The 72,089-nt window shown below is 49.3% G+C and overlaps 1 protein-coding gene across 1 annotated transcript; it reads left to right on the top strand.

Moving 5' to 3' along the window:
* Positions 1 to 26,637: 26,637 nt before the first annotated feature.
* LOC144164097 (serine protease 56-like) lies at positions 26,638 to 56,340 on the top strand. Its single transcript, XM_077694656.1, has 7 exons — positions 26,638 to 26,657; positions 31,016 to 31,089; positions 35,156 to 35,259; positions 37,806 to 37,935; positions 47,691 to 47,811; positions 50,139 to 50,260; positions 56,143 to 56,340. The coding sequence occupies exons 2-7, from the start codon at positions 31,087 to 31,089 to the stop codon at positions 56,338 to 56,340; spliced, it is 678 nt and encodes a 225-aa protein (XP_077550782.1). The 5' UTR covers positions 26,638 to 26,657; positions 31,016 to 31,086.
* Positions 56,341 to 72,089: the final 15,749 nt, after the last annotated feature.

The following is a 72,089-nucleotide window of genomic DNA, read 5'->3' as shown; positions in this document are numbered from 1 at the left end:
ACTGCCGTAAGCCCTACCAGCTTATAGACTGGTGTCCCTAACCTCGGCTAGGAGGGGAAGCTGTTTGAAACAGGGGTTCTGCCCCGCTTAGATTTATCTGGAATCTTCGTGCTATTGCCGAGGAGCAGACGGGATTTCGCCGGCTCCACTGAACTGCCGACACGATTGATCCCGTTGTCTAATCCCCCAGAACAAGGACGGCGTGGCATTTTTGTTTTGGTACACACAGAGATTTCCTTTGACCGCGTACCCCACCCCAATATCGAGGCTGCGCTGGACCACTCTAATATCAATGGAAGAATGCCAGGCTACTGCCGGGAATTCATCACGGTTCGCCAGTTCAAAGTTCGAGTGGGCAATGGTCTCAGCAGTTCAAGAGGTTTCAGGGCCAAAGGGCTCCAAGGTGCAGTGCTTAGTTCGCTGCTCTTCAACTTCGTGCTGCTCGGCCTGCCTAACAGCGCAACACCAGCCCTGAGCGTAGATTGCTGGCATCTCCATTGACGCTGACAATGTACCAGAGCAGCCTAATAAGAAAATCCATCGGAAGAGCAGTGGATGCTGTTTCGAAATACATTGCGGCCATCGGACTATGGTGACGGACTACGGCCATCGAAATATCGGCCGTCGGACCCTGCCAAGTCTGAATCAGTGATGTTTCATTCTAACCCAAGGGCGTGGTTTCGAACTTCACCTTCGGACGTACATCGCTCCCAGCTTTGGTGGAGTACCCAGATCATATACCTCAGCCTCACTACTGACCATCTCCCCACCTGGGCTCCAGCGATGAAACACCTACTTCGGAAGTGTAGTCGTGCTCTCAATGCCATCAGTCAACCTAGCGCTAAGGAACGTCGGTGTTCACATATCTTCCCCCTCCGAATCTAGGATTTGGTTGTGTGCTCCGCAGTTCTGTACGCTGTCGCTCCTCGTCATCAAGCCTACACGATGGAAAAAATTTAAGGCACAGCAGAGGAATATCATCAGACCTCTCTTGGCGTGCCATACTCGACTCAATGTGCGAGCAACCTTGCTGAAGCGGGAACTGGGCCCCTGGGCGTACGTGCCCTACAGCGAGTCCTCAACCACGTTGAGTGGTCACGTGGCTCCAGAAACAGGCGCCTTCTCGCGCGATTGCTAAAACTGCCTGACTGAGACATAGGGCTGATTCTTCGTACTCCCGAAACTGTTATCAGCCACCTCCTACGAATCCCATCATGTTTCCTTCAACACACCTGTCAAGTAAGATTTCAGCAAGTATACCTGCCACTCTCCTACACGGGGCATCGAAAAGGTCCCTCCACCGTGCAGAATGAGGCATAAAGCATGGACCCACCTGGGCAACCTGAGGGACACCTGCTGGTATTTACCGATGGGTCCATGGTACCTGGTGATAGAACGGCAGCTACAGGATGTACCTACCTTCCCTTATCCCAGACAGTACCCCTGCCCGTGGCTAGCAGCTACACAACGGCCGGCATCCCAGGCCTTGACTTAGCGGATGTGATCATTCTGGCGGACGTGATTAATGAATGGGAGAAAATTCCCATCAACCGGAAAGTACCCATACTGTCTGCTTTTAGCGCTGCCCTTCTCAGGCTCCAAAGGCCCCCCCCACCACTTCCTCAATGTGCAAATTCTTGCTTTCAAACGGCAGAGCCTGAGCTCCATAGAGCTACCCATCTACCTGGAGTGAATTCCAGCTAGCGGGGGCGGCAAGAGAAATGAGCGGTCCGATTGCCTAGTGAAACGAGCGTATCAGTCATCCACCCGGTGAATGAAAATACTGGGCCTTGGACGTTGCACGATACCTTATCCACGGAGCCCGCGTTGCGTCTGGAAAGCCACCTATCCCACTGCTTTCAAAAGGATTGACCCGACCATGCGCTCATCCTTCGTCCGCGAACCGACTGCCACCATTGCGCAGAAACACAGCACAGGCTTCGCACCACCAATCTGCCCCGACTACCTGGCAAAAGGGACACTCGCACATGCCCTGGGAGAATTTCCCCAACACACACAGGCTCGAACCACGCTTAAGGCGTTGTACGGGGCACTAGCGTCGTACGGCCCCTGCCCTCTGTTGCTGCTTAAGCTGCCTTCACGCAGTAGCTCCCCACGCGCACATTCCGCTGCGATAAACCCAGCCAATCGTCTACCCTTACTTATAACTCCTCTCAAACTCGGTTTCTTCGCGCATGCGAGCGGGTTGGCGCCTGAGGATTTCTTTGTTTGAACAGGACTGCTTTTTTTTACTAGCCATATGAAGCTTCGCTTTAAATCACTGGTAAATTTTTGTTGGATTTGATCGTTAAAGAAGAATGTTAGCTCGCTAAACACGGCCCTTACCCGGCAGCTTGATAGAATGGAACAAGAAATGGCCTGGAGCACACCCCGTGAACGGTGCACATGAGGGCCCGTGAAGACAAGGTAAAGGCGGAAGAGATCTCAGACTGTGGCAAAGCTGCAGCGTGTATGAATTTGGACCTTTTTCCAGTAGCGTAGCCCTCTCGCGGTGGCCGCCCGAACCACACTTGGGGGATTATAGAAGAACACGCCCCCTTTTTGTTTTGGTGGAAGAAAAGGTTTCCGCGGCAGCCGTAGCGCCTACCTGACGGCCACTTTTAAGGCTCAGAAAACGGAGCAGCACTTAGCTGGCTCGGCGTTGGCAACTGGCTAATCCAATATGGCGTAGTTTTGTTTACATTTTGCCCCCCAAGAATGGCGGATCGGTCGCTGGAAGCGAGAGTAGTGCATGCGGAGAGCGCTACTGGAAAAAGGTCCATTGTTGAATGTCCCCCTGGCGGAGTATTTCGCCTCCAGAGACCAAGAAACGAAAGCGAAGAGACGCAAACACGATGTAGCAAAGGAGTTCGATTACCCCTGGCTTTAGCCTTCACAGCCCGTAAGCACATTTGAAGTGCCCCTAGAATATTTCACAGCGCAGCTGTTATGCAAGGATACCATAAAACCTTTATGGGCGCGATCAAAGCTTCTGAGGCTCCACGTGTCCTTCAAGCGTGACGTGTTCGATTGCATGAGGCGTTCCTGTGTGTGCGTTTGTATTTCAATTGCGAGTCGTTACAAAGCGCAAAGTGTTCGCGTGGATCGTTTTGTTACTTGCCTACTTCCTTGCTTTTATTTAGGTCCGCATTTTCCTTAACTTGGTATAGGTAACAAACTTTATATTCAACAAATGGGGTAAGGAGACAGCGCGGCAACTAGGCTGGTGGCGACTAAAGCAGCTCGTTCAACCAAAACCTCTACACAGACCAAAGCGAACATTGAGGAATTGTTTTGATTTATGGGTAGTTAAAGGAAAGCCAGATTGAAGAGGACTGGCTATATCACTGCTCCTTGAGGGGTGCCTCTACTACCGAAATTTTATGGACCATGCTCATTATGTCCAACTCAGAATATAGCGGTGAGAGCGCCGTCACGAATTCTCTTACCTATTTGCACGTCCTGCGTACAGGGGTAATAGATTCCGAGATAGTAAAGATTGCAACATATGTGGCTGTGGAGAAAGTCTTTTTTAGGTCCAGGGTCGGCTGTTCTGTAGTGTGATCTTTTCTCGTCGGTTGGATGAACTCGTTCCATAACTGCATGGAGCCGGATATCTTGCGTAGTAAGTTTCGGGTTAATCCCTACCATTTAAAACGGCAGCGCCTCGGCTTAGTTGATATGATGAGTAATGCAAGCTTGAACGATATGCTCGAGCATTTTACCAACACAATGTTTTAACGACGTTAGTCCACTTCTTACGCAATGCGCTTTCCTGGCTTAAGCATAACAAATTTTTGATGGTTGCCAACGTACCGCGGAACATGCATCCCGTGTACCACAAGGGGCAGAGAGAGGCCAGGGTAAGGGCACTCAAAAAGCCTACGGCAACGACAGCGGAGCACGATACGTTGACGCCGCAAAGCACTCAAGCAGGGGCAACCGAGCACATTCGATACACGTGATGGACAGCAAGGAAAAACAGCTATGCTCGGCAACAACCAGAACGGACGACACTGACCCAGCTGAAGAGGAAGCGCCCATCACCAATTGCTAAAACTCAAAATCGAATTATCATAATAACGGACTTCCAAGTGGCCAGGACAAATTACAAGAAGTGCTGTATTTCCGCTGCGGCGCTCGAAATACTCATGAAAATGCACGATGAAAAATAAGAGGATCAACCGGACATTTATATCGTGCGGACACCGGGGCACGAGTTCTGGAGGGTAACATGGCAGCTGAAGCCGCTGTCCGAGGCCGTTCCCAACGGTTAAACCTCACCTCCATTGCAGAAGATCAAGCTCTTCCCCTGTCGTTGTTCCCGCCTATTCCACGATGCAGCGGGGTCGCCTTGGAACACTACTGATTATCACGAACAAAACACCCCCCTCCTCATCAGGAACTCACCAAAGACGAAACAATTCCACTAAAAAGACTTAAAACGAGCTCTTTCCCTCACGCCACGCAACTGCATATAATTCACCCCAGTTTCTACACTTACAACTGCAAATTCTGCGGAACGTCCAACACTCTCTACCACATGGTATGGGAGTGCAGCAGTGTCAAGAAACTCCTAGAAGTCCTGGCGCCGTGGACAGAGCAGTAAGAGGTCCTGCAATGCGGCGAGGTCCTGGAAAACCTGCGCAGCTTGGTGATCCGGGCCAGACAAGCAGCTGAGGGCCATGACATCCCGGACTAGGGACGCCACCCACCCTGGATGATCAACGTTTAAGCATCAAAGATTATCCGCCACTCCTTTTTTGTACAATAAACATTTATTTCTCTCTCTCTCTCTCTCAGCAGTTGGTTTTCAGGATATCGGGTAGCCATGGGAGTGAGCCCATAGAACCACTGAAGTATGTTGACATCTTATCATTGGGAGGACGTGCCAATTCTAGTTTCTCCCCACATTCAATCTTAAGGTTTTGGGCGCGACTGAAGCCCCGATGTATGACGAGGGATTATGGGTCATCTCATGGAACCGCTATAGAAAACAGACGTGGTGCAGCGCTCTTACCCTTCGCGGGCTGGATGTTTCGAAGGGTGGAATGAGTGCATCCCGGACTAGGGACGCCACCCACCCTGAATGATCAACGTTAAATCATGGGAGATTATCAATCGCTCCATTTTTGTGCAACAAACGTTTATTTCTCTCTCTCTGACTTCCGCGCTTTGGGAAATTCGCCCTTGCACTAATAGTGGTTGTAATAACCTGATAAATCTGCGCTGGATAGATCGTCCAGGTTGTGCAGGATTGTTAGTGATGGCATCGGGGCCCGACGGTCAGCCAGGTTAGTCGTTTTGGATAGGATTCATAGCTTTTGCCTCGGTGACGTCTGCATCTAAAGATGTGTTTTTGGGCCAGGATAGTAGGGAAGAGTTGTATGTTCGCCCTCCAGATATAAAGGTACAAGCCGATTGATGAAATTTAGCACGGAGTCGAAGTTTTGTGGAGAAGCTTTTGGGTGTGATAAAACTGACCTGTTGCTTCTAAAAGGAATAAGGAGGTGCCTGAGAACAGGCCATGTTTCCTTCTATTAATAGGTTGCCGTTATTCATTCTTAATACCCCTTCTACTTCGTCGCCGCATTGAGGCGGTCACGTGTAGTCCGCAACACGAGAAGCAAAGGGCCTACAAAGAGAGAGGGCCCGAACAGAGACGGGAATGAAATCACCAGCGGCGTAGCAGCACTAGTGAAAATAGTGCAAGAAACGCCATACGCATCTGGCTAACCAGCAAAGAATGTGCACACCATGGGGCAAGGACGCAGGTACCGTGCTGCTAAATTTAAAAAAAAACATTATAGGTGCGTTTGCTAAATTCCAAAGAAACTTCTTTTGCAGACAATTTGGGTGGAGTTGTGAGGTGTGTGATCGGCTGTGGTTCTACAAAGACTTGACCTAGACCAGCAATTTGCGATGCCCTGTGAAGCGGTCTCGGGGACGTCGAAGGCTTTCAAGGGTGCGGGACCTGCAAAGAACCTCTGTTTAAAATGCCGAGCCCCAATTCTTAAGTACGGAAGAAAATGTATACCCTCGTGATCCCCGACCATCCACTGAAACTTATTTACTTCGAAGAAGGGTTGGTCGTGGCTCGAAGTTCAAAATTGTCACCCCAGCTTCGCGAGTCAGCCACCTTCACAACGTAGAACTATTCCATTTTCTTTGTTTTATTCCTGAAACCCGCGCTCTGGGGCCACAACAGTCGTCACAGCCTACGTTAATTCAGCTGCAATTTCTCTGTTTCCCCCGCACGGGGCACCTTGAGTAATCTTGGTGACGGTACTGGCGATACCGCGGACCCCGAGCCCCCAAACATAAGCTGGATCCAACCGTGGCGATGTGTTTATAGGTGGAGGGTTAGAAACCACGAACGGTGGCCGTCGGAGCCCAGGTCAAGCTCCGGCGGATGGGCTCCCTGTCTGTTCACCAGGCAGGGAGCTCCGGGACCTCTTTGACTACCAGGGTAAGGTCAAAGAAGAAAGTACCCCCGTCTCCCTGCTTTTATACTATGCTATATGGCATTTTCAAACCCCCCCCCCCCCCAAAACGTGATCGGCCCCCGAAAAGGGGCCGCACCGAAGTGAATTTCCCACCGCTACCTACCATAGAATTCTCCAGACCTGACAATTTTCCCCGGTTTTTGATCATGGAATCTGCAGAAAAATCTGAACCTCTTACATCGAAGTCAGTCTTCCTCATTGCTAAGTTTCTTGAAAACATTCTGGGCAAGAACTACAAAGCAAAAAAGCTAACCAGTGGTGAAATCCTTGTGGAAATACAGAACAACAGTCTAAAATTCTCCTCGAACAGAGCATAATCGGTGACTTGCAAATTAAGGTAACTCCTCACAGCAGTCTAAACACATGCCAAGGTGTAATCTCTCAGTTTGACCTAAAGGACGAAAAAGACTCCGACTTGCTGGAGGGCCTGCGTGAGCAAGGCGTTACTGGAGTCAGACGAATCACTATCCGTAGAGACAACCAGGAAATAAAAACAAAGCATGTAATTCTCACTTTCGACCGTTGCAACCTCCCTCAATATGTAAACGCCGGCTTCATCCGTTGTGAAGTTCGTCCCTATGTTCCCAATCCGCGTCGGTACTACAAGTGCCAGCGCTATGGGCACGGCACTTTACAGTGTCGGGGGAAACTGACATGTGCCAAATGTTCTGATCACGACCACCCTACAGACAATTGTAAAGCCAGTAGCATGAAATGCCCAAATTGTGAAGGACCCCATGCAGCGTACTCGCGTACCTGTGAAAGGTTCAAACTAGAGAAACGCATCATTAACTTGAAGGTAACCTAAAACATCTCGTACCCGGAAGCGCGCAAAAGGTTTGCCTGCTTTGCTTCTCCAAGGTACGCCGACGCAGCTCGCCGGGGGGCAGAGCGGCGTCTGGTCTCGGTGGCGACCCAGTTCAGTGAGTCTGATCTGGTCCCACCCCAGCCCCCCACTGGGTTGTCTCCGACAGCCCAACCCGTCACCACAGTGCTTGTTCAGTCACCAGCCGCTGTGGTGGCAACTGAGTCAGTTGGGGGCGCTGCTCCTTCCGCCATTTCTTCTCGACCTGTCCAAAGCTCAAGTGAGGGTACGGATATGGAGGTGGAGATGGGGGACCGCGCAGCAGCTCCCGCCCCTGCCGCACCGCCTGTGGCACTTCTGGCAGTGCCGATGCCATCGGTGGCGGCGGTTGCAGAAAGGAGCACCTGTTGCGGATCGGACACCTCGTTGCGGGTGCGCCGCCAGGAAACGAAGCCACGGGACCCCTGAACGAATGATTCTTTTAATGGCGATGACTGACTTAAGTACAATGATAATGATAGTAGTGGCCTAGAGCCAGGAGCCTCATCTTCCTCCTCTACTATTTGCAACATACTCCCGGCCACAAAACAGATGTGAAAAACATTAAAATCTGGCACAGGGCTCCTGGCGAAAACATAGCACTGCAGTTCCTGGTGAAACGCCAACGTTCAGGTCAGTTAAATTTAGATAGCCTTTTTCTTCCTGCGTTGCTTCCGGTTACTTCGTTTCTTCTGGTGCATCCAGGTTGTAAGCCGCGTTGCTTCCGACGTGCGCAGATGATTATCATGCGCACAGTGTCTGCTGTGGTGACGGTGCTTGTAGGCACTCAAGTATGTCCGCGCTGCTGTGTCATTCAGCGAATCAGCTCCCGTCTTGGGTAAATAATGCGGTCGATCTCTGGTCACGCAATCAGCAGTCGTAGGCTTCTGCACATCATATACGCCTGTAAACTGCGAAGCCCGGAGTGTTGCCGGTGACCAAGTCGACTCTTTGAAAGGCCGCTCTTTCTTGAGTCCGTCTAGTGCCTTTGCTGCCGCACTTTCTGTGGTGCACTTTGCGATGGATGCAACGTCTTGCGTTAGGGTAGCAGTGCTGCTCTGTCGATCACGTGAATGCTGTGCAGAGCCCAGTCTTGATCGATCGTTTAGTGATACCTGGGCACTCATCACGCAAGTCACTCCCGTCGTTCTCTTAAGCGCAGGACTCGGTTTGCTGACAGGTCCTTGCAGCGTCCATCCAAGCGAAGTGTTTATCGCGACTAGTCCTTCCTGTTGCTCGCTTCTAATAATTTCTCCTGCCACTGTTCTCCACAGTTGGTCGGCTCCTATGAGTAGGTCGATGTCTCCGTCCGCACTTCCTTGGGGAACAGTTTGTTCGTCCGCAAGTCGGTAGCCTAACTTTCTTAAATCCATAGCAAAAGCACCGCTCATATCCGTATTTGGGACGTTCTGACAAATGGTTGGTACGGCAATTGCCTGTAATCTATGCTCGGCGTCGCCAAACTGGCTGCGCAGTCGAACCTCAACGATTCTTCTCCTTCCCACTTGAGAAGTGACTGACGATGCAAACGTTTTGACTGCGAGGTTTCTCTCTCCCGCGACTTTTAGTTGCAATTTCTCCACGAGGTCTTCCTTAATATAAGTTCGCTGGCTGCCACCGTCTAAAATGCCTCGTACGTAACTTGCGTCGTTGTGACCGATGACCCATGACCTGAATGTCTGGAGGTAAACGTCCTCACCCAACAGGCAGCTCGTGAGGGCAGTTGATGCTGACTTGGCGTCCTGCGTCTGCACAGGGACTTTGCAGGCGGGGTCAGTGTGCGCCTCGTCTATCTTTACCTTGCATGCGTAGTCTGGGTCACACATGACAGTTGCATGCCTTCCCCGGCATGTTGTGCAGGTCATATTTCTTCGACACTCCTTGGATCGGTGGCCCACCATTGTGCATCTATAGCATCGCCTCTGCTTTGCAAGCCGCTTCTTTTTCTCTTCGACGCTCAACGAAGATTGGCATGCCTGGGTGTTGTGCCTTGTCGATTTGCAAAAGAAGCACTCGTTTCGCTTGGCCATCGAAGTAGGCGAGGCGTGAAGAACTGATGTTGACTGGCCGTTACTTTGTAGAGGGTCACTCGATTCGGTAGGAGTCGACACTGGAGCGCATTGCTCTCTTGCCTCGAGCTCGATTTGCGTGTATCTGAAGAGCTGCTCCAGCTTCTGGAAAGATGGAAAGACGTTGTGGCACTGGTTGCCTCTACTGAAGCAGAAGGCGCCGCTCTCTGCGTATCACCTTGAAGACGTCTGTGGCAGTGGAATGCCAAGACGATTTCCTTCGGCAACGCCTCCAGCAAAACGTCGTACAGCATTGCCGAGAAGCTGCTCGTGGGAACGTCCAGTACGTTTAGGCAGCGGACATTCAGCGTAACACAGTCGTAAAGCCTGCGGAGCTCCTTGTCCTCAGAGTGAGACGTCACGGGCCGTAGTTCTCGGAGGTTTCGAAAATGCCGCTGTATGATACGGTTCTTGTCGCCGAACCTGTTCTTCAGCAGCTGAACGGCACTTTCATAACAGGCCTCCGTTGTTGGCAGCCCGGCGATGGCAGCTGCTGCTTCACCCGACAGGTAGTTCCGAAGGTAATGAAACTTGTCGGTAGCGGTGAGAGCCCGGTTGGTGTGGACTGCGCCATTAAATTGCTCCCAAAACGACATCCAGCTACACACGTCTCCATGAAATGGCTGGATGGTGAGCATGGGCAGACGGGGTCCAGAGATCTAAGATGGAACCGTCGTTGGGGCCTGTGGCGTGCTAACCGCAGCCGAGGGGGAACGCCGAGTTCCTCGAGCCGGTACGTAAGGCGAGTCAGAGCCTCGAGCGTCTGGTCGTTGTAACGGGCCGCTGAGTCGTACTCCCTTTCCAGCTCCTCGACAGGAACCGTGTCCTCGACCTGGGCGTCGATCTTGCTGAGCTCCTCGCGGCTAGCCACGAGCTTGTCCAACACCTTCCGGAGCGCGAGCCGGTCGGAGCAGCCGCTCTCTATGAGTGCTGTCGCCTCCGTCGAAATTTTCGTCGCTTGGGCTCGCCTTGCAGCGCGTTTCGCCTTCAGCCGGTCCATCGTTCAGCGAAAAAGTCTGGCTTACTCGCTTGGTAGGCAGCCCGGTCCGCGCGTTGTCTCCCTGGGTGCGGTTCCGAGAAGGACGAAGCTTGCTTGGGCGACCGTTTCTAGAAGAAACTCGTCGTCGCCGTCGCTCGCTGTCCACGTCGGTGGGAGCCGCTCGTGTTCCCTTGGGATTCGGCACCAACTGTTGCGGATCGGACACCTCGTTGCAGGTGCGCCGCCAGGAAACGAAGCCACGGGACCCCTGAACGAATGATTATTTTAATGGCGATGACTGACTTAAGTACAATGATAATGATAGTAGTAGCCTAGAGCCAGGAGCCTCATCTTCCTCCTCTACTATTTGCAACAGCACCCACAAGGGTGTCAAGTCCAAGGAGCCCAATCCGTTGGGCACTCCGAGGACGTCGGACGAAGACATGGACGTTGGACCCTATCTGTCTGCAGTGCAGCGGAAGGAACGGGCACCATCGTCCAAACCATCCGATAAGCCCAAAAAACCAAGAGTCACAGCCCCGAAAGACAATACGTAAACACTCATTCTCACACATTTCCAGTCGCTTTTGCAAATAATGGGAAGGGAAAATATTGTGACGGGGATGTTCGGCTATGTACTGAGCCGACGGGTATGCGTCAGTGTCTGTCTGATGAGAGCTGAGCAGCTAGAAGAGGAAGTCGACGACGATCGCTCTCGACTTGGTTCGTGCGTGAATCTGGACACTCTGCTCTGGTTTTCCCCTTGTAAATACCTTTGGTGAATACAATACCTTCCCCGTAACATTTTGGTGTGAGGTGCTGGGTACGACACACGCAGCACGGAGCTCCGCAGCGGACGGCAAGTTCCCCGACCAACGATGGCGCCCGAGGGAGCTACCGCGACTGCTTCCCCATTCATCGTTATCTCCCAGCAGCGTGACCCGGGCACGTTTTGCGGCACAGATGATGTTGACCTTGAAGACTGGCTGAAGACGTATGAGCGCATTAGCGCTCATAACAGGTGGGATCCCACCATCATGCTTGCGAACGTGGATAACTCTTTGAGGGGAGCGGCCAGGACTTGGTTTCGAACTAACGAAGAGACGGTAACAAGTTGGGACGACTGTAAATCCAAGCTGCGCGAGCTGTTCGGGAACCCTGTAGACCGTCAAACTGCCGCTAAGAAGGCACTGGCTTCCCGTGTACAGACCCCTACCGAGCCTTATGTGGCGTACATTCTGGACGTGCTATCCTTGTGCCAGAAAGCTGACGACCAAATGGCGGAAGCGGACAAAGTCGGGCATATCCTCAAGGGAATAGCGGACGACGCTTTCAATTTACTCATGTGCAAAGACTGCACAACCGTGCAATCAGTCATCAAGGAATGTCGCCGGTTTGAGCAGGCAAAAGGACGTCGCCTGACCACTAGTTTTACCCGACTTCCAAACACCGCTCCAACGTCGTCGTGCGAGGATCGTTGTCTTTCCGAACATCGACCCCCGGAGACTGACGTGAGCCCAGCTACGACGGGAAGTCTAACCAGGCTTATAAGACGAGAGCTCGAGGCTATGGCCCCCACGACGCTTCCCCAATCGGAAACGTGCCTCCCGTCCATCCCTCTGATCCAAGCGGTCGTTCGGGAAGAAGTAGCCAAGCTCGCCTTTCAGCCGGTTTGCGCTGTGAGAGGCCCAGGCGTTCACGCGCCTCACCTTTCCTCGAGCTACGGCGGCCGCAATGAATACCAACCGTCCACCTATCGTAGCCGCTACCTTTCGGAATGGAGGACACCCGACGACAACCCGATTTGCTTCCACTGCCGCCGAGTCGGGCATGTTGCACGGTACTGCCAGAGGCGTTCACCATTCTCATTCCGGCAAGACCTTTCCAGCTACACGCACCCTTCTCAGATGCCTCGTCGCTTTACTCCACCGCCTCCGCCGCAACCAGTAGACGCCAACGCTCCGTTCCGCCGTTACAGCCGATCGCCGCCACCCCAGCGCCGTCAGTCCCGTTCGCCACAGCCTCGGCGTCCCCTCTCGCCGACGCCGTATAACAACTCCCGTCCGGAAAACTAAATGATGCAGCTCTCAGAGGTGATGCTGCATGTCCGACGACCACCGAAAATCCTCTGTTGACGCTTTGTACACGGAAAAATTTGCTGGAGATTCAAGTTGACGATGTTGCCGTTACCGCCTTGATTTACACGGGTGCACATATGTCTATTATGAACTCGGAGCTTCGCCGCCGCCTTCGCAAGGTGCTTACGCCCCCCACTTCACGTGTTGTACGGGTCGCTGATGGAAGTACGCCCACTGTCGCCGGGATGTGTGCAGCGCGTGTTACTATAGATGCCGACAAACCGTCGTATTGTTTACTGTGCTAGACCAATGCACTCACGACGTTATTCTTGGCCTCTATTTTCTCGCGGACCATTCAGCACTCATCGATTGTTCAGCTGGAGTGCTTCACTTAGAGCTTCCTCCTTATCACGGCCACGACGATGTCCGCAGGCAGCACTTCTGTTCCTCTGCCGACGTTCGCTTACCACCCCTAGCCACTACACTCGTGTCCTTGCAACTGTCCCCCCTTGTCCCTGATGGTGATTACCTCGCTTCGCCTCTTGCTGACGTACTCTTCGCGCGTAATGTGATGACGCCGCACGCTGTCGTAACGGTTTTGGATGGTCGCGTCCGACTGCCGTTCACTAATTTTGGCTATACACCGCAGGTTATCCCAAAGGGAATGTCGCTAGCTACACTATGTACCATTTCACAGTGCGAAGTGAATGCATTAGCCGATGTCACTGGCCTAGACTGCCAGCGCGAGGCCAAGCCCACTTCACCTCTGCCGCTCGATCTCGAACCCATGATAGCCTCTGATCTGCCAACTGTACACGCAAGGCAACTTCGTGATCTATTGTCTTCGTTTAGAGACATTTTGATCTTGACGATCGCCCTCTGGGGCAGGCCACTGCTGTTCAGCATCACATCCACACAGGGGATGCCAATCCCGTACGCAGACGGCCGTACCGGGTGTCCATGATGGAACGCCAAACCATTCAAGCGGAAGTGGACAAGATGCTTCGCAAAGACATTATTGAGCCCTCCACTAGTCCATGGGCATCCCCCGTTATCTTGGTCAAGAAGACGGATGGTACATGGCGCTTTTGCGTCGACTATCGTCACCTCAACAAGGTTACTACTAAAGACGTGTACCCACTTCCCCGCATTGACGACGCGTTGGATTGCCTCCACGGGGCCAAGTACTTTTCTTCCATTGATCTCCGAACAGGATATTGGCAGATTGCCGTTGATGAGCTCGATCGCGAAAAAACAGCTTTCGTAACGCCGGATGGTCTTTATCAATTCAAAGTAATGCCCTTCGGCTTATGTAACGCGCCAGCCACGTTCGAGAGGATGATGGACTCCCTGCTCCATGGCTTTAAATGGTCTACATGTCTCTGCTACCTTGATGACGTCATTGTTTTCTCGCCCACGTTTGAAAGCCATCTGGAACGACTTGCAGCGATCCTTGACGTTTTCCGACGAGCAGGACTACAGCTGAATTCCAAGAAGTGCCACTTCGGGCGACGCGAGATCACAGTACTCGGCCAGCTAGTTGACGCCACTGGAGTCCGCCCCGACCCTGAAAAGGTTCGGGCTGTCAGAGAGTTCCCTCAACCTCGCTCGCCCAAAGACGTCCGAAGCTTCGTAGGCTTGTGTTCATACTTTCGCCGCTTCATTCGAAATTTTGCGACTATCGCCCAGCCACTCACTGATCTCCTGCGCAAGAACGCTACCTTCCCGTGGGGCCCAGAACAAACGGAAGCCTTCCAAACGCTTACAAATGTACTCACTGCTTCTCCCATTCTGGGACATTTCGACCCGTCGGCACCCACTGAAGTCCGTACAGATGCGAGTGGACACGGCATTGGCGCTGTTTTAGCGCAACGACAAGCAAACGGCGACCGAGTCATTGCTTACGCCAGCCGTCTTCTCTCGTCGTCAGAGCGGAACTACGCTATCACGGAGCGCGAATGTCTTGCTCTTGTATGGGCCGTAGGAAAATTCCGTCCCTACCTCTACGGGAGGCAGTTCACAGTTGTCACCGACCACCACGCCCTTTGCTGGCTCTCCTCCTTAAAGGACCCCACGGGCCGCTTGGGGCGTTGGGCTTTGACCTTACAAGAATACTGCTTTACTGTATCATACAAATCTGGTCGTACACATCAAGATGCGGACTGCTTGTCCCGGCATCCCGTCGATCCACCTGGTTCCTCTGCCCAGGACTCCGACGCCTGTGTCCTGGCTATTTCTGATTTGATTCATATTGAGGATGAACAGCGTCGTGACAACAGCTTACGAGCGATCATAGACAATCTGCGCTCATCGGCACACGATCCTTCGCTGCAGGCATACCTGGTACAAGATGGGGTGCTTTACCACCGCAACTTTCGCCCTGACGGCCCTGCTTTGCTCCTGGTTGTTCCGCAACACCTTCGAAGGTCCGTGCTCCATCAACTGCACGATGCACCTACTGCAGGCCATCTAGGTCTGACACGCACCTATGACCGCGTCAGGCGGCGCTTTTTCTGGCCTGGCCCATATAGGTCGGTTCGACGCTACGTCAGTGCTTGTGATGCCTGCCAACGACGGAAAAGGTTAACAACGGCACCGGCTGGTCCCTTACAGTCCCTCGACGTGCCGAGCGAACCGTTCTACCGTGTAGGGATGGACCTCCTTGGTCCCTTCCCTTTCTCAACCTCCGGGAACAAGTGGATTGCCGTGGCAACGGACTATGCTACCCGTTTTGCTATTACCAGGGCGCTACCTACAAGTTGTGCGACTGATGTCGCCGACTTCCTCCTTCACGACGTCATTTTACACCATGGCGCTCCACGTCAACTTCTCACCGACCGGGGACGATACTTTTTATCCAAAGTGGTCGCTGATCTCCTTCGTTTGAGTTCCACGACACACAAGCTCACCACTTCTTACCATCCCCAAACCAATGGACTTACGGAACGTTTTAACCGCACCCTTACGGACATGCTGTCTATGTATGTCTCTGCGGATCACAAGGATTGGGACTTGACGTTGCCGTATGTGACTTTCGCGTATAACTCCTCGCGCCACGATACGGCTGGTTTTTCACCCTTTTATCTCCTCTATGGACGTGAGCCCACTTTGCCGCTTGACACCTTGATGCCCTCATCGATCACTCCACCGACCGAATATGCATTCGAAGCTATTTCTCGAGCAACTCTAGCCCGTGAGGTCGCCCGCGCCCGCCTTTCGGCCTCGCAGGTGTCGCAGAAAACACGTTATGACCTTAAGCACCGTAACGTCTATTATCCTCCTGGAACGCTCGTATTGTTATGGTCGCCTTCTCTCCGCGTGGGCCTCTCTGAAAAGCTTCTTTCGCCATATCATGGCCCTTAAAAGGTCTTCCGGCAGGTCACCGATGTGACGTATGAGATCAGTCCTGTTGCCGCGTCCACATCGTCTTCCACGCCGAAGACCGACATCGTGCATGTACTGCGGCTAAAGCCCTACAATTCTCCCAGCTTGGACGCAACACCTTAGTCAGCACCGAGTCGGTGCTTTCCCGGCCGGGGGGCTATGTGACGGGGATGTTCGGCTATGTACTGAGCCGACGGGTATGCGTCAGTGTCTGTCTGATGAGAGCTGAGCAGCTAGAAGAGGAAGTCGACGACGATCGCTCTCGACTTGGTTCGTGCGTGAATCTGGACACTCTGCTCTGGTTTTCCCCTTGTAAATACCTTTGGTGAATACAATACCTTCCCCGTAACAATATTATACAATGGAACTGTAGAGGCCTCATCAAAAATCTTGACGATATATATCAGATACTGCACACCAAGCAGCCAAGTATAATGTGCCTGCAGGAAACTCATCTGAGCAGCAAAAAGGCAAACTTCCTGAATAATTATATGGTGTTTAGAAAAGACAGAGATGGATGCGCACACTCCTCAGGAGGTGTGGCTATTGTTGCCCGAAAATGCATTGCATGTAATACCATCTCCTTAAACACTGTCCTTGAAGCTGTTGCGATCCGTTCAATAATATTTAATAGATTAATAACAGTGTGCTCCCTTTACATACCGCCTGACTTCAAGCTCTCGAGCTCGGATTTCGAAGGGCTGGTAGATCAGTTGCCCGAACCTTACATCTTGATAGGTGACCTGAATGCACATAATTCTCTTTGGGGCTCTTCCCGCACCGATGCCCGGGGTCGCCTCATTGAGAAATTCTTAACATCGTCGGGAGCATGCCTTTTCAACAAGAAACAGCCAACATGTTATAATATAGGACACAACACCTACTCACACCTTGACCTGGCTATAGGATCGGCAGTACTTCTTCCGTCTCTTGAATGGGGCGTGGACACGAATCCATACGGTAGTGACCACTTCCCTACTTCATTAACATACATTGACAAAGGCCCTACCTGTTCAACTTCCCATAATAGGTTCAATGAAGCAAAAGCAAACTGGAATACATTTACAGAAATCTCCAAACTACACTACACATCTATAACACACCTACACGTACATGAAGCCGCCCAACTCCTCACGGCACACATCCTCGACGCCGCCGAAAAGTCTAATCCCCACGCCTCTGGTGCCCCGCGCAACGAGAGGAGGCCGTGGTGGAATGAGGACTGCAGGCGGGCGCGAGAGGCCCAGAACAAGGCGTGGGGTATCCTGCGCCGGTACCCCACGTCGGGAAACCTTTTATTGTTCAAAAGGGCTAAGGCGATGGGAAAACGTGTGCGCCGTGAGACAAAACGAGAGAGTTGGCGCTCATTCGTAACATCCATAAACTCTTACACTGACTCTCGCAAAGTCTGGACACGAATACGCAAACTAAAAGGACAACAGACACACAACCTGCCCCTGGTTAGTACAACAGGGGACACACTGGAAGACCAGGCTAACACACTCGCACAACACTTCCAACACGTGTCCAGTTCAGCACACTACGCTAGCACTTTCATGAAACACAAACTATTGGCTGAAAAGAAGTCTTTACTTGATAAGGATAAGTCAACCTCCTCTTATAACTCGGAGTTTTCACTTCATGAGCTGAGAGCCGCTCTGAGCACCTGTAAACCCTCAGCTCCAGGCCCAGACAACATCACATATACAATGATACAGCACCTACACTCAGACACTCTTCTAACACTCCTCCACCTATATAACAAGATTTGGCTTTCGGGGCACATTCCAAACTCTTGGAGGGAGGCTATAGTTGTAGCTTTCCTGAAAGAGGGGAAGGATCCTTCCTTTCCCGCTAGCTATCGACCCATTGCCCTGACGAGCTGCCTTTGCAAGCTTTTCGAGAAGTTGATTAACCGAAGGCTTGTGTACTTCCTGGAGTACAATGGACTTCTCGAGAGCTGCCAGGCAGGTTTCAGGGCAGGGCGATCTACACATGATCAACTCGTTGCCTTAGAATCCTACATCAAAGATGCATTTATTCATAAACTATTGTATGACAGTATTTTTCGATATTGAAAAAGCGTATGATACTGCATGGCGCTATGGAATTCTTAGCGACCTTAAGTCTTTTGGTTTGTCAAGCAACATGTTAAATATTCTTGCAAGCTACATGTCGGAGAGAACTTTTCGTGTGAGAGTGGGCAATAGATATTCCCGAGTTCACGTCCAGGAAAACGGTGTGCCTCAAGGGGGCGTTTTGAGCTGCACGCTGTTTATTATAAAAATGAACACTCTGGGGAAAGGATTGCCACCAAGCATTTCTTACTCGCTATATGTAGACGACGTTCGAATCTCCTTCAAATCATGTAATCTGTCCGTTTGCGAGAGGCAACTCCAGCTTGGTGTCAACAAACTCGCTGACTGGGCAGACAGGAATGGATTTAGCCTTAATCCAGAGAAGTGTACCTGTGTTGTATTTTCAAGAAGGCGGGGAATCCATGCTGATCCTAATATTAAGCTTAAAGGTGTCTCAATCCCTCTCAAAAAAGAACACAAATTTTTAGGCGTGGTGCTAGATGAAAAACTGACATTTATTCCTCATATAAAACACCTGAAACAGAAGAGCCTCAAAACCATGAATATTCTGAAGGTTCTTTCGCATTGCTCCTACGGAGCGGACAAACAAATACTCCTCCGCGTATTTACCAGCCTTATTGGCTCACGGTTGGACTACGGGAGTGTCGTCTATGGGTCCGCATGTAAAACGGCTCTGAAAATGTTGGATCCAGTGCTGCACTTGGGTCTCCGTCTTGCATGTGGAGCGTTCCGGACGAGTCCCATTGAAAGCCTGTATGCAGAGTGGGATAGGTGGAGCCTTGAACACCAGCGTTCGTATACTTCATTGCTGTATGCTATTAAGACGACTTCTGTAAAAAACCACCCATGCAGTTTTATCATAACCAACACCTCATCCGATCCGTTGTTCGCAGCACGGCCATCGATACCCGCTCCTTTCTCTATCCGAGTGAGAGCCCTCGCTGACGAACGAGGGATTTCATTTGATGATAGCATGAAGTGTTCTATTGCTGACCTCATTTCGCCTTGGGAGAGTTCAGCAATTTCGTGTGATATTTCTTTTAAACGTATCAACAAACGAAATGCGCCTAGAGAACTTATACTACAGCACTTTCTTCAGTTACAACACAAATACCCCCACACCACTTTCTACACCGATGCTTCGAAGTCTTCTTCAGCCGTCGCATGCGCTGCACACGGCCCAAACTTTACCAGTACGAAGACGTTACACAGAACTAGCAGCATTTTTACGGCCAAAGCATATGGTATCTTATTAGCAGTACAACACATTACACAAATTAGAACAGAACACTCCATTATCTTTACAGACTCTCTAAGTGTGGTAACAGCCTTACATTGCTTCAGACCTACAAAAAAACATTGTCCTCCAGTATCTAATTAAAGCTTTAACCTTTGCTCATCACTCGAAACTGAAAATAATTGTTTGCTGGGTTCCAGGTCACAGTGGCATTCTGGGGAACGAAATTGCTGACCAGAGTGCCGCTGTAGCTGCTTTCCGCAGTAGCATAGATGTACCATGTGTTCCCTACCTCGACCTGAAGCCACGGGTACGGACAGCCTTGCGCAAATCTTGGCAGGAAACATGGGACACACAAACAGAGAACAAACTCTACACTATAAAGCCACACTTAGGTAGATACATAACAGACAAACAAGACAGACACAAGGAAGTAGCCTTAGCCAGGCTACGGATAGGCCACACTTATGTAACACATTCACACTTGCTCACTGGGTCTCCGAGACCCATGTGCAGCAGGTGTGGAGAGGGCCTATCCGTAGTTCACATACTAATCACATGCAAGGCACTCCACACCATACGACGCAAACACTTTCCAGAAATCTACAGACAACAAATCCCACTCCACCCATCGCACTTCTTAGGCGATGAACCAATGTTTACTGTCAAACGAGTTTTTAATTATCTATCAGAAGTTAAATTTCTGGATCTCATATCGTATCATGCATAATCACAACCTGGCCCTCTACACCAGCCATCCTCATTGTCTTTATTTGCTTTTACTTCTGGTGCTATTCACTTTTAGTATGACTTTAATCTGTGGTAGCTAACCATTTTTTTTGGCGCTCTTTGCCCCAGTTGGCCTTGCGCCATTAAAATGCAACCATCATCAATTTCTCTGTTTCTGGCCACCATGGACAACGCCGACGAGAGCATCGGCTTCTTCGCTCGAACGGCCAATGAAACCTTGATTGATTGATTGATTGATTGATTGATTGATTGATTGATTGATTGATTGATTGATTGATTGATTGATTGATTGATTGATTGATTGATTGATTGATTGCAGGGTTTAACGCGCCGACGCAGCGCTAGCGATGAGGCGCGCTGTAGTGGAGGGCTCCGGATTAATTTTGACCACCTGGGTATCTTTAACGTGCGCCGAAATCTCGTACACGGACGTTTCTGCTTTTCGCCTCCATCAGAAAAGCGGCCGCCGCTGCCAGGAATCAAACCTGCGACCTCGTGCTTAGCAGCGCAACGCCTTAACCACTGAGCCACCGCGGCGGCTCCAATAACACTTTCACATTAAAATACCGTGGCTACTCCCCTCCTAGACAACTTCGCTGTGGTTGTATTGCATGCTTTTTCCATCAATTGTTACTTCTTCCCAAATAGTACATTTCTAAAGACGCGCCAAAATCCTCTTTGAGGGCATCCACAACGTTCTGCCGCAGGTTTCTTTTGTACCTGTTCGCAAAAGGAAAACGAAAAATGTGTTACACAAGCCACCTCTGCACACGTAAATACCAACGAAAAACAAATTAGCCTTATTGTCCTGTGCCGGCCCCACAGGAACTCGTCGTCGACACGCTTCCCCGTCGAGTAAGCAACGACAGCGGCTGCCAACCTGGTGGCAGGTGCCGACAAAGAATTGCCACCAGCTGCTGGGGCGTGTGCTTGGGGGCCTGCGGCAGTTGCACTCCCGCTGGGTATATGAAGACGAAAATATGGACGAGCCGACCACTCTGAGAACTTCAGACGAATTTCTCGTCCGTATCAGAGAAAACGCCGCCTTCGTCAAAGATACACGCCATGCACGCAGCTGTGCAACAACAATACCGGGCAATCATCCTTCCGTACCGTGCCGCATAACTCGATGCCGCCGACATTCCCGGTGGCGCCGCATTCATCGACGCAGCTTGTATTTCCACAAATGTCCTCGCACACTTTCTACTACTACACTGCCAAGCTAGCAAGGTCCAAACTCGGCACCGGTTTGTTGCACCACCTCCAGAGTAAGCGCAACAATTAGCTCCGCCGCCATGGTACCACGCCAGCTCCATGACCAATGAAGGAGTGCTGTGCATGGCACCGTCCGTGCAGCGGTAGTCGAGCAGTATGGCGCAGGACACTTTGAAAAGGTGCAGGGGCAGCTGCAAAATAAACTGATTCGAATAAACATTTCGTCAGATACTACATTTCTTCGCCAATTGTTCATCATTTGTGCCGAAGTTAGTGGGTTCGCTATTTCCGGTTCGTCCCCCTTTTAAACATGTGTCTTGCATGTGGTGGCATCGTCTTGGGCAGCCATCACACTTTTTGTTTCGTTGTTGTTTTCGATAACTACGAAGGGAACAGGTCATGGGAATTTCTTCTTCCACTTCCAGTTCGTTAGGACGTGCCGTAGAAAGAATAAAGCCTTTCCTTCGCATCAAAGAATATTCAGCACATTGATGCAAAAACGTAAGGAAGAATTGAAAATAGTATCGAATTGCAATGGCTTGTACACGATTATCACTGCTCCTGTCTTAGGGACAAAATCATATTTGTAGCTTTTTACCACAGACGATGTACTTCAATCCTGACGTGTGGCCTGTTGGGTGTCTGTGTCATTGCATTGTAGACTAGAAATTCATATTATTATTCTTATTCATCGCTTACGCCCCGCGGTGGCTCAGTGGCTAAGGTGTTGCGCTGCTGAGCACGAGGTCGCGGGTTCGATTACCGGCCGCGGCGGCCGCTTTTCTGATGGAGGCGAACAGCAAAAACGCCCGTGTGTACGAGATTTCGGCGCACGTTAAAGATTCCCAGGTGGTCAAAATTAATCCGGAGCCCTCCACTACGGCGCGCCTCATCGCCAGCGTTGCGTCGGCGAGTTAAACCTTACAATCAATCAGTCTTATTTATAGCTTAATTTGTCTGTATAGAACCGAGCGTTTATTGTTAGCACTGTAAACAATCTTGAATGCGCATTTTCTATTCCTACCCATGCTTTTTGGTGACCATGTACATACTGCATTTCCTTCAAACATGTGATTGTATGTCGTATGACACCTGATTCCTTTGTAATATTGAATGGATTCATTGCTAGAAATTGGGCTAAAGCTCCAGAAATTCAGCGATGTGTCAGGTAACAATAAAACGAGACAATAAACTAACTTTAAACTCCGGGAACAACGGTCGTTGATTTCGAAGGCTTGTGAGCAAGCGCGAAAAAATCTAGTTTCTTAACCTTATCGTTGAATTACTAGTTATTTGTACATATAATAGGACATTTTATTTTGAATACATTAATGAATCGTTATTTCAATTTTTCCACAGACATGTTTTAAAACTGAGGACAGCGACAAAACAAAACCGGGTTTAGCCACCGATTGATTGGCCTCGTCACAACTATTGTGAGGTGTTGACAATAGAAAGAGCCACAATTGGAATTTTATTCCAGAACGCTTTTTTCATGTGGTCGGCGACGCAAGATCCCTGGTAATAACATCGCACACACAGCAACATACATGCTTTAGTGTCGCGAAGAGAAGCTGCCCTGTATCAATCACTCGCAGCTGTAGCAGTAAATCATCCTGAAGCAAATGCTATGACTGTCAAACTGCGAGTGATTCATACTACTATAGCAGGAAGGCAGAAAAGATGCGTGGACCGAAAAATGATATTCGGGTTCGAGCTAAGAAAGCAAATACCTTGCTTAGAATGTCACTCCGCCGAAGCGACGGACAGGAATGTCAATGCATGCGCGCGCAATTTTGGATAGGAGATTGCGCTTAAGGAGTAACATGGCCTGCTTTTCCTCACGCGGTTTTTTTTTTCGTCGGCACAACAGTTTATAAACAGATTAAACACTGAAAATAAAGAAAACGGTTCGTCTCGAGCTCAAAATAATCGCAGTAAGGCCATATTCGCGTTGCTCGGAGGTATAGCTGACTACGATGATAAGGCGCGGAGGAAACCTCGGCTGTCATTCATGAGAGGTACCCGAATATAGGCTCCAAGTGTCACTTCTTTTCTTATTATGCGGAGATAATGCAATATAATGCAATATCTTCCGCCTAGCGGATCTATGATCCACTTTCACTTGTCTGATATTTTACCATATAAAATAATATCCATAGGCATCTGACACCAGTATGTTTTCCTTGTGTTGAGTGGCATGTCTCATATGGTCCATTTTCTTTTCAGGTGGTCCTATCAGGCTCCATCTGCCACATTAAGCTCCAGGTACGTGACTACTCATTGCATATTTTAAAGCACAATCGTAATACTTTACATCCTGGTGTGAATCTGGGGTCGGCTGTTCCACCCCAAAGTTTCTTCGTTTTAAAAGGACCGCGCAGCGCTTCAGATAAACCTGTTCACTCTTTCCTTTGTGGCTTAAGGCCCTGCTCAAGCTAAACTTAACACAACCAAGCAGTGGCACTGTGTGATGTGCTCGACGCAGCAGATGCGCTTGCTCGCTTCTACTTTGCCATCGTTGGCAGCTTGTTTATAGTGCCTATCGAATGCATTTATTGCGGTAACTGAAAGGAAGGCAGCGAAAAACCCTGGTACCGCTTGAACGACATCATTCAAACGCACAAAAAATGCCCCGTTTAAAAGAAGGAAACTTGGTCGAGGCAGCTTTCAAGTTACCTGACATGCACAGAGCAGTAATATATTGCTGAATTTCTTTGTCTTCACCTCATATAAATACTAGTTTCCGGTGCTTTTTACATGCTAAAAACTTTTGAGAATTAAAAAAAGGTATTGTGAGGGCGGGCCAAGCAGCTGCAGCGAGGATGTGACAGGCAGTCGAAACTAGTGAAATCGCAAGTATGGCTCAGACAATTCTCCTTTCCTGTCACCTTAAGCAGTTTTGGAATGCCTAACCGTCCGTTCTTTACCACCTGATTGATTCCCTAAGCAAAGTGATGTGATTGGCCCACGCAGGCGCCTACGGAAACCTATAACGAGGATTGAAGGCGGGCCAGTTGGCACATAACTGAGTAATAAAACAGCGCGGGAAACGAAACTACAGAAAGGGTAAACGGACAGGGCGCTGTCTGTTTGCCCTTTCTGTTTGGCCGCGCTGTTTTATTACTATAACGAGGGGCAGTAACCTTGTGCCGTTCTATTAGTTCAATGCTTTCCATGAGCTGAATAATGGGCCCTGCGGCAGGTACAGTCTTCCATGGGACCACGGTCACGGTCAGCAGAATGCTCAGATGCTTCCGGGCAGTAGACCCGTGACGAGTGACACGTTAGTGGCCTCACGCCGCTGCATCATGAACGTTCGGAGTTTGTCGCGAAGCGGAACATGGACACCGAGACGAGGGTTTCCCAGGAACTTGCACCTGCAGTGAGTGCTCGTCAGCCTAGTTTGGAGAAACCTTTCTGTACTCTGTATCAGTTTATTTCGGCGAGATCCGATAGCACCGAACCATCCCAGGACAAACACAATGTCAGCAGATGAAAAACTGGAAGAAAACTGTCCAGGCTGTAGATTATGAACCGCCGGAAGGCATGACACGGCCACTGGCAGTACTTGTAGGGGTACGTGCGGATACGCACTGGAAGATATGGTTGTTTTATGCGTTTTTAGTTAATTGTTAGCCCGCGCCGAGTGAACCATTTCTCTGAGGCCATATCTACACGAAGGCCGATATTGTCGCCATTCAAGCGTGAGCCATCTTTTCATTTGTGTGCAGTTGCCTCATCTCTTTGACACCGTTTCTTATGCCACTGTTGCTTTTTATTTTTTCAACGGAAAACAACTCAATGTGAATTTTACTAGTGCCCAAGCTTGCACACTCACTGAACAACGTGGAGGTGTATAAACCTGACACCCTGACCTTATTGTGAAGGTTTGTATATACTTCCTTCGTCTCCACACACACACGCGCACACTGTTCCGTGTTTTCTGTGCCCGTTTCATCCCCTTTGGTGAAAGAGAATATCGACGGTAAAAACCTGCCGTGGTTCGACATGATATACAAATATTAAACACAAATAAAGAAAAATTAATAAAAGGAATGAAGAAACTTTCATTCAACACGTCATGATCACACCAATCACCTCAATTGCAGGCGCAAAGTATTTTTCCATGCTCCTTGAACAAATATCAACGTACGCAGCTTTCAAATATATCGTAGTTGAGTCGAATATATATCGTGTCGTACTTATCAATGATCATAACAATTTAAATGCTTGAACTGTCGCTACATTCTGCATGTATGATATATGGAGACAGGGAATCTCTTGTCCTGTCTCTCGACTAGTGACAGGATGTTTGGCGCCCAGAAGGTAGTCATTTCTAAGACAGCTGTATTTTTAGAGCTGTAAGAGTAAAAATAAAGAACCCACAACATGATATTTACGCCAACAATACATGAAAACGCGATTAGGCCCTCGCAATTAAACAAGGTATTCTACTTCCGAGTGAAGTTGTCTACCTCATATAGGAACCTCTACCCAAGTTGTCATTCCTGCGAATGATGCCTCTAGTTGTCTCGCAAGAGCAAAAGAACGTTTCCTCTTTACTAATAAACGACTTCACTTCTTTCAGAGAAATATCACAGTTGAGGAGCCACCAACTTTGGTATGTGTGTCCTTACGTATTTTAAAATTAGGCAGAGTCACGCGAAGCGTGTTATATTATTGTGTGGCAGTAACGATAAGAACTACAGATGAAGGATAATTCGTAAAAGGGAAAGCACAAGACAATGGCGGTGCCGCGGCTTCCTTTTGCTGGTCTCTCGACCTTTGTGTTATTTGTGTGATCTATGAATGAACACAAACTAACTCACATAACTCTCCGTACTGTTTCTTGTCTTGGAAAAGTATCTAAAAACGTGTTAGAATTCAGCTCGATACAAAAAGTCAGTGTTTTTCAAACTAGCCCCCGCATTCGGATCTTCAGAAAACAATGAATCCAAGCAGGTTAAGTAGGGTGATGTTAATCATCTTTATAATGGCAAGTGCAGTGACATGTAGCTGATTCCTCCTCAGAAAGTCGTAGTTATTGTTTGGCTGCATTGTAGCTAATCATAAATAGTTCCCCTGGCGAAGTTTATCAGAGCTCGGAGGCTTTCTCTGAAAGGCACCTCACTCATTTTGCTTTGATCTATGATTTCTTTATTCGATAGAATACTTCTGATGCGTCCTTAGGCGGCTCTTCTGACGCCGAATTATAACTCAGCAATAGCGACATTACTTCCCCAATTTTTATCAAGTCCTTAACGACGAGAAAGGTATTGCAGAACCTGTTTTGAATGAACCTGCCAGCCTTATTAGTTTTTCAGTGCCTTCTATAATTTAACAAAGTGCTTAAAGCTCTCCTTTTTTTGTGTTGTGCCGAAACTTTATGTCCCAAGCAATGTCGGACGTCTCTATTGAAACGTGTCCTGAGGAAAAGTGTACTTATTGTGCTGTTTCAGATTCCCATCCCGACATATCCCATCAACACCGCAGGTAAAGCTTCAGCTCACTGTTTTATCAAAAAGGCACAAACCGTATAGCACTATCGACTCGGTTGCGGGACTGGAATTCCGGGTTTATTTTCATTGTCAAACCACACTGTGACGTATAACATAACGAATATAATACAACCGTGTTAGTGCCGAGGCTGTATACAAGACTGCACACAAAGCTATAGTTCATATTTTGCAAAGGGAGGAGTTGTGTATAATTTTTTGCCGTACAAATCTTATGCATCCCACGAAGACATTGAAGATTTTGCTTAATGCGCAAAGCACCCCTCATACACGCGAACGAATGTATTTTCTACTTATTTCACAAAGGGTAATACAGGGTAAACCTTCGCAACTGTTTTTGTTTTGTTTTGTTTTTGTGGGTGGGGGACTATCACCCGTTACTATTACATTCCGTTCCGTTTTTTTCGGCTATATGCCTGCAATAAAAAGTCATGCCGTTTGGTTGAATGCGTTTAGTTGTGAGTCGGCGCTCTCTCTTTTTCACTGGTCTGTCTTTTTTTGCTAAAACGTGAGGAGAATGCGAACTAACGGGATGCAGATTAGAACACACACACGCACGAATGCACGCACGCACGCACACGCAGCGCTTACTAACAACCAACTTTTACTTTATTGCTTGCGAGCGCCTAAAATACGCGAAGGTGCCAGCTAACACACAATGATCAGAAAACACAGCGTCACGGAGTCATCAAAATGTAAGGCCACGTTTTCGTTCGAAAGATACCTAATTTCATTTTCATGCAGTAGCACACCTGGTTTAATTGCTTCCGCAGTTGTCGTCCCTCCTGCTAGTGGAAATAGCTTCCCACGTTTCGGTTGTCCATTTGTCTGCTTACCGGCGAGTGATAAGATACTGATCAAATTTTGGTTCGCCCCCACTGGCGAAAGTACAAAGCTGCGTGGTCACCCGCATTCTCTTTCAGTGAACTGGCGAAGTCATGGAGGCGAACATTCGTTCGTTGTGAGCGCGTCATATACGCTGACGACGAGCTATCTACTTCGTTCGTTTTTGTCCAGTTTCACAACTTCTACTGTTTTCACGGTCATTGTATAACATCGCACAGAGGCTACTCAGATTATTTGGTGCGGACAAGAGAACTGTAGTGCCTCCCCTCCGATGCATGTCAGAAATCGCAGCTGTCAGCGCTGTGTGTGTGTGCGTGTCTCAGACTCTGCGTCCTTTAGTTCGCACTATTGCCTAATGTTTTTAACATGACCCAACCAGCCCACTTGCTGTATGTTGTAAGATATACCTTGGGTTTTATCATAATTGCGCTGCTTTTTTCTTTAAAAATCCTGTCGGCACTCGTTTTGGTTTTGTTTGTTAAGGCACCTGTGGATGTATTATGGTAGAAAAAAGGATAATGTTTGGCGCATTGTGCTAAAAAACCTGTGGTTGACATTTCTGTCGTAGGAGTCGGTAAAACACGAAAGTAAAATGTGCCGCGAAATCTGCAGCTGAGCTTGATTTGCGAGTCGGCGGATGTCTTGTGGGTGTGCTTGGCAAACGACGTCCTGCTGGCGGGTCGCTTCGAAAAGGTGTACTGACGTCATTTTCTTGTTGGATATGACATCAGTGAAAGCATTGGTGTATCCCGGCATAAAACATGTCCATGTTAAAATATAAAATCCGAAAATATTAAACCCGAAAACCAGAGAGAGAGAGAGAGAGAGAGAGAGAGAGAGAGAGAGAGAGACAGGGAGAGAGAGAAACGTTTATTCGAGCTTTCTAAGGTGGGAGTGGTTCCCTAGTCCGGGAATCCATGAGGTGAGCAGGGAGCCTTCGCCCTGGATGCCAGGAGCTGCTGTACATCCAGATGGTCGCTGGTCACCAGGTTCTCCCACAGCTCAGGGGTGGGAAGAGGGGATCGGAGGGGTGAAAGTTTGGAATTGCACCGACACTGTATTATAAAATGAGGTAGAGTTCCGGGTTGTGAACAAAACTGGCATTCAGCAGAGTATTGAGTTGGAAGCATACGATGCAGGCGAACTGGGTGAGGAAAGGTATTGGTTTGGAGTCTGCGAAGCAGCGATTCTTCTTCCTTGGATAGTGCAGGGTGAACAACCATGAGTATAACTTACTCCTTAGTACTAAAGGTTGCTTCCCCGGAAGAAGACCCTGTGTAAAGGGATGCAGCCTTTACAGGGCGCTTGCTTCGTTGTACTGGCGTCATTTCCAGGACGGATATGACATCATTGAAATGTTCGTGTATCCCGGAATAAAACAGTTTCGTGTTGATAACGGGACTTGATGTACGTGTCGATGTTACTAGGTGCAAGATTGCGGCATTCGAAATCATGGACCTTTCTTGCACCCAATCGCTCTTTTAGGTGCGAAGTGGGGGCATGGAGGACTACATCTGAAGGGATCTGTACCAGTTCGCGTTGTCATGTACAATTTTTTCTGCCTTGGTTCAATATTCCTTTTCCTCAGCGCCGTTTTCTTTATTTTACATGAAATATTTCTTTTTGAGAATTTTGCCTACCAATTTCGTGTATGGCATTTTGTGTACTTTGCTATTATATTTTTATTTTCCCCATCAGCGCTGCCTCGAACAAGTTTCAACTCCCCATCACTCCCCATCGAACTCCCCATCGAACTCCCCGTCACTAGCATTATCCCCTTCTGGCGCAGCATTGCCTGGCTCCATGAGGGCTCACCTCTACAGTTCAGATTAAAAAGCTATCCACGTCCTCTGAATAATCACATCGGTGGGTGCTGCTGAATTCTCTAAAAAAAGGGTACTGCACAAAGTTTTATTTTTCGCGTTGTATTTTTTGTAGGACTAGGTACTCCTCCCTGACAGCATCATAACAGTGCAAATTCAGGGTTTCGGCCCTAAATAAAGTCAATTTCTTTTGTGGAACACTAGTGCCCTACCACTATTCTCTTCAAAAGGGTGCGAAACTGGCACATCGCTCATTGTTAAACGCCTCCATTACGTGACAAGGTGGACCTATACAATTTCTGAGGGTGGTTTATGGTGGTTCAGATGACGATGTGTTGTGGTCTACGCACGCGCATACGATCAAAAGTCTGCTTATAACAAATCAGTGTGATCATACACTATGATCAAGATTTAACATTTTCATGGCAGGTCCCTGAACACAAAGCTAAATTGGGGCCTTTTCCACAATTCCAAATCATTATGTACTCCCCCCAGCCCCCTTCAGCATTGCTGCACTAATACCTGCTACCGTGATCATGCAGGTGCAAGTTGTTCACTAGAATCACTACAATCCCAACTTTCGCTACCAGAGTCCTCTCCCCGCCAAAGCTTCAATTAATTTAATCTGCGTAGCCCCACAACTTCTTAGCACCTTCTTTAAAGACACACACAGAGACCCCCGACAATAAACGCCCCCACCCCCAAACACACACACACGCACGCACGCGCACGCGCACGCACACACGCACATACACAGGCAGACAGAGGTGGGAAACGCACGGGACAGTGCTTTTTTGACTAGCACGCTTTCCAGTTCCCGCAGAAACACGGATTTCAGCAAGCGTCATACAAGCGTCGCCTAATAGTACAAACTCAAGAGCCTTGAGAAGGGTCAAAACATGCATAGAGTTAATGGTTGGTGTAATCAGACCCAACAAACTTGGACACCAATGCAAGAATAGTCGGATAATTGCGCGCTCAAGCCGCGTCCAAGCGCCAACCCATGCAGTACATAAGCTCCCTTCGAAGGATTGCCTCATGACGCCCCGTATGGTCGGCGTGCCGCAGAAACACGCTGCCTATCGAGGGAGATTTTTCGTAAGCATGGTTTTAATTCTGCATTTTATGTGCTCAGAAACTGAGTTAGCAATATTGCCGCCAGCAAGAATATTCGGTGACATGTTTGCGAGCCATGCATGCCCAACGGTAATAACGCCAGTAAAAATTGTATAGCTCGGACGTAACCTGCGAGTTCGCTCTTGCCTTTATTTGAAACGAAAATGATGCAGTATTAAGCAGAATGCGATTATTAGCCACTCTTATTCTGCTTGAGCACTTTCATGGAAACTTATGCTAGCCGCCAACTGAGCTAATATTTACCGCGAATGGCACAGGCTCATACAGGTCAGTGCAAGCAAAGGATTCCTATCCTTCAACCAGAGGTCATCGCCATGTAAGGTAATTAGCCCGTGTGGCCTTCGTAGCATGAGGCAAACGATAGCGTAATTTTCTGTAATTTCTTTGCTGTTGTGATGACAGTTTAGGCTGCTGTTCATGTGCGCGATCTGTAGTGCCATGCAATTTGCTGAGGGCTTCGGCGGTCGCGCAAAGCAGATATATATATATTTTTTTTTCGTGCAAACATTGACCCCGAACTTTTTTGCAGACTGCGGAAAACACGGCAGCCTTCCGACAACCAAGCAAGAATCTCGCCTCAAGAAGGAGCAAGCACCTTGGATGGTTTGTCAAAGTTAGCTCACAGCAATGGCTCAAAAAAGGCTATCACATAGTTCAGCAATGTGATTAGTAGAAAATCCAGTAGCACTGACTTACAAGAAGTGCCGCCAATTTTTCTACTTGCACACATAATTTACACCTAGTGTAGCACAAGGCGATTTCTGGGGATTTCGGGCAATCCTAATCATGGCACCTCTTCCTAGAACTTAACGTAAACCGTGACACTGCTCGAAATTCCTAAATGCACTTTTGCCCACTTTTAAAGCCGTACCCATCAATTTTACAAACGAATTATCGGCCACTAAGATGTGGCAGGATCAATTGCAACATAATTGAGGTTTTGTTGCTTTGTGGGAAAATATACAGATATATATATATATATATATATATATATATATATATATATATAGGGAGTAGTAGAACTTTGAAGATGGTAGAGAACACAAGAGAAGAAAAACTTCGAACAAGGTAAAAGCACGATTGTGGCCTACGTTTCAGGAAGAGAACTGAGGAAAGCAAGTTCTCTGCTGAAACGTAGGCCACAATCGTGCTTTTACCTTGTTCGAAGTTTTTCTTCTCTTATATATATATATATATGTGTATATATATATATATATATATATATATATATATAGAGAGAGAGAGAGAGAGAGAGAGAGAGAGAGAATCTTTAATGAAAGCTGAAGAGGTCAGCCCCATTAACGGTAGGGCTTGCTACTCCAGATGGGGGTGAATACAGTGAGATGACAGGGAAAAATAGAAAGAGGAAAAAAGAAAAGAAATAAAAGAAGCAATAATGGAGACAGTAGGTGCACACATATTTAAAAAATTGTAAAGCTATTTATTTCCATGAGAGGGTCACATCCCAGACGATGGTAGCCAGGTATCCGCGACGTAGAACAACTGCAGCTTCTTTCGTGGTGCAGCGATGTTTCTGAGTCCGTGTCACGTTCCCAGAGTGACCGGTGCTGTGTCACTGTCGTCCTCACAATCCTTGTTCACTGTATACCGAATAAGCGCATCGCGCCATTCGCGAAAAGTGCACAGCCACACGGTGCCTTGTAGCAACGTACTGTAATCGGCAAACTTTTCGCTCTACAATTTCCCCCAGGGACAGAAGAGCCATCCCGGCGACAAGCAAGACAAAACTAATGGTTCATTGTAAGGCTTCAAGTGGTCAACGTGCACAGTTTCGCGACTGTGGCAAGCTTCAAGTGGTCAACGTGCACAGTTTCGCGACTGTGGCAACGAAAGTGGCGAGACAACGTGAGCGGCACAACTACGCAGTTAACTGGGGACGTACGCAAGATTACACTGTGGGGTCGTATTACTTCGAAAGCAGCTTCTGATCCAGACCTAGAAGAGTTGAAGGTATTCCAGCCGCACAAGAGAATCAAGAGCGAACAAAACTGGTGCTTCATTGTCGTGACACTGATGTGGGCGGGACTGACCCCCGGAAGTCAGGGTGCGGATAAGCTGTCAGCACTCTTCAGCTTGCCAAGATGCTTGGGACAGGGAGTACAACCTCCAAAGGCATCTTGTCGCTACTGCAAGATGGTTTCGAGCTCACATGATGGTTCCCGGCCGCAGAGAAGGAACAAAGCTGGAAACCGTAGCGATTTGAAAAACCTAGCGGTGTTATACGCAAAGGTTGCATACGGGAGTATCTTGTCCCGTTCGGTGTGTTCTGCCGAAACATACGTTGCCAGCACATCACCTAGTGCCCCGTAAACCGTTCCGTGAGGCCGTTCGTCTGCGGATAATAGGAGTTGATGGATAACACTGGGATTACAAAAACTACCCTTGAACAGGTTGCGGGACGACAAAGGTAGGTGGCAGTTGCCTAGATACATGGGGAACCTGGCTAAGGCCGAAAAAGCAGAACTGTGCAGCGTGTTGGAGAATATGTGCAAAATACCGAATAACACCACCCGACCATCTTGATTACTGACTTCTAGAAAAGAAAGCACAGAAGCGTACTTCCAGTGGTCCAGAGACGCTTATTGCTACCAACGGTTCTGTCTTCATATAGCCACAGGGCAGCGCAGATGAGGGTGCTAAAGTACCGGCTACTCAGTAGGTGATCCTGCATCATTATTGCTGTTATGTGTCTGCTTGTACTGTCATCTCAAAGAGAAGAAAATAAAGAAAAAACTTCGTAGTGGATTCCTACGTTGGGCATGTGAAACGTTGGTACTTTAGACCCCTTACTGAGCTCGAACCATACTTGTCGTTTATTATAGGCAAAACCGCCATCTTATTCGTCTGTGATAGCGGGGCATATTCCAAGAAATGACGCTATCGGCCTATGCCCGTCTCCCCCTCTCCATCCATCCCGACAATCCCGGCTGCTTCTGTCTTTTTAAGGAATTGATTTTTCTGTCGTTCCTCTTTGGTTTAGCTAGCACATTCCATGTCCCCTTCGCCTGACTTTCCAAGAATGAAGCTACGCCTCAATATACGACATCGCATACCACCTGTTCGGCAGACTAGGAAATCCGCGTACAGACAAGGAGTAGGCGGAGGCGCCTATTATGACCGCGCCGAATCCTCTTGTGCTGCCTACATTTGCCTTGCTTTGAAATTACGGCCCTGCCACATATTTCTGTAGACGAACTCATTGTTTGTTACCACGCGCAGACAACACGCACCGGTACCTTTGTTTTTCGGTTGGAATTATGGAAGAGCGCCCGTTCCTGCGGCTATGGTGAGGCTTCAGACACCACAACCACCAGATGCATCGTAAAAAGGACGAACGTTGGGCTAGTTGGATATGGTCCATCCTAAACCAAGAGCGCAAAATTGGACGCGAAGGGGAACACAAGAAGACGCGACAGGCACTGACCGGCAGCTGGTTTTATTAAACACATCCAAAGTAAGCATACCTGTAAACCCAATCAACACGCCCAACATGCCATCACAAGTTTCGGAAAACTTGTACATACGGAAAACAAATTAACAATCTTTGAAGCACCAAAGGCTGGGAAAGAAGAGAAAGCGAAGATGACTGCTTCACAGGTATCACCTCGGCCAAGTCTTCAACACGCATGCCCTAACGCGCACCGCAATCACGCTTACGGTGCAGCCGTTATTTCGACATAGAACGAGCACACAAGAGAAATCATGCGCGTTTACATGAATTCGACATTATAGCCCATCGCATTCATGTAGAGGGTACCTATTCTCACCCCACAAATGCGGACTGAGAAGAGGGTTGGTTATGACTGCCGGCGCATCGCATTAGCTAGATGCGATAGGAAACGCTAGGTGTTGGAGGTTTGCCCGAGGGCCTATCTGTAAAGCGGTCATCTTCACTGTATTTTCTTTCTCTGCCTTTGGTGCTTCAAAGATTGCTACTTTTGTTTTCCGTGTGTGCGGCAGAGTGCGCCGAAACTTGTAACGCATGTTTGACGTGTCGATTGGATGGTAAGGTACTTTTACTTTTGATGTGTTTAATAAAAAACCAATTCCCAGTCAGTGCCCGTCGTGCCTTCTTGTGTTCGCCTTCGCGTCGCATTCTGCGCTGTTGTTTTTAAGATTGACTACATGCACTACTATACTCAGAACTTTCCACTTTACGACCGCTGGGGTGGAGCGGGGGTGGCGCATAGGAAAGGTTGCAGCTATTCGAGGGCCCACGTAAAAGCTGTGGACGGAAGATGCCGTTTAATGATTTCCTGACCCAACAAGCTGGAGATAAGGGCTAAGGTAGCAGAACATCGTAAGTACCGGTACAGCCTGCAGACATGAGGCAACTCCGACACAAGGCAAACGAATGGAGTGGTAAAAGTTTGAGCGTTGAGTAGCTGTAGTTGTCTGGCTGCCAGAGGAATGGTGAGTGCTTTTCGAACTACATGGGCTAGAAGAGGCTGGTTCGTGATTAGGTTCGTGAGTGCCTATTATGCTGCCAGGAACCAGAGTGAGACTTAGAAAATGGATATGAAGCAGGCGCTTTCACGTGTCCCGCCAAAAGCGAATTTTCCGCAACACAGTATTTCTGCAATACACCACACTCCAGGTCCTTGGAAAGAAACGCTTGTAAACCAACTTCTCTGACTTCCCCGTCAAGGTGCTGCTCGTCATCCGTGCTCAGCATGGGGCCCGTAGCTACTGCAGCGGAACAATCATCACTCAGCGGCACATCTTAACCGCAGCCCGTTGCACAGCTTACTCGTAAGTACATATTAATTTCAACTTCTGAACTGGGGACGTTAAGCATGAAATGCCTTGCACCATGGCATGAAATGCCTTGCACCATGCGTGCGCGTCGTTTTACGTTAAGTGCAAACATAAACATAAAGTGTATACCTTAGATTTAGGCTCTTGATATATAAACCACGCCGTTTTGCTTTTGCCGGAGCAGCAAACGTTGCATTAATTCACGATGCAAGGCTGATAATAACGCATAACATAGAAATTTCTTATAAATGCTTTCTACGTACATGTCACTAAGTGCAGCGGTAGGAAGAGAAATAGGAAAAGCAATTATTTCAACGTAACGCGATTATTAAGCTTGACTCGCAGTGAATATTCCGTGTTCGGGCAGGAATTATTATAAGTTATGGTTGCCAGAATTAGATAACCATCAGCAAAACCTGATTTTTTCCCTCTCACGTTATAGTTTTGCTAACTTAAACGCAGCACAAATGTGTTTGCCGTGCCGCAGCCTCTACTCGGTAGTATCGATGAATATGATTACCTTGGTGGTAATTATGATGCTCAGAGTTATCATCGAGCGCTGTAACAATTTTCCCTGCTAGGGACTCTCTTCCGTACATTCGCTACAGCGTAATCGCACCTGCGGAGAAGCACATAGGGCAACAAACTGTGATTGCGAGGGTCTTCTTCATACTTATCTTTTCCTTGCCCTCTACAAAGGTTCGCATTACTTCCGTTTTGGCATTTTAAGTGCGTCTTTACTTCCCTCTCTTCCTGGTACTGCCCTTCCTAGGAGGGCTGGGGCGCTGCCTGCCAGGCCGCCCCACGTTGCTCGCGCTCCCGTAGCCAGGACGACCATCCAGCCACCCTAACGCTAGTTTTTTTACAAAACCACGAGATCGCGCTCATTTTCACGAATATGGGCACGCCACCGCCCAAGAGCGTTTCACAATTTGGGTGTTCCTCAACTTTACGGAACCTTCATTCTCGGCGGCCGTTCTCTGAGGAGAAAATGCTGGGCCACTGCTCTTCACCGTCATCTACGTACAAGGCCACAAAAGAGCTCCTGTGCTTCCTAAAAACAACGCACTTGCACAGCAGACTGCAGCGCAAGAGACTACTGTCTGTGAAGCCAACGAACTCTATAGCCTATAGCGTCGTGGCGCTGGCCACACGTCTTTACGCTCTCTCTTTACTTTCCCCTTCTTTTACGGTTTTTCTTTTTTTTTTTCATTGTTCCCCTTCCCCACGTGTAGGATAGAAAACTAGGCCACAGCCTGATTGACATTCCTGCCTTTCCTTTACCTTTATTCCTTCCTTCCTTGGGTATTGCTAAACACTTGGAGCTGGCGTTTGAAGAGCATGCTCGCCATGCTTGTAGAAGAAGCACGTGAACACGTGCGAGCAGAATGGTTCGAAAGCGCTTCTTCCGCGTCCAAGATATTCAGGCCCGAAAGAATAGCGACCTAGAAGAAGAATCTCTTCGCCACGCAGCGAAACGGGGTGCAGGACTCGAGTGTATCCTCGGTATTCTGGCGTGGAAACTTGTTTTTTAAGAAATGAAATAAAAGTACTTTATTTCCCATAAAGAATGTAGGGAACTTCATGGAGGGCAATTGGGAAGAAACTTGTTCAAGTGCAACTTGACGGGCTCAGAAACCCGTACGGCACCAGCGCTGTGGGCAAAGACAATTGTTTTAAATTTAGAAAAGAAAAAGAAACGAGCGATATCGGAAAAACGAAAGGCATACAGATGTCGGTAGGATATCAAGCATGGAGTAAAGTATAAAGTAACAGGGATGCCTCCAAAATGCACTTCATTAAAAAAAACAAGACAAAAAAGACAAAAAGCAATCACGGACGCACAACTGCGATACAAACTGCGATACTTGAGTCAATTGAACGACACACGGCACCAGGAAACACGGCCAGCGCCATGAGCAGTCAACCGAGACGCGACAAGCGGAACTGGAATGCCTCACGCATTTCACCTCGAATTGGTTATGCGACAACGCCCGTTAAATTATATGAAATGGTACTCCTTGAACCCCATTGTGCAGCTTTGAACACTCACGTTAAAGGTCATATAAAACATCATTGGCAGCTTCGCATTACGAAGGCTCCAGCTTGTGCGTGGGATTCACCAGTTCACTTTAGCGATGCTACGCCACCGTCACTTTTCCGCAAATTTTCACAGCTGTGCTGCTAGCAGGAATGACATGATTAAGCGCAGTTTTATGACAACCGGCATGATGTGGAGTAGCCGAGTAACGAACGCCGTGGCTAACGAATAAAGGGGTAGAAGTAGGGATAGGGTCAGAAAACTCGAGCTCTAATTACAAATCCTGAATACAGAGGATAGCAGTTGTGAGTGCATGGTTGACACCCAAATAGACATTCGTCCTGTATTGGACATGAACTCGGGTGGAGTGATGATTACCCCTTTCTCGATGATAATTATTGCACTGTATATATATGCCCTTTGCATGTATGTAGGCGCTTTAGAGAACCAGCTGACCAACGCGGCAAATTCTCCAAACTATGTTTTGCTTTCTTCACAGACGCGTCGACCCTTTGGCGAGCATCGACATTCACTATGGTGCCAAAGGGGCCGTTGTCAAGGCGGCACGTTTTTTAAGGCACCCAAAGTTCGACGTTGATACTCTCCTCAACGACATCGCCATTTTGATGGTAACTCATACAAGGGATATCGTGCTTCACTAAACCTGTGTTGTAGTTGCCTTTATACCAGCAACAACGTTCAGTCGAGCTGACACTATATTACTGGGCAAAAATTAGAGGGGTTAATTGGCCTATTCATTGGAGGTTGTGGCCATCACTACACCATGGTAGCCAATACTGCTCTTGTTAGGGAGTGTGTTACCGGCAATGGTCGCCGGAGTCAAGCCGCACCCCAGGCCTCGTTCTGAAATTTCATCAATACGCGGATCATCCGGTAGGAATTGTCCGGCACCCGGATTCGATCCTCGGTCCTTCCGAACTCGAGGCGGCTTCTCTACCTCTACGCCACCGTTGCCACCACTGGTAGTGGTGGTGGTGGTGGTGGTGGTGGTGGTAGTGGTTATGGTGATGATGATGATGATGAATTAGAGGGGACATGAAGATAAACTACAGCTTCGGTCAATTAGATAAGAACTACCCTTTGCCAGCTCACTCAGCTTCTTTACAGCCACAAAAGATGGTTTTTTAGCAGAAAAAACGCAAGCAGAAATAAAAAACGTTCAGATTTCGCGCTACAGTGACGTACTCTGGCCAGCAGTGGCGCAATAGAGGACGGAGGTAACACGCAGTTTTCAGTGTGCTAGCGGGACGTTAGCATTCCAGCGACACGACCAAACGGAGCTAAATACCGCACTACAATCTCCCGGTCATGCTTCCTCGAGTGGGCTTTTATCGGCGGCCGCATACTGTGGAAACGAAATTTTGTGACGCCATGCACCCAGAAATCACCGGAAGTGATTGGGGACTCGCAGCTGCCTCGTATGCTTTTCAAGTGCGGAGCACTTTAGATGCTCGCCTTGTCGTCCTAGCTCGCTCGCTGGAACCAAGCATATCGCCATGGCGTTACGATGTAGCCTGTCACGGGCCCTTCGCCGTGGCGTAACCCAGATGCTTCGAAAGCCAAGCAGCTATGCAAGGATATATGTAGCGTGCGCTAAGGTTCAGTTGGTTATTCTTAGCTTTTCTGGTTGTCTAGGATAGCTAATTATCATGCTTACTTCTGATTATCATCGAATCTAATCCGATCCAAAACCAATCCGATCCAATCCAAGCCAAGTCAATCCAATCCAATGCAATCCCATCCAATCCTCGCGCTTGCGCAGCACGGCTCTCCAGGAGCTACGCGAAACTAGTCAACCTCGGCCAGTCTAGCCAACCCAATCAAATCCAATCCAAGTAACGCTGTTGTTCGTGGTGTACCCCAGAGGGTTGGAAAGCCAAGCGGTTTATATAGTTATAAGCGTTCGAAACTCGTGAAACGCTGGCGCTTCTCATAAATCGTCCCGTTGTTTCGCGCAAAGAAAACTATAGGGATGGATGGATGGATGGAATAAACTTTATTTAAGACGAGCTTTAGGTGCTGATGTTAGGGGCACCTGCCCTGTGGGGGGTCTTCTTCAGTCCGGAAAACCCAGGTCCTCGCTGGCTGCTCTTGCTCTTCGTACCAGGTCTCGCTGGTCGGAGAGGTCTGAGCTGGTCAGCCGGGCCACCCACTGCTCGTAGGTGGGGTTGGGGTTTGGGGGGAGGCTAGGGGTTTGTGAGCACTCCCATACCATATGGTATAGCGTGCTGGGCTGGGTGCAGAATTTGCAGGTTCCGGGATAGAGGGTGGGGTGGATTGCGTGTAGAATGGTGCCATGCGGGTATGAGTTTGTTTGTAATTGGCGCAGAGTGGTGGCTTCGGTGCGGGTCAGTTCGGGGTGAGGTGCAGGGTAACTTCTGCGCTCGTGACGGTGGTGAGCCAAGATGTCTGTGTAGTTTAACAGCGGCTCAGGTCTTGGAGCGTTGCCCTCTTGAGAAATGGCCCGGAGTGTATGTGCGCGGGCCGCGGCGTGCGCCGCTTCATTTCCCTCAAGGGACTCGTGTCCGGGGGTCCAGACAAGTTGGATTTGCGGTAGCGTCTTAGCAGAACGTAGGATGTTGAGCGCAGAAGGACATATTCGGCCAATAGTGTAGTTTCTGCATGCTGCTTGGGAATCTGTAATTATCGTGAGGAATTCCTCTTCATCCTGGTGGGGGGCAGTAGTTGCGGCCAATGCGATGGCTAGTTCTTCAGCAGTTTCTGTGCTTGTAGTGCCAATCGTTGCTGCTGTTAGTTCTGTTCCATGGGAGTCAATTACACTGATTGCGTGAGCGGGTTTGTGCGGGTACGGGGAGGCGTCGGTATACCGGTTGTCAGGTTGCCCAGCATACTTATTTTGGAGGGCTCTGACGCGGGCGGCGCGTCGTGCATGGTTGTAGATGTGATTCATGTTGCGTGGTATTGGAGCGACTCTGATGGTTTTCCGGATGTAGAGAGGGATGCGCTGTTTCTGGTCCTGTGGTGGCGGAACCATGTGTCCCAAGCGGGCGAGGGTAGTGCGTCCAGTTTTGGTGAGTTTGAGGCGTGACAGCTGGGCGACATTGTGGGCTTCTTGTAATTCTTCCCATGTGTTGTGAAGTCCAAGTTGGAGTAATTTGCGTGTGGCCGTTTTCGGGGGTAGACCCAGTGCAGTTTTGTAGGCTTGCCTAATCATAATGTTTAGCTTCTCTTTTTCAGCATTTTTTAGGGCTAGGTATGGCGCACCATAAGTCATTCGACTAATCAGGATATCTTGGATTATGCGCGTGGTGTCGGCTTCTTTGAGGCCGTATCGGCGATGAGAGACCCGCCGAATGATGCTGACCAACTGATTCAGAGTTTGTTGTAGATGAAGAATGGTGTGAGAGCCGGAGCCGTCCTTCGGGATGTTGAGGCCTAGAATTCGGAGGTGAGATACTTTAGGTACAGGTTGGTTATTTATGTGCAGGTCAGGATCCGGGATTGCTTGTTCCTGGCTTTTGCGAGTTCTTTTACATAGCGTGAGGAGTGCGGATTTTTCAGGGGCGCATTCTAAACCACTAGATTGCAAGTATCGTTGGGCAATCTGTATTGCTTCTTGGAGAGCGTCTTGTTGGGTACCTGTGGAGCCCATGGGGGTCCACATAGTCAGGTCATCTGCGTATATTGCATGCTTTAGGTTTGGGATGCGTTGAAGGAGAGGTGGCAGATCCTTCATGGCAATGTTGAATAATAGGGGGGATATGACTGAGCCCTGTGGGGTTCCCTTTGGTATTGTTGAGAAAGTGGGGGAGCGAAGGTGTCCGATGCCTATTGTTGCAGTGCGGTCATTGAGGAAAGAGGATACGTAGTCGTAGGTCCGTTGGCCACAGTTTGTTGAAGCCAGGCCAGCGTAGAGAGCGTCGTGGGAGATGTTGTCGAAAGCTCTCTTGACGTCTAGAGCCAATATGGATTTCTTGTTTTGATTGCTGAGGTTGTCTATGATGTCTTCTTTTAGTTGGAGTAAGATGTCCTGTGTTGATAGGTGTGGTCGGAAGCTGTACATCGTGTCTGGGAAGTAGTCATTCTCTTCTATGTGTGAAAGTAGTCGGTTGTGAACTAGATGCTCAAAAACCTTTCCGATGCAAGAAGTTAGTGATATTGGGCGAAGGTATTTGGGGGTGAGGGGCTTGCCTGGTTTTGGAATTAGCGTAATGTCGGCATGTTTCCATTGTGGAGGTAGGGTGGCGGCTATCCAGTGTTCGTTGATATAGTTGAGGAGGTTTTCAAGGGCTATGTAATCCAGGTTGCGAAGTAATTTGTTACATATCTGGTCTCTTCCCGGGGTGGTGTTGCGGGTAAGTTTTCTGATCACCGCTTCGATCTCAGCCATTGTAAAGGGTTCGTCCATGGCAGGATTGGCTTGACCAGTGTACGGCGGGGTCTTATAAGTCTTGCGGGAGGTGGTCGGCTTTAATTCAATGGGGTTTCGGAGTTCGTTGAGCAGGTCGTCCTCTGTTCCCTGGTAGTTGTGCATAAGCCGTTGAAGCTGGTGTGCTGTGGCTTGCTTGGACGTACCAGTCCCCATTAAGGAGCGTAGCAGATGCCATGTGCGTCGAGTACCCAGTGTTCCTTGCAATTTATCGCATAATTGTGTCCAGTTTTGCTGGCTGAGCCGTTGTGCGTATGCTGCAGCCTCTGCGGTTAGCTTAGCGATGCGAATCTTTAGACGGTGGTTAGTGCGGTGTTTTTTCCATCTTTTGCGTAAGCCACGGCAGGCGTCCCATAGGTGGAGGAGGTGCGCGTCCGCTGCGGGGTGATCTTCAGTCAGAGTCAATTCTTTGGTGTGTTGCCGGGCCGATTCGAGTAGTTTGGAGGTCCATTCTTCTAGGTTGGTGATGGGGTCTACGGGTGTTGCCTCACGGAAGCTCTTCCAATTAGTGAGACGGGCTGTTCCAATTTTACACTTCTGGTTCGGATTATGTGGTAGTTGAAGTTGGATGATATAGTGGTCGCTACCCAGTGTCTCGTCGAGCCTTGTCCATGTAGCTTCTTTGATGTTATGCGTGAGCGTCAAGTCTGGGGTCGTGTCCGGTGATATACTGTTGCCGATGCGGGTAGTAACTTGGGGGGTATTGCAAAGATGCAGCTGATTTTGTTGTATGGCATCGTACAGGGAGGTACCTTTTTTATTGGAGCGGACATAGCCCCACGTAGTATGGTGGGCGTTGAAGTCTCCCATGATTAATAATTTGTGGCCTCTCGTTCTTTGTCGGATGGTTCTGACTAGTTGGTCAATTCCGGGTAGGGCGTGATCAGGGGGGCTGTATATATTTAGCACAAATAGGCTGGTTTGCTGTTTGCGTCGGGGTATGACTTCTACGAAGGTATAGCCCAGTTGCGTGGGTGCAGTGAGTTGTTGAGCTGTTAGGGTGGATTTAACCAGGATGGCGGTGCGAGATGTCGGATCAGATACAAATGTTGTGTATCCACTGAAGGATATATTATCAGTGCCCGTTTCTTGTAGCGCGATGAGGTCCGGTGCATGTTGGCCCGCAAAAAGGGTGAGGGATTGTTTCTTGCCACGTAGTGAGCGACAGTTCCATTGCCAGATAGTCAGGGATTTACTCCGTGTCGGGGTCTGTGTACCAGGAGCGGTCATTGTTATTAGGAAAGTGTATCAGTGATGGTCGGAGGGGTGTCTTTTTTGGGTTTCTTGTGCTGCGTCTGCTTTTGCGAATCTTCTTCCAGGGCAGCAACCCGGGTATCCAATGAGGTGAGGGGTTGGGCAATGTTGGCGAAATTGGTCTTTATTTGCTCGCACAGTCGTTCCAGTCGAGCTTCAATGGCTGTGAGTCGAGCGTCTGTAGTATCCGCCGGGGAAGGGAGTTCTGGATTTGACTCAAGGCGTGGGGCAGTGGCTAGGCTTGGTTGTTGTGTATTTTGATTCTGTAAAATAGTTGCCATCTGGGTTGCAAGTTGATCCATTTGCGTTTTCATGTCGGCGAGTTGTTGTTGTAGTTTGGAATTCTGTTGTCTGAGCTGCGTGTTTTCGTGCTGTAATTCCTGGAGGCGGGGGTCGGGGGGTGGTTGGATGGGGGTTGTGTTAGGGAGGGGGGGGGATTGGGTTTGAGCAGTGGGCGAGGCTTTAAAGAGGGTTGACCAGCTCACCTGCGGTTCCCGTGCTGGTCCTGATGGTGTGGCGGCTGGTCTTTGGGTGGTCTGCGGGGTCTGGTGCTGCTGGTTCAATTGAGCAGTGCGCTGCGGGGTCTTCGAAGACGGTGGGGAGGGCTTGAACCTTTTCTTGCAGGCTTTGTCCGCGGTAGGATGATCCAGGCCGCACAGAAGGCATTTGGGAGTGCATTCGTGGTCGGGTGTCGGTTCGCGCCCGTTGCACTTCACGCACACATTTTTGTCAGGTTCGGGGCACACGTCCCGGCGGTGTCCGAGCTCACCACACAGGGAGCAGTGTTGCACTGTTTGACGGTAGGGACGGCATCGGTATAGTGTTCCGTATGCTTTCACGTAAAAAGGGACGTGCTTGCCTTCGAAAGTGATCAGTGCCGAAGTTGTCGTGCCGAGCATTCTTGCATCGATGATGGATGCGCCATTGATGCCGGTTGGAGCTAATATGTGTGGCAATTGCGCTGTGGTAGTGTCCTGGTCAAGGCCGTGAATGACCCCGCGGACCGTACCCGAGAAGGGTTTCAAGTATGGTTGCAGTTCGTATGTTGCTGCTCCTAAGTGCACGAGCATGGTGCTGCTTAGAGCCCGAGCGCAGCGTTCGTCGGGAGTGCTTGCGATGATGAGGTTCTGAATTGGTTGGGATTGGACCGTCACGTGCACATTGAAGATTTCTTCTGGTATTCCGCTAGCCAGTTGTAGGCCTTGGGCTATTTGGCGGTCAGTCCATGCAGATATTCGGAGGCCGGTACGAGGTCGGAAGATTGCCTTGTAGTCGGCGTCGGGTAGTCGGGGCGCCAAATCGCTGCGGCTGGTCGGTTGACGCGGCGTTCGCGGCGGGCGTGCGGTTGGTGCAGCGGCAGTTTCCCGGGTGATTTTTCTGTCAAGCATAATCTGCCAGGGGCCAGGTTTCGGCAGAGTGCGGCCGCTGAGGGCATCGTACTCCATGTCGTCTTCGTCGGCGTTCGGCATGGCGAGGCGGGGCTTCGGCGCTGGGGCGGCGGCGAGGCCAACCGCGTTAGGGTTAGCAGCGTCACCGGCGTGGTCCAGCCTTTCAGGGGTCGCTGTGTCCAAAAGACGGGGTTGTCGGGGCCACAGGGGGTGTCGACGTGAAGCTCTCGTCGTTAGGAGTTCAGTGACACTATTTGCAGGTCGCTGTGGTCAACAGGTCAGCGAAAATCGGCCGTCGAAGCGAAGCCCATGCGAGGTGCGTGTTCACTGTTCGGCCCCCTAGCGGGGTTCCTAAAATATACGAAATCAACGTTTAGTTAAGGACGCCCGTTGGGTTGTTTTTTACTGTAAAAAACGCAAAATGTGGCAGTGCAACGCCGGCACGTGCGGGGAGGAAAGCACAAAGAGAACAGAGCTCCCGCTGGCGCAGTTGGAGGCAGGGAGCGCGCGATCACTTCGAAGGCGGCAAATTTGAATTGCATGGGGTGGTAGCTGTAAGCAGATAACGGCGGTACCGCCCATTACGGCGAATCACTGCTCTGCACTTCCGACAGCTTGCATATTGAGCGGAACGGCTTTAATTTTTTATGTTATTACCTCGAATATTTGTGTGATAGGCGCGACAAAATCGATACCATTGTTATGGAAAAAAATCAGCAAACATATTTTTATTCATGGCACCTATTAGGGGCTCATCAAATGAAAGGCCGTCGCCCCCAAAGACTCGGTAGGGGACTTGCAGAACACAAATTCTCTTAGGCTGCAAAGCATTCCTTAGACCGTGCCCCAGGAATAGAATGCATAAGAAGGTGCATCCGCTGCGGTGCGATACCTGCGCATGCGCAGGGCAGACAGGGCGGCGGCGGCAGCACATGTTTCTCTTTTTATCCTCGCGTCGATCTCCTCACTGTAACCGACTCTGACGCTCTCGCCCTATGGCGCAGCACTCACCAGCGTACAAGGACATTTACCGCGGCGCTGAACAGTCTGCTGCATTTCAATGCACCATCAAATACGTTTATTCCGATATTACCGCTGCGATTGTCACAATATTAACCAGTGCTTGCGTGTGCTCCGACGATATTAACGATTATAAGGCCCTTTCCAACCCATTTGTGGTGTCGCTGGTAGCGCAGTGTTCTGAATGTAGTAGTTTTTTTATATCACTATATTGTAAAATAGTACAGCTGTATGGTGCTCGTATTGGCTATCAAGCAAAGGGCAAGAAATTATAGGAAGGACGGAGGAGGACAACAGAGACAAGCGCTACTTCCAACTGACATTTATTCTTAGAAACACCCATATGAAAAAATGTCAGGATAGTGTAGTAGGGATCGCCGAGGTGAGCAGTCGTTTTCACATCGGCTCTGTCTTCCATACCTAATTACGCAGTGCTATTTGGATCAAACTTCGGTTTTCGTATTATCAATGTGTGCGCGAAGGTGTTTGGCTTCGACCGATACCAATTTTTTATCGAAAGGTGCGTTTTTCGCCAATTTATCGAACTTTACCTACCCCGGCGCCACATGGACTCGGTAAGCCTAAGCGAACCCAGGGCTCGCTTGGCATAGTCCGTACTCTTCGCCAACGACATGGAGACTTCCGCTCAATATGCGGGGCCTTCGGACTCCAAAATGTGCGTGCAAGTGCAGGGCGAGGATATTTCGCCCGAAGAATACCATGATGAAGCTGGCTGGACCCAGGCCTGCGATCGCATGTCAAGACTTCGGCAACGCGCTTCGAACGGTAAGCCTAACCGTCGAGACGGCAATACGAGCTCGAAATCGAAGTTCTCCACCAGCGCCCGTGTATCGGCGATTCGTGCGGCACGCATGCCCGCCATGCCTACGGAGGAAATCAAGATAGTGGTGAGGCCAAGGGGCGGCCTCGACATTCTCAAGGCCGGCACCACCAACGTGGCCGCGGCGATTTTGGCAGCGGCAGGCATCGAGAGCGCGGCGGGGACCAGGGACACTATATGCCCCAACGTCCAGCAACACATCATGGTAGTGAGCACTCCTAGCGAGGAAAACGCAGCAAAATACCCCCGAATTCAAGCGATACAAGTACAAGGCAAGCTCCACGAAGTTGGCGCTTATCGCACGGCGCCCCACGACACCGTCAAGGGCGTCATACGCGGCATCCCGACGCACGACGGCGCCGCCGAAATAGACAGGAACATCGTGAACGACCGCAACCCCCTCGCGGTCGGAGCCAAGCGCATCGGAAACACGACCACAGTTATCATCGCGTTTCAAGGTCACAGGGTACCGAACTTCGTTCGTTACGGCGTAACCCTAATCCCGTGCAGCCTGTATCGCAAGCAAATAGACGTGTGTCAGCAGAATCCATCAGGAGATAGCTTCGCGTTCAACCACCGTCGTCATCCTCCCGTAGGGGAACCCTGAGTAGTATGCGAGGCATTCGTCCTCTCCTCCCCGGCGCTCCGCTGCTCTCCGGCATTCCTCCTCTCCTCTCCGAAGCTCCTCTCCTCTACGGTATTGCGGAACGAATGGCAACACCTGCGGCTCCGCGCGCGATAATTCGAAGCAGCATAGGGTTAGACACTCGACGGTAGCCGCGACATACTCCGCTGGGGCGCCACTGTAGCTCCGCGGCATAAATGACGCGCGTGAGCGCTCCGCTCCCCTCATTATCCTCCCGCAACGCCGTGATCGAACTGAAAACTAATGGGAACTTGAGTCGACCCCATGGCTGCTTCGCATACTATTCAGGGTTCGCCTACGGGAAGGTGGTGAAATATTTTTATTCGTCTTCCTTCAATTTCGTTTGTTTTGCGAAGAACACTGCTTGCTTTATTGCACGGATGCCCTTAAAGCGCTCCCATGCTCCTGAGAAGCGTTCCCTAGCAGAACGGCAGAACTCTGTTCGCATTGACATATACACACGTAATAAATAACGACGCAGCTAAGCAACGATTCATGCAGGAGCCACGTGGACAGCGGAGTATTCAACAGCGGTTCCTAGTGCAGCGTCTAGCAGCAGCACTTCGTATCAAGCACGCTTGGTTTGACAGAGCGGTGCAAGAGCCATTGATTCCTCTACCGCCTGAGTATGGGGTACACTCAGAGGCGTTCAGTGGGATATTATTGCTCTGGCATTTAAAACTCACGAAAAGCGATTATAAGTGGTCAGAGTTTTTTCTGTCTTATTTTTGTCATATAAACATGAATGACTTCTTGTTCCTTGATTTCAATTATTCCTTGATCTTAGTGCAAATATTTGTTGCTGTTTTTTTTTTTCGTAAAAGGTGGACAGGTGCTTAGAGGACGCAACACCCATTTGCCTGCCAACGTCACCAGTGAATTTCGGGGGAAGGTCTCCTCTAGAGTTTTCCTGGGAGGTGCGGAATAGAAACAAGCCTCAAGGACGTAAGCGAATATCTCCATTTCCAGTTTTCTTAACTCACCCTTAATCCAGAATTTTTTTCCCTAATCCCAACGTCGTCAGCAATTTTTATAACTTCGCCTTCACCACTCCTACACAAAGCTCTCCCCCATGACTTGAGCTGCAGAATAAAGTTTAATCTCCCTGTCTCTCACCGTAGGATTTAAGCATTTTTGCCCTTGCCTTGCCCTCACCTGCACAAAATCTTCCCCCTCACTGAAAATTACTGGGCGCCCCAATTTCGAGGCCGGAGAAAATGTTCGTTATTGTGGCATCACACCTATCCACTCATTATAAGATTTGCGCATCGAGATTTAATCAGCTGTGTTCCATAAACGAGCTCTTTATAAAAATGGGCTTGGGTTCGGTCTAAATTGTATATAATTAATTTTAGCTTCAGCGCACGAAAAAAAATTAGCGAAGCTCACACTAAAGCGGAAGACTTTAAGGTAGCGAAGTTGTACGCAACCTTCAGGGCCATCAAGTATGTTTAAGGTCGTCATTGCAGCCGATTTGCTCCTTCGCAGCCGCAACGATCTTTACTCCCCCATTGTTCCTATAAGTGTGAGCTTTTAAGCCGTAAACTTTAATATGAAAGCTGTAAACGACACCCACAACAATTGCCCATGCGACATTACTTGAATTGACACTGACACGCGTGGCTCTACAATGAGTGAAACCGGAGATTCTGCCGGCCGTTAACTGGGAATCGCGGGGGTGGAGTCCCGAGCGCAGCAGCGTCGGCCACGGCCGTGCGTCGGTAGAAAGAAAACGAAGAGGAGCGGCTTTCGAAGAATGAGCAGGAGGGAGGCACTGGCTGCTACTGCTTCACCTCTCCCACTGCCTCCACCTCACCCTTGTTTCATGTGTCGCCTCGAAAAAGCGCCCTCCCCGTCCTCAGCCGCTGAATCAAAACCAGCGTCTGCCGCCCCGTCTCCACGTGTGGGCGTAGCTTATACTCGGTGACAACTTAAGAACGGCACCGGTAGTTGCCGCTGTGCCTTATCACCGTAGCCGGATGTTTTTCCGCGCGGCGCAAGTAGGGCGTTACTGGGAATATTTTGAACATGGCGTGAGCTGTTCCCGTGATTTTTCGGACTTAATATGCTTATAAACGACTCCAGTGGCGACAAACAAACTGCGTGAGACAAGGCAGACGATGTCAAGCATTCATAGCGAAGCCCTTTCAAAACGCTCGTGCACTGACGTCGCGGGTCCGGCGCTTTGGCGGAGTGATACACTACATGAGGTGGTGCCGTTCTTGAGTTGTAACCGAGTATAGTCGCCGAGATGCTTCGTGCCCAGGCTCGATCCCTGGCGGTGCTAATAGTCTTTGTTTATCCTGGTTGGTTGTTTCTTGTGACGCGCACCAAGACGAAACCATTTGCTAGTAGAGGTAGAAAGTTTTGCTTTAAAAGTTAATCCCCATTTAATGTTTCTTCAGGCTAATGCTCGGGGGCGATCTCTAGTCAGCTAGTCGAGAAGTTCGCGGGTCCTCGGCCTTTGGCAGCATAATAAAAATTGCCCAAATTTTATTGCACTCTCGACACTCCAGATTCAGTGAACAGTACACTTGTGTATTCACTAACCTAGATACATTTATTTAGACGCTTCCGAACTTCTGCGTAGTCGTTCGTTTTCTAAACTTTTCCGGGCCTGAACGCTTTATGACCGCTGCAGCACGTGCTGACTAACGTGCCGCGACCTTTGTGCTGGGAAAGAAGTGGCGCCAGTTGCTCTAATATCGCTTGCGCATGCTCATAAGGGGCGAAGATTTGATTAGATTACCTGGTGCCGAAGAAGTCCTCTTGCGTGTGTACAATCTTCCACGTTGTGTGGACGCATGATGCGCGATTTACAATGTGATTTCTGGTATAACGCTGCTAGTTGCCTCCGCATTAATCTTGGCCCTAATGACCACGTCACGGCCACTTCCTCTCATAGTGTTCCCATAGCACAATCTGAGGTGCAACTGGCTGAGAACTAGTTGGTTGTTGGTTCGAATCCGGCAGGGGGTATTCTTGTACTCGCGTTTTTAACCGCGTGGGTCATGTGTTGGCTAAGCATGACAACTGGATATGTCGGTGCTCTCACTGAACTGCCCGTATAAACAGATTCTGTCTTCGAACGGAACGATCGCCTCCAACAACTTCATTTTCCCCTCGCCCTTTCGGTTAATACACCTCAGAATGGCACCCTGATTCTTAGGAAATCGTCAACGCCATGAAGATAAAACGCGCGTTTGCTTTCTGCAGTCTAATGAATTGACCGTTATTAAGGTTAATGCCACATTTTCCCGGCCTTGTTTCAGGTGCAATCCAGCTACTTGGCAGCACCCTAAACATCGTGCCAGCTGGGACCTGCCGCGAAAGGTTGAAGGACAGCATCAATGACACGCTCTACTTTTGTGGCGTGGGATCATTAACATGCCAGGTGGGCAAGTTCACACTTGCAAAAGTAATGCAGGCAGACGCTACGCTGCTACATATGTAATCAGCGTGAGAAGGAAATCTCAGGATATTCGCGTGGGGAAGTCTGTGCTAAGCTTATAAGTGTAACTTTATACGGTATTTGAACGGTGGTTTGGGCTAGTTGGTGGTGCATACTGAAATTCCAAACAGCGCAAAAAGACGGGACAAGGAAACGCCTTGTGTCGTCGTTTCCTTGTCCCGTCTTTTTGCGCTGTCTCGAATTTCAGTTTATACGGTACGCCCGTACGCCCGCCACATACCATGGCACTCACATGCAATGACATCACGCATGGTGTTTTTTGTCATTTCAGGCATGTTAGTGAGTGAGAAGGCATACCAACCGACACTTTTTTTCCCTTGTTTTCGTATCGTAGTGTACAGCCTAAAGGAGAAGAGGTTCTGCTTATGCTTCCATTTAAAAATGTGCAAGCATGCTTAAGGTGTGAGGCGAAGCCAAAATAACAGCGCAAAAGCACGGGACTACAGAGGAGCGCTGACTAAAAACTAAAGTTTTATTACCTCTGTGCAACAATAAATAGGAAAAACGAGCGTGACACGTGACGCTAGACTAGACAAAAAAATTTACAAACAAAAACAAAATAAAATTGTTTTTAAAAATTTTTTGTCTAGTCTAGCGTCACGTGTCACCCTCCTTTTTCCTGTTTATTGCTGTACAGCGGTAATAAAACTTCAGTTGTTAGTCAGCGCTGTGTTAATCTACTCCTCTGATGTGCCGTTCTTTCGCGCTATAATTCTCAGAAATTTGTACCAACTGGCCCGCCTACGATCCGTGTTGCAGCCAAAATTTCGAAAATGTGAACTTCCTTCCCCTTTTACAAATGTGAAATCTATTGTACAACATTTTCTGTAGCAAAGTGTATTCCTATGCACTTTCTTCAAATGATACATAAAAATATTGAATTCAGTTGAAAGAGACTTTATTGATCGCCGGCAGCAGACGTAATGTCTCCACTGCGCCCGGACGTAGCCACTTGTCTATCCTGGTGGCATTCTACTAAGCAATACTTTCCCTACTCACTGCGGGGGTGGACACCCTTGTCCCCTAAGGGAGGGCGACGGCCCGCAGCTTTCTCTCCGGTGCTGCTGTTCGAAAGCCGTTAGGACCTGCTGGACGGCTGAGAGTTGAATGTCCTTGTCGTAACTGCGTATGGCGTCTTGTAACCACGGCGGAAGGTCGGTCCTGGTCGAAGCTTCGTCTAGTCGCACTTCCCAATCCCATAATAAATGCGCGGCTCTTGCCCAAGAGTTATTGCACAACACACGCGTGTCGTCCGTGTACAGTGCTGGTTGGATATGCTTCATAATGACCGGGCTTATTAATGACATTGTCTGTAGCTGTCTGAACATGGACTCATGTTCTCTAGTCAATTCGGGGTGGGGCGGTACCAGCACCCTCCTGTTATTCCTGTAATATTTAGTGACACCTTCAAAGGTATCGTACCTATCCTTTGTCTCCGTCCACCACTCTACAGACGAATTCATTACAGCCGCGCGGCCTGTTAATCCTCGCGCCACTGAATTTGGCGTCTCGTTGTAGTTGTCAGAAGGGTAACAGAGTGAATCCCTAGAGAAGGCAAGCGTTGTAGGGGGCGGCAGAAAGTTAGATGGGCAGGTGAGCTCAAGAAGTTGGCGGGGATAAATTGGTCACAGTTGGCACAGGACCGTGGTAATTGGAGAATAATAGGAGAGGCCTTTGCCCTGCAGTGGGTGTAGATAGGCTGGTGGTGATGATGATGATGATGTAGTTGTCAACCGATTCTGACATATCGTTCCCTGCGTGAGCGGGGAACCATTTCAATGCTCCCTTGCGTCCATCGATGTTCACCGATTCGAGCAACCGCACTGCTCCGCAGCACATCCGGCCTTTGGCGAAGTTACGCACTCCACTTATGGAGTCACTTAGCACGGTCGTTGTTTCTGGGTCCGCGATGACCAGGACGCTGGCCAACTATTCTTCACACTGCGTTTCTCGGGCAACGATTCTCGCAGCGTTCCCCATGTCTCCCGTCCTTGCATCGATGACTACCGCTGCAAAGCATCGGCGGTCGCTGTACTCTGCAGCGTCTATGAATCTGGCGCTGGGCACGCTCATGTGCTGCTCTAACATGGCCTTTGCCCTGGCCATTCTTCTGTCCTTGTTGTGAGTCGAGTCCAAGTTCTTGGGTAGAGGATAGACTCTGGTAGCATTCCGGATGACGGCCGGGATGTCTCGTTCTTTTTGCTTGCCGGGGCTTCAAGTGGTGGACGCTGTTTCCATTCCGAGTCGGGCAAGGATGGATCTTCCCGTCTTCGATCCTTTGAGCCGCTCGATCTGAGCTACTTGCTGGGCTTCTATGATTTCCTCCAAGGGGTTATGGATTCCGAGCTCGAGGAGTTTTTCGGTGTTTGCGATGTCGAGAACACCGACGGCTGCCTTGTATGACTTCCTTATGGCAGCTTTTAGGCGGTTACGCTCTTGAAGTAGCCAGTCCTGGAACGCCGCGGCGTAAGCAACGTGACTTACTGCAAATGATTCGATCAACCTGAGCAGGCGGTCATCTCTCATGTCGGGTTTTCTGTTTGCGACTAGTTTGATTAGCTGCGTGCAGCCGTGACCTTGCCAACCAGGCGGGTAACCGTGTCGTTGTTTCTACGATTCCTTTCAATCAGGAAGCCCAGCACTGTGAGTTTAGCGACCTCCGGGATCGTTCGCACGTTGATGGTCCGTAGTTTGACGTTACTCTCTTTCTGGCCGGAGTCGTGACGTTGGCGTAATGATTAGTAGCTCCGATTTTGCTGGGGTTGCAAACCAGGTCCGTGCCTTCTGTTCTTCTATGGCGTCCACCGCTAGCTGCAGGGAGGATTCAATAAATATACCTTGCACATACAATATTTAAGCTGAAAGTGGCAGCTTTCTGCGCTACGCGAAAGTTCGTAAAAGAATTTTTGGCAATTCTCACTACATTCTTTATTGAGCAACTCCTGAGTGCTCTTTCTTCCATGTTCCAATTTCCGTGCGCTCCTCCTCTACTTACATTTTAGATGCGACGCATCTCTTGCTCTGAGGCATGTCCCTCCTGCGTTGGCATCGGCGGCGTGCGCACGCCACCTGCGCATACGCGGCTCTCCTCCGCTCTTCTCTCCGACAGCTGTGCGCAATGCTCTCACTCCGTCGTATTAGCATAACAACAACAGCTGCGCGCGCGCTTCGCTCTGCTTGCGTCTGCTCCGGTGCGGAAGTGCGCGCATGCGCGCCTCTCCTCCGCTGTCTCCTCTCCTTCAGGCGCTGTGAATATGAAGCGGGTAGCGCGCTGCGGCGGTTCAGTCAGCGCTCGCTCTCGTTCGACTCCGCGTGACTTGCTTGACGACTTCCTGCTTGGCTTGATTATTCCGATGAAGACGTGATGGAAGCGAGGGTCCCTTCAGCGAGTGGGCTGACACAATCCAATATCAGCGTCAGCGCAAGAGAATCACCCACTGGAAACACCAACTGAACACCCCGATGCGTCGCATCACATCAGGGTTCCCTCGCGGGAAGATGGGCGTAATTTTTGCTTCCCAACCTATCTCCTCTGCTTTTAATCCTCACCCGTTTCTAGGCAGCAAATAAGGACCCAATATTATAAAAGACGAAGAGGATCATGAATCAACGCATAATTACACCAAAAAGTAATAACAATCAATCCAGTGTCTCTTTAGGGGCCATTTGGGGGGCTGCGGTGCCCTCTCTCGACTATTTCGGAATTAACGGCGGGCTGATACTGAAACTAGTCGAGAGAGGGAGCCACAGCCACTCTTTGGGGGAAAGTAGTTGCAACGCCGCCTGTATCATGCAGTGTTATACAGGTGGCGTTGCCAAAACAAAAAGTACTGACAAGGATAAAACAGGAGAAAAACGCTGGCGAATCACTGCTCCACACTCCTGACAGCTTTCATGTTGAGCGGAACTGATTTCATTCTTTTACCATCAAATTGCACCCGAACGGCGAATGATATGACTAACACTTTTACTAACGCGGTAACCCGTTTTCAACCAGGGAAGAAACGAATTGGGAACACGTTCTCCCATCCTACTCTGCGGACCGGCTAGCCGTCCGAGTAGACATCGGAGCAAAACTGGTTACAGGACGCGTTCGGCGCAGAAGTTGTGTGCGGATACTTGTTTCTTACATATTGGAGCGCACCAATGCATGTCCTGTACGCCACAGCTGCTCCCATCCGCTCGTGCTTATGCAGAGCTTCGTCGATGCACGAGTACGTCGCTATAACGCGGGCGGCGGTGCTTGCCCCGTGGTCGGCCGATTCGCCTGTGTAGCAATGGAAGACTGGTTACCAAATCACACAAAAAGGAACACGTGAATACAATTTAGAAACACCAAACAAGACGCCTCACCCGAGGTACGATCCGGCATGGTCCGATACCGCTGCCACAGGGCGTCACACGACTGCACTACGAAGACACAGAGGTCCACTCCGAAAGGACAGGATACAAAGCAACGCCCGAGCCGTCGCGATGTACATAATTACCACTTGTTTATTTGTGGCACTTTGAGCAGCTAAGCAGGGCATTTCGTGAATAACGCGTGTGCAATAAGCTTCTCCCTAGCCCCAACAATTATCCCATCACCAGCGTCAGCATTACTCAGGGCAGGAAAAGCGTAAGCAAATGTGTGCTCGTCGCCAAGACCGTGAGTTCACCCTGCCCTACAAGTGCTTACCGAAACTTAATATTACGCTTTACGAGAAATATGATGGTTTATTTTAGTTTTTCCTTACCTATATTAACTTCAGTAATCCATCTCCTGCTCTTACCGAACCTTAGGACTTCTATAATCATGTCAGCCGACACAAGCTTATGCAGCTTGAGCTGTACTAACACGAAGTCAGCGAAGTTCCGTAAACAACACCACAGAAAGCAAAGGTGCTAGTGTGGAGTTAATTGGACTTCATGGACCTTATTAAGCTTAATATATTCTATGTATCGTGTGTGCAATAGCAACCAAAAACACTTCAGCCGGCATGCTTGTGTTAAATGTCCCTGTCATAGCAGCACATGCCTGCCCTGCAGGTTCTCCTTCCCTGTAGCGCACTCTCCCAATGTACGCCATAAAACTAGCACGAGGATAAACACGGTGATACTTCTCGTGGCAAGTCTGGCCTTGCTATCGTAAGGGGTCACGCCAATACGGAACTCCCCATACTCAGAATTGAAAACCCTAATCATCACGCCACAGACCATGTCTGGGCTCAGTTTTCATTCGCGGTTAATAATTTCCGATGGCGACTCGGCACATAGGTGGTGTGGGCGGTGGTTTTCACCGGCCAGTCATAGCCAAGCCGATCCGAAACGACTGCGTGCCACAGGAAACGGCACCACTCAGCCGAGGAGGATGAAGAAAAGGAAACATCAATTTCGATTTGATTTTTCTAGTAATTTAATTTGCGAAAACGCACGCAGAAGGGTCGAAACATGGCCTAAGGGACTCCAGACTTTTATCTGCAAAGTAATGCCACAATGTTTACAAACACCTTCAGTGAAGCGTTCCCTAAAGCGGTCATTTCAATCAATTTTTCTGTAATTTAACCCACATTGTTTACAGGATGTCTCCGTTGCAGTTTCTCCTGAACTACATACCCCTGCATTGTGCGGGTTTTTGTATTACGTGCTATCAGCTATGAGTAAATACTGCCGGAGTGGTAACTCGAACATAGCCGCCAACCACTTCTCCTGCCATTTTTATCTTACATGCTGGATTATACTGTGAAACGGACACCCGCATTCACCTGCCAAAAACACTCATGTATAACTTTTCTGACATGCTTTTGTTTTTATCATTTTAACAGACTGACATCAGCGTGCCAGCGTTTACCAGACGCAGTGACGGGCGCATGGTGCAAGTCGGCATCGCCTCTTACGGCGAGAACTGCGCATCGCACTCTGGAGTGCAGGTGTTCACCCGAGTTGACCATTACGTGACGTGGATTAAGGAGAATCTAGGCCGCCACGAGAAATACGAGCCACTGGTACTGTCTGTCCTCTAGTACGGTTTGTGAATAAATGTTGAAAAGGGCACATCTTCCCCTTCATCTCTGCTTCTATCAGCGGTTCACTCATGCACTCAGCCATCAAGTGTTATCTAGAAGTGCTATCTCTTCTATAACCTCTTCAGTTGCATGGTTTAATTACCGAGTTCGGATGACGCTTCACCAGCACAGTTCCCTGATCAACAGCAGCTCATTGACAAGGAAGAAACGTGTTATCAAGGGCCCCAAATAATTTCCTCTAGACGTAGTACGTGGCCTGTGATAAAAGCACGCCTAGTCCGGTGCTAGCACGAAACTACCAGGGAATGATGTAGGCCGTCAGGACCGCCAAGGCTAGGAAAACATTTTTAGCCGTCACTTCGGTGCAAAATTATGTTTATTTTTGAATCCAGCCAACTGCTGTTGTTTTCAAACGTGGCGCAGCACAACACCATCTGCGCCGCGTGGGGGAACTCCGCTTAGTTTCACCATCATTGTAGCATGCCTCCCCTCTCATGATGGATATTACAGGCCGTACTTATTTTATGGCTTCCTAGTCTTTCTGCGCATCGTAGCACTGCTCGGCATCGTAGACAAAGGAACGACATCGTCCCTGTTCACACGCGCAGTGCTGTGTGCTGCAGTCCCGTCACTGTCACTGTCCATGGTCCGGCTACTTCCAGGAAAATTATAGACTGCTGTTCCTCATGATGTTCGTCCGAAGCAGCTGGTGCATGGAGGAAGGGTGGCTGTTCCACTTGTGGTGGAGCTGCAGCACTAGCAGTTTCTCCAGAACGCTAGGGTACTCTTGTCTACATAAGTACGCACCATGTCCGTTTCGAATAGAAAAATTGGGTATTTTGATTAATGTGAACTGCACCAACCAGTGCTGTAGCCCATGCATTGTGGCGCTGTGTAAGTCACGGAGAACATCTGCAGTTCCTAAGTGTAAAAGAAAAAAACAGCAGTGGGACGGACCCCTGAGAAGGCGCCACCTCCTACATCGCGGGAACGTAAGGGCCCCATCATCGTTCTCTCCTGGAGCAAACCTCTTCCTGTTCAACTGATCACCTTTTCTCATCACAATCATCTTACCGTCCACCCGCATTTACATCGTGGGGAGAAATAAATGATATCAAGAAATTTGTCTGCAACATTTTTTGCAGCGTCAAACGAACATGCTCACTAGACCATACCGGCACATTTTTGTTTCACGCATTTAACCCTTTTTCAAATCAATTTCAGTATTAATTCCCCTTGCTCTTTACACCTCATATTCATTCTCCGTATTGTTGTTTTCAAGCTCGTCAAATGACCATTGCTGGCCAAGAGACGCTTGTGCGAACCCGTGCGCTTTGCTTTCCTACATTCCTGGCGTCACGCATAGAACGAGCTTCAAGCATGAATTTTGTACTTTGTGTTTGTCGAGCAGACATACCCCTCGTTTTTGGGAGCCAGTATGTAAAAGCCTTCCTATCGGATCACACCGCGTTCATCGAATCACCGCGTTCGATCCAATCCCTTTCACATTCCCAACAAAGGGGCGCCGCAGCGCTCAGTATTCTCCCCCCTGCTCTTTAACATTGCGATGATCAAAATCGCATAAAATCTGCAAAGCATTCCCGACATAAGCTTTACCTTTTACGCCGACGATATAACAATCCGGACTACGAAAGGATCGCTGGCTGAAAAAGAAGATGCACTTCAACAGGCTACAAACTTGGTAGAAAAACTGGCTCACACAATGGATTGCCCACCATAAAAATCCGAAGTTATCCGAATCCCTGTCCCCCGCTATGTGAGCCCAGCAGAAATTAACATTAAACTTGTAATACCCGAAAAAAAAAAAAAAAGAATACGAGTCCTAGGAATGCTCATACAAAATAATGACAAGATAAACTTCACCATAGAATGAGCAGCCGGGAAAGAAGTAAAATGCTCGCAAAACAGGCCTTTCGGCGACCCCTGCGCCTTTCGCTTCCGACGGACCAGCGCTGCCTGTGCGCGTTGGACCTGTTAACATCGCTCGGAGCGGTGTGCTCCGCTGCGTACTACAAGAGTGTTTGTCTCCGCTTGCTGAGCTTTTGAAGAGTTTTTGTCATCGTGTGCTCAGTTTTTGCGGAACTTTCAACTGCTTTAGTCTGTGCTGCGATGACGTTCAATGCGCAAAGGTCGCTTGGTCGCCAGTGTGCAGTCGTGTGTTAGGGAACAACCAGATAAAGCGAGAAAAAATCGCAGACAGCACACAACTGCATGAAACTGCGTGGCGACCATGCAGTCCTGTTGCGACCTTTTTTTGCTGCATCGCTTCCCAGCAGACACCCAGTTAAGACATCGGCGGAGGACGTTGAAAAACCGCAGAGACTTTTTACCAACGACCAACTGTCGGGTATGTTCGGTGCACTTCTTGGACGGCAAGCAGACGGAGCGAAATCCATTTATCACACGAAAAGCTGCGACAGGGGCGACAAAATGGGACCCCCTTATAAGTTAGAAGTAACCTTATCCTTCACAATACACCAATATAATCACTTCTGGTTCCTTGTAATTATTTTAAAACAGCGTGCATTGTTGGGTAATTAGAGCCGGTTGGCATTACACAAGCCCATCTTCGTCCAGTCTAACCTTTAAAATCACGGCGTTTTGTTTACTTTTTTTAAGCGAACGCCTTACTCTGCAAAACGATATGGAAGGATAACTTTCTCCATTGTACACTGCTGGTTGATAGCAGGATAAGCAAGAAGCGTAATGTGGAAACGCAGCTCGATATGCGAATCTTGATTGCGAACACGACGCGGTTAAAGGAAAAGTTTCTCGTCCTTTCGCGTTGTCACGGAATCTAAACTACTAAAATTACAAAACAGCCACTGCTGATCGCGTAAAGCATTCGTGGTACAAGCAGACGATCCAGGGGGATGGGCTCCGAGCGACAGGCCACGTATGCTGCGCAGAGTTAGACCAATCATGATGCCAACTTCGAAGAGTAGTTTCATTGGTGGTGCACTTGTGTTATTTCTCCGGCCAGTTAATGGACACTCGTCAGGAACTGTTACAAGTCTAGTTCAGAAAGATCATATTGTATTGCAGTATCAACACCTTGGTAATCGCCTCGTCGAAAGTCCATGGCGAGCGCGGGTCAGCAAGATCTACATGCTGTGTGCGCTCCCCATTCGACGTCTGCGCTTCCGTAGACATGACTCATCGGTGAACATAACAAGCTTAGTGGCATTAAAAATACATATTTACTGCCTCATATCTATTAGGTGGAAGGCATCTCTTACACTCGGCCTGTCCAGCGTTGACTTGCGTAGTCCGCACTCCTCATTACGCATGCGCAAACTCTCCTCCGTTCGTCTCTCCGACAGCTGTGCGTTATGCGCTCTCTCTGGCTCAATATCATAACAGCTGGCGCGCTTAGCCTACGTTCGCATGTGCTCCGGCGCGCTTGAGCGCGCATGTGTGCGCATGCGCAACTTTCCTCCGCTGCCTCCTCTCCTTCAAGCGCGCATATAAAGCGGTGAGCGCTCGCCGCCCGTTCAGTTAAGCGCGCGCTTTCCCTTGACTAAGTTGCTCGACTCCGCTTGACTTTGCTAGTGCTTCGCTTGACGACGACGGCTCCGTTGAATCTTCCGATGAAGACAGTCTTTACGTACTTGGAACTCTACGTGTGATTGAGCATCATTTAAGGTTCACTACACTTCAGCCACATTTGGGTAACCAACATAACGGAAACGCGAATTGAACCCCGTGAGATGCCTTGCATCACCCCAGGGTTCCCCTCGTGGGAAGGTGGCGGAATATTTTTTTAAGTCAGTCGGCGTTATACCGGTAGCGTTTCCATCGCGGAACTGCGGAGCGTCACCGGCACCACCACCACTTCTGCTGCAGCTCGCAACAGCCGGAGTCGGCATCTTCCACTGTAGCCGCCAATTAGGACTTAACATTCGTCCCTACGTGATACAACACACACACATAACACAGACAGAACGCACACACAAAAACAGAACACACACACGCACAAGCACTACAACCGCTAACTTAACGCCAAACTACTGCAATTCATTGCGACAAACACCGAAAAGGATTAGTTAAGGCAGAAAGTTGGGTTAGTTGGTTATCTGTCTGCATTTTACTCGCGAAAAACAGACGCGGGCGAAAAAAATTACCCGACCTTCCCGCGAGGGGAACCCTGTCGAGATGCGACGCATCGGGGAGTTCAATTGGTCGTAACGTTGCCTTGAGCGTTTGCGCTGACGCTGGTATTGGGATTGTGTCAGCCCACTCGCTGAAGGGACCGTCGCTTCCATAACGTCTTCATCGGAAGAATCAAGCCAAGCAGGAAGCCGTCAAGCAAGTCACGCGGAGTCGAACGAGAGCGAGCGCTGACTGAACCGCCGCAGCGCGCTACCCGCTTTATATTCACAGCGCCTGAAGGAGAGGAGACAGCGGAGGAGAGTCGCGCGTGCGCGCACTTGCGCACCGGAGCAGACGCGAGCGGAGCGAAGCGCGCGCGCAGCTGTTGTTGTTATGCTAATGCGACGGAGTGAGAGTGTTGCACACAGCTGTCGGAGAGAAGAACGGGGGAAAGTTGCACATGCGCAGGTGGCGTGCGTAGCGCATGCGTGCATTGTGCGCGCCGGAGCAGTTGTTAATGCAGCGCTACGCAGCGAGGCGCGCCCAAACAAGCGCACCAGCTGTGGTATGCTAATGAGCCGGAGGGAGAGTGTTGCACACAGCTGTGGGAGAGAAGAACGGAGGAGGGATGCGGACGGACGCCGCGACAACGACGCAGGAGGGACATGCCTCAGAGCAAGAGATGCGTCGCATCTAAAAAGAAGTACACAGGACACTCGCTAGTGTCGTGTGTACTTCTTTTTCGTCCGCGTCTGTTCTTCGCTAGTAAAATGCAGACCGAAAAGAAGTACCCAAAGAAGATGGAAAGAACAGAGCACTTAACAGCCCAGCATGGCATTGCAGTTAGCGAAGTGCTGTACCCGTCAGTACCAAGTCTTTCCCAACTTTCATTATTCTTTCCAGACCCGCTAGGTACATGTCGCAATATTTGCGTGGTTCAAAGCTTAACAGCAGCCAGACTCCTCTGTACAAGTGATAACATGCGAGTCCTGGCAAGCTCGCCACTTTTTGTAATGAAGTAATGGGCAGGATCGCGCGAAGAGTTATGAGCCGTGCTACCGCATCCACATGAAATCACGCGTTACATTCAAAAGACAATCCAACGGTCGCGAACGGAAAGCGGGAAAAGACTATTTACAAGACTCCTTCAGGATTAGGCAAGAAGTGGCGTACTCCAGTCCGCTGGTGCTGGAACGGTGCAGTGGAGTCAAGGAGAGACGGGGCGGTGGCTTGGGCGAGTCGCTGCGAGGCGGCGCTGTCCGCGCGGCTGCTGATCTCTGTGCACCGAGAAGCTCCGAACCGGCGTGATGGACCCACGGAGAAGAACACGGTGGTGTCGATGACTAGCGGCGAGGGGAGAGAGCTTAGGCCCGAAACGAGACCTTGTTGTCCGCGCTCCGCGTCACCGGCACACCGTTCGAGGGTCTGACAACGGCTGCTTCCGGCGGCGCCCAGGGCTGTCGTCGGGCCTACACCGCTACGGATGGTGACTTCGACGGCAGCGCCCGCGACGGACCTCGGGCCTACAACGCAAGGGCGCCGTCCTGCTGTAATCTTGGCCGACCGCTTCCGAACTGCTTATTCCTTCTTCTCCATCTTTCCTGCTGGCCCTCTCTCTTCGGCAAGCGCTACACCAACGGATCAGAGGATTGGCCGCCACACAGCAGTGGCTCTTCACTACAGTCCAGAGTGTTTCCGCATGAGGCGAATGAAATGTGTAAAACTGGGCAAATGAAATACGGAGCGGGTTTGGAGCAATTCTCTGCAGTCAAAAATGACAAATAAAAAAACTCCCTCCTCCCCTCGCGTGAACCCCTGTGTAGATGCGATGCATAGGCGGAGCGGCGAAGGGACCGCGTTTTATAGCGCGCATAACGTTGAGGGGACTGCCAAAGCCGGTCCCATCGATGACGACGTTGGCGTACTTGTAAAGCGGCGTGAACTCTAGGTGTTTGAGCCGAGCGTGGATGTTGCTTCGCCGGAGAACGGCACACCGGTTATATGCGCAGCGCGCCCGAAGGAGAGGAAACCGCGGAAGGGAGAGTACAGCACATGCGCCGGCCCCAGTGCGTCTGCCGCGGCTATGACGCAACGTGCCGCAGCTATGACGCAACGTGCCGCGGCTATGACGCAACACAATCCAACACAATGCACTTTAATCCAAGCCAAGCCAAGCCAAGCCAATCGAATCCAATCCAATGCCCCTCGCGAGAGAGTGTTCGCTATCGGAGAGGAGAGGGGGTGAGCGGCGGAGAGCGCAGCTGGCGCGGCGAGGAGAATGGGGGAGGGGTGGACAACGCCTACGACGACGACGGACGACGACGACGACGACGCCGGAGGGACAAGGCGAGTGAATCAGATGCTCTGCATTTAGAAGACCTCTTGTATGGCGAGCGAATGCGGCGGCACGGCATTCTGCGCATCGCTGCGCATGCGCAGCTTCAGCTGTAGGCGACTGCGCTTGCGCTGTTACCTCAGACGTTTACACATGCCTGCCCGCGTGTGTTCCACGCGAGTGAATACAACCCGTGCTTTACTTGAATTTTTGTTCGTGCTTTTTTGGCATTGTGGTTCAGTCACCGACGCTCCTTTTGTATTAAATAAATGATCACAGACGGCGGTAGCGTCTGGTCAGAAAAAGCAAATGGCGACGCCCACCTTTAGACGCCTTCCCTTTAACAACGCATCACCGACATGAATAGCCACCAACCACTCGCCTCCACCTGATTATACAGTCGAGCCCACATATAACGGCCCCACCTAAAACAAACATTCGGTTTTAACGAAAAAAACCCAGGTGACCCTCAAAATATACGTTATTTCAATGGCATAAACTCTCACGTACAACGAACGTCTTTTAGCCCTGCCAATCGGTTACAGAGAACGGCCGGCGCCACTATGTGGGTTGAAATGACGGCCTCTGCCCAGCTCTGCCGGCGCAGGAGGGCGCCCTACTGAAGTGGTTCGTCAACGCAAGGGCTCGCGACAGACCAATAAGTGGCCCAAGCATGCTACGCAAAGCCAGAGACTTTGCATTCATGTTGGATTTTCCAGACGTCTTGCCTGGCAATGGCTGGCTAGGTTGGTTCAATGTGCGGCATGGCATTTTTTTACAAGTCCGTAAGTGACCAAGATGTTGCAGCGTGGCTTGAAAAAAAAACGGAGATGTTATTTCAAGCTATGAGGAGCGTGATGTCTATAACGGAAATGAAACGATTATTTTACCAGATATTGCTGGCTGAAACGCACGCTATGAAAGGCGACACATGCACTGGCGGGAAGCATAGCAAAGTGCACGGCATCGCATTTCCGCGCGCTAGCATGGATGGCAGCGACCGGAACGTGCCCTTCGTCATCGGAAAATCGAAGGAGCTGCGTTGCTTTAGGAGCTATGTGCCCGTGAGCTACGGGTACAACGCTAAAGGGTGGATGACGCGCGATTTTTTCCCGGAGTGGCTGAGCGAGTTCGACCGTGACATGAAGAGGCAAGGCAGGCGCGTATACGCTGCTCGTGATCAATAACTGCTCTGCGCACCACGTGCACACTTCCCTGACGGCAGTGACCCTGCTTTTCCTGCCACCCAATACCACTTCGAAAGTGCAGCCACTTGATTTCGGAATAATACGTGCCTTTAAGGCATCCTATAAGGGCCGCGTTGTGGAGCGCTTTGTCATAGGGGCTGACCCCCCGGCAGCCAACTTGCAGCTTCGAGTTTCGCTGTATTCAGCTGTAGAGATGGTAAAGCTGCCTTCTCGGAGGTGACAGCCACTTGCGAGCGGAATTGCTTGCACAAGGCCGGATTCGTCGGCAGAAAACGTGAAGCTGAACCTGGTGCTTCCAACGGTCACTCTGGCGGCGATTTGGGGCAGCGAGTCATCGACTCCGATATGGGGGGGAGAACGGGAGGCATGACCTCGGCTGGGACGCTTTCGTTTCTGCCGATGAAAATGCTGACACTGCGGAACCGTGCTCGGACGAGGGCATCGTTAATTAAGTGTGGGGAAAAAGTGATGCGGAGGAATCGGACGCGGACGACGGCGAAACTTCTCAGCCTGAGCCTATAAGCGCGCCTGTTGCAATGGGCTACATGAGGACCTCCTTCAACAACTTGTGTACGCCAAGGGACTCCGCGAAGGGCACGGCGGGACCATCTCGGACACGACAATGAATCCTCTCCGGTTCTTTGTACAGGTTCGTAGGTTATGTGATTATCCTTCTTTCCGAAGTGATTGCAGATGCCTTATTGTCCTGCCGTGCCCAGCAAAGTGTATCTCAATGATTGATGAAGTGTTTACTGTGTTATTACTGTTGCTTGCCGGTGATGTAGAACGTAACCCAGGCCCATCGAACGCTGAACTTGCAAAACTTATTAGCGACATGCAAACAGCCCTGCAAGGCTCGATTGACACAGTGATTCAGTTGCAGAAAACATTAGAAAGCACGGTGAACGAAAAACTTTCCCAAATAAATGACACGTTAGAAACCATAGCTTGCCACACTGAGGAGATAGCTGAACTAAAATCTGAAGTTTTGTCGCTAAAGAAGATAATCGCGACACAGCAAAGAAAATTGGATGACTTAGAAGATAGGAGTCGACGCCGTAATATCGTCATTTTTGGGATTTCTGAGCAGAAAGGTGAAGCCCCTGCTGATTTAAGAGAGCGTGTTCTGAGCGAAGTGTTTCATACCAAACTGGGCGTGGTAACGAAATCAGTTGAAAGGGTACATCGGATCGGTAAAAAGAGTGCGAACAAGCCGAGACCTGTTATGTTGAATTTCTTTGACTACAACGAAAAAATGCTCATTATGCAAAACTGCAAGAAACTGAAAGGATCAACCATATCCATCAGCCATGATTTCTGCAAAGCCACGTTAGTGAAGCGCTCAAAGTTATGGCTACACGCGAAACAGTTCAAGGACGAAGGGTGTAAAGTGGCACTTGAATATGATAGGCTGCGCGTGGATAATGATGTTTACACATGGGACGAAGAAAACGTGCGCCCACTTTTATTACGCCAGCAAAAACAGGACAACCAAGAATCGGCCTCCTCTTGAACCGATAACAAACATTCGCGCATTGCCTTGTTGAATGCAAGTTTGGTTAATAAGGCAAGAGAACTCGAGGAAGTATTATGTTTGCACGACCCACACATACTTGGTGTGACAGAAACGGGGCTTTCCTCCAACATTATTGACAGCGAAATCATTCCCCCTTCCCATAAAATACTACGGAGAGACCGTGATGGGCGTGGCGGTGGCGTGGCTATTATAACAAAAAATGAAATCGATTGTACAGAATTAGAAAGGATCCCTAACCATGAAAGCATTTTTTGCAAGATCAATTTTCGTGGACTTTCCACTTTATTTGGCGTCCTTTATAGGCCGCCGAGAAACCCCATTTCTGATTTGGAAGCAGTGACTGAATACTTGGCACGAGTGCTTTAGAAGGAGCAAAAATTGATACTAACGGGTGATTTTAACTTGCCGGGAATTGACTGGAATAATTTGGCCATCTCGGGATCGCATGACACTGATAGCGCTAGGCTTCTGCTTGAGACCGCATTTTCGCATGATATGCAGCAGATAGTACACGCACCCACACGTGTCACCGAAACTGCTCATTCAACTCTTGATCTTGTCTTTGTAAAAAACTTTTCCGAAAACCACTCTGTTACCACTGAAAACGGCATAGCCGACCACAAACTAGTTACAGTGGCTTTTGATGTCAACAAAACTAAAAGAAAGGCTACTTCTAAAACATTTCGTGATTTCTTGGCTTCCGATGATGAATCCATTCTCGATTATTTGCACCTTGGTCTTTCCTACTTCGGCCACGGGGACAATGTTTCAACACTTTGGTCGAACTTTAAGACGCTTGTACTGTCGTGCATTGACCGATTTATTCCACTTCGCCAGAGGACCACAAAGCGCAATAATCCCTGGATAACCCGTGAAATAATTCATCTGAAGCGCAGAATTGCACGAAGGCGGAAAAATAAATTCAACCATGGCAGCGACTTTTCAACTCTCAAACAAGAGCTGACTGCCAAACTACGATGTGCTCGTTCCAGATTTCATAATCATACTTTGCCTCTTTTTTTAAAAGAAGCCCCCCAAAAGTTCTGGCGATTCCTATCTGGCCCCAAGTGTGGCATAGAAAAATTAAACATTAACGGATTAGTTGTCACTAATCCCGAAGATATTGCCAATGAACTAAATTCTACCTTCCATGGCTCATTCACCGATCCCCTTTCTGTCGCTTCCATAAGTACCTCGTTGTCTCCTTGTGCCACCATGCCTGACCTGGGCTTCAGTCGTGAGGGAATTTTTGATCTTTTATTGAAAATTAAAACTAAAAAAGCATCTGGTCCTGATGACTTACCAAATGCCTTTTTGCACCGGTACGCGGAGGTTATTTCTGAGTATCTCTACATCATCTTTAATGCATCTCTTGATGAAGCCTCCTTACCGATAGACTGGCTGTTGGCAAAGATTATACCTGTATTCAAGGCCGGGGATAAGCTGTCTCCTACTAATTACAGACCAATCTCTCTGATCAGCACATGCTGCAAACTAATGGAACACGTTATCGCTAGTCATATATCTAACTATTAGGAGCCAAACAGTTTTTTGTTGAATATCAGCATGGATTTCGAAAACATGTTTCTACGGTTACCCAACTGGTATCTGTTATTCACGATTTTGCCTCCGCAATCGATAAGCAACAGCAAATTGACGCCATCTTTTTGGATTTATCCAAAGCTTTCGATCGGGTACCCCATTTGCAGCTGGTTGAGCGGTTAAAAGAAGCAGGTATCCCGCAAAAGTTGGTGCTATGGATTCAGTCCTACCTGTCAAAACGCATGCAGTTTGTTGAATGTAATGGTTCCAGGTCTAACGTATTACCGGTTTTGTCAGGGGTCCCACAAGGATCGGTACTAGGACCATTATTTTTTCTGATATTCATAAATGACATTGGGAAGCATCTTGATGAAAATGTACATGTGAAATTGTTTGCTGATGATTGTGTTCTTTATTCTGTTATTGATAATTGCGATTCTCAAGTTCGTTTGAATAACAACCTGTGTAAACTCGCGGACTGGTGCGGACGTAATGGAATGTTAATTAACTTCTCTAAAACAGTTTCTATGACAATATCAAACACGAAAAATTCGTTGATTCATCGCTATCAAATCGGAACGCGGTATATTAACACTGTATCTTCTGTTAAGTATTTGGGTCTAACTATTACAAATACCCTTAACTGGGACACACATTACGACGACATTTGCAACAGAGCTTTTAAAAAGCTCTGCTTTCTGCGCAGAAAGCTGAGGCGCTCACCGCAAAAAGTTAAACTAGAGGCTTACCGCACATTAATCCGACCAGTCCTCGAGTATGGATCAATTGTATGGTGTCCTCACTAGACGAAACACATTGAAAAAATTGAGCGGATCCAACGGCTAGCTGCACGATTCATTGTTTCTGATTACAGACTCAGATCATCCGTTACTAATATGCTAAAACAGCTAGAGTTAGAACCACTCCAGAAGCGACGGCAGATTGCCAAGCTTAAGTTTTTGTATTTGCTTTATCACAAAAAAATTGCCTTGAACAGTGATACATATCTACTCCCTGCTCCACACGGTTCAGCCAGACTGAACCACTCAAAAACGATACGACCATTCTTTGCTCACACTAAAATATTTCAAAAATCATTTTTTCCTTGTACAATTGAATGCTGGAATGCATTGCCATCTGATTTTGTGGAGTGCCGGGATGCAAATTCTTTTGAACGCTTGTTGTCATCTTCTCTGTAACCTTCCCTGCTTGGACAGCATTGCTGTCCGCAGTATCTGAAAATAAATAAATAAATAAATAAATAAGAGAAGGCGGCTGCTCATTTAGAGCAGCCGTGTTCCCTTTCAAGCTATGAGGAGCTATGAGGAGGGAAATAAACTGGACACCACCCTCATGACGTCTGCACTGCAGAAACAAACAGCCATCACACAATTTGGGGGGAAAATGAATTGTGTTTTGATTTCTGATGTTTTTACTGTTCTCCATTTACTACAAACTTCGGGATAAAACGAACGGATGCCGTGTGACGCTCAGGTTCATTATAAGCGGGCTCGACTGTATACCGACGCCAGTATTCAAGACACTGTGATTGCCCCTGCCATTCATTGTACTAATCATCCAGCTCTAACCAAGACGTCCAGATTAACAGGTCCCGGAACCTCCAGCGTTGATCTGTGCGGAACTTGTAGCTCCGCACCCTTTCCTGCACGATATATCTCGGACTCAGAATGAGGCTACCAGAGCGGATTCCCCGTAAGCTTGAAACCCTTTCCCACCGGTTGCGTCTCAACGCAGCGCTCACGAACTCTTACCGCCATCGCCTCGGTCTAACTGCAAACCCCTATTGCGATAATTGTGGATTGCGAGAAACAGTAGAGCACGTCTATCTAGAGTGTCCGGCATACATCCAAGAAAGAAATCACCTCGCAGAAAAGATTGAATGCCTCAACAACGCATCAATATCTTTGAAAGGTCTCCTTGGACCCTGGCCCTCTCCATCGTCCCAGAGAAAAGAGTTGGTTGCTTTATTTGACTATTTACACGGAATCGGCCTCGCAGAGACAATTTAGAACTCTACGTACGTGTGAGATCATGGGGACTTAAAAGTCACCACGCAAAGCTTCGTGTTCACTTTTTCTTTTAATCTGTTCTTTCCCCCTCTTTCTTCTGCCCTACTTCTCTTAGGGCCTTTACTCCCTTCTCCCCATCCCCGCAGAGTAGCATGCAGGCGGGAATATGCCGGCAAACCTCTCTGCCTTCATGTAATAAAGAGCTCTCTCTCTCTCTCTAGAGAGGCTCTGTTCACTCCAACCGGAATCACTGTACAGCCTGGGGCACTCGACGCAATTCGAACCGATGCCCTTCAAGCAGCCCCTTACTGCGGTCAGTTAGTCGTAGCCCTATGCTGGCCCGAAATGTTCACCAACTTTCGGCACGAATTCCTCACGAGATTCATGTTGAATATGTTCCGCGTGACTTACTGGCAGCCCACTGCAATACAGACGTGGCAGCCCGGCTAGGAGCCTCCTTTCTATCTCACACTTCCCCGTTAGAGATAGGTGATGTCACTCTCCTGCTGACGACAGAAATTCCTCCATCGCCGCACACGTGCTCTCATTCCACCATGTGCTGTCACCCTCCCACCGTGTCTTACCAGTGCCGAGGATGTCGTGCTCAGGAGGATTCCGGTTGGGGTGCTCTTAACTCCCGCCGTGACCTGCCTATGGCCTCGCTTTCGAGATTATTTTGCAAACCCTGGCTGCCCATCTTGCCACCGCAACGATGCAATAGCCGACATCCACGATGTGCCGTGGTCCTGCCTCACCGTGCGTCCGACAAGGATGCGACATCTCGAGGCCCCGGACCTCCGCGTATACGACACGACCGTTTGCACAGCAGCGTGTGTACACGCGCCCCATCATCGCTCCCTTGTATAGACATCATCCACGGAGGGAAAATTTGTTATTCATTAAAGAAACTTTCGTCATCACCATCCTACTCATACATTCTCATCCATGCCATATGGCAAAGTAAACACTATAAAAATCAATGTCTACTGACTCTTTTTGTGCTTTCTGCATTACATTTTTCTCGTCTCAGTGGCTATGGCGTTGCGCTGCGGAGCACGAGGTCGCGGGTTCGATTCCCGGCCGCGCCGGCTTCTTTTCTGATGGAGGTAAAAAGCAAAAATGTCCATGCCGACGCGATACCACGGTTGGTCGGGCACAGGGCGCATCAGTAAAGGCTCCCGAGGCTGGCTGTACGCATACTTTTTGCAGATAGAACACGTCCGGACGAACGATTCTATGTCCGAGTTTATTCCCGGCCAAAACACAAGGCGTCGTGCTCTCGCTTTGCTCTTGTTAATTCCTAGGTGCCCTTGGTGAATCCTTTCCAGTGTCTCACGTTTCATGCTAGCCGGAATAACCACTTTGCAGTATTTCAGCAGTACTCCTTTTACATGCGATAGCTCTCCCTCGAATGGTTTCCATGGCCCCTCCAACCGTTTTCCAGCTTCTAGATCGCTCAGCACATTTTTCAGCTGTTCGTCTCGCGTCGTTTCTGTCGCCAGCCGCCTCCATGTGTCCTCACTTACGAGGGAAGAGACTATACTCACAGCATGTACCTCTACATCGTTGCTGTCGAGGTCGCACGCAGTGGTCTCTGTTGTGGCACGTGACAGCATGTCGGCCAGGAGGAGCTGCTTACCTGGAACAAATTTGAGCTCAACGTCATAACGCAGCAATCTCAAAAAAGACATCCCCCTCGCGAGGGGCACGATCAAATGCACAGCATTTCCGAGGGGGTGCGCCGGCAAGTCATATCTCTTGATTGCGGGACCCGTGTCGCCATCTTTTGGAGGCGCGGGACAACTTGTGGCGCTTTCGAAACAAACGAGAAATGAGTGAAGGATATAAGGCGCGTTCGGTGTGTCGGTTTCGTGGCTCGGTCGGTAGGGCGCCGGGCACCTTGCGTTCCGCCCGCGGCGTCATGGGTTCGAAACCGGGCGCCGGAAACTGATATTTTATTTCTTCCTGGCTGCGGACTACGACAAGGCGCGCGTGCGGACTACGACAAGGCACGCCAACGCCGCGTGACATTGTGAGTTACTAAAATGCTATGCATTTAAAACTGCGGTGTGTACGAGTTTAAACCGGAGCCCTCCACTACGGCGTGCCTCATCGCCCGCGTTGCGTCGGCGCGTTAAACCCTACAATCAAACAATCATTTTTCTCGTATATGTGGCATATACACAGTAAATTATCCTTATACAATGTGTGTTGGAAGACTGTGCGTTCAGCTCTGACTAGAACTCAACGACAGAAATCACGACGGACGTGCTGATAATTTTCTTGCAAACATATTAGGTCACTTCGACTGTGTCTGACCAGTCGCACTGCACACTGCGTACTTCTTTACTTTCGTTTCTTCAGCACAAAAATAAACCAGCTCCTTCTCGAAACCATTATGTAGTGCCACAAGCTTTCTACGCCCTTACAATAAGCATGCTTGACGTACCCAGGTTGAGTACACATACCAGCACGAACAAAATTGAGTATTCGCGTATATTGCTTGAAGGGGAAGGACGGAGGAAAGTGGGCTACTTTCTGCTCGCTTTCCGCGCACTCCCGTTTTCTGCTATACAAGTATAGTAACCCCTCCCCCCTTTGATGGCACCCTGGATCTGCCCCTGTCTTCCACCCCGTGAATCTCTCGCGCACAACAACTAAATTGTGCAAAACCAGGCTGCCTCGCTATTACAAGCAGGGGTTCTCGAAAAGAGAGAGAGATAAGAAGCAGACCTCACTGCATTTAAATACGCAGATTCGGCGAAACCGCTTCCGCTATGACCCGCACGGCCTTCGTTTTCATGTAGCGCCATCTTTCTGCAGGCATCAGCTTGAGGCGGCCTTCATTCTGTCGAGGCTCCCTAGGAAGCGCTGCAATCGCCGCGGACAGGTGCTCCGTGGGTGCGTTCTTATGGCGCGGGTTTTGTATTTTGCACGCTTCCATTCACAGCATCGAAATACTCATCCCGCAGGGGTGCTAA

This window comes from Haemaphysalis longicornis, unplaced genomic scaffold (assembly GCF_048455015.1).
Source record: "Haemaphysalis longicornis isolate Haplotype H1 unplaced genomic scaffold, Haemaphysalis longicornis Haplotype H1 scaffold_13, whole genome shotgun sequence".
Classification (NCBI taxonomy): domain Eukaryota; kingdom Metazoa; phylum Arthropoda; class Arachnida; order Ixodida; family Ixodidae; genus Haemaphysalis; species Haemaphysalis longicornis.
This window is presented reverse-complemented; position numbering and strand designations above follow the sequence as displayed.

Excerpts from the sequence above, each read along its gene's own strand:
- LOC144164097 (XM_077694656.1), top strand. Across the intron at positions 35,260-37,805 it reads GCCCGTTGCACAGCTTACTC|ACGCGTCGACCCTTTGGCGA; the intron begins GTAAGTACATAT and ends CTTTCTTCACAG. Across the intron at positions 50,261-56,142 it reads TGGGATCATTAACATGCCAG|ACTGACATCAGCGTGCCAGC; the intron begins GTGGGCAAGTTC and ends TCATTTTAACAG.